Source organism: Zingiber officinale, chromosome 4B (assembly GCF_018446385.1).
Source record: "Zingiber officinale cultivar Zhangliang chromosome 4B, Zo_v1.1, whole genome shotgun sequence".
NCBI classification, from domain to species: Eukaryota; Viridiplantae; Streptophyta; class Magnoliopsida; order Zingiberales; family Zingiberaceae; genus Zingiber; species Zingiber officinale.
The window spans coordinates 124,250,175-124,321,792 of NC_055993.1; the positions used below are offsets into that span (position 1 = coordinate 124,250,175).

Below are 71,618 nucleotides of genomic sequence, written 5' to 3' on the forward strand. Positions count from 1 at the left end.
AATGAAATTAAATTAGCATGCTAAGTTATCAAAGTAGTGGCAGGTTTTGTAACATATTAAACCATAAAAACTGAATTGATATGCAAAGTACAACACTCAGGAGGCGGGGTGAGTCCAACACTCAGCAGGTACAATTGATATGCAAAGTAAAGAAATAACACCTAGCACTAATCATGCGTACAGTCTCTTGATAAAAATAAAGATAAATGCAAATCGAAGTAGAGAGGAGAGAATCTGTACTAACCAGGACCCGGTATAAGGACAAACAGTCCGAAATGTATAGAAGACCTGTATGCATGTCAAACATAGGTAACCAAACAATATGCAGCATATAAATGCAGCAAACACAATCACAAAACAATAAATACATCATTCATATGATGCCAATGTCATGGTCACCCCTGACGCCAGTCAGCCAACTCACAACAAAAGTGGGACCGAGTGGGTAGGGCTGTGACGACCGTGCACTCTGCATCACTACCCCTGATGAGTGACCGAGTGGACGGGATGCTGTCGGAGTACACACGTACTCCTACCCCAAATCATAAATGGGGGAGCGTAATGCTCTCATCTCCCGGTACGCTATGACGGGGAGGGATCTCTAACGTGCTACACGCTGTGTCACACTACCCATGAGCAGACCAACGGAGTACCGGAAGAGTCAAACTGACGTGCTACCACGCTGTGTCACGCTACCCATGAGCGTCACAACGGAGCACCGAACAGTGATGAAAACTGGCAAAGTGCTCAACAATAATGGAGCAATCTCTCACACAGCATGCAATCATGTGAATGGTGCATGTCACTAAGCATGGTAATATGCTAAATCAATCTCTGGACATATAATAATGTGCATCAAAGTAAATAAATCATATCAAGGTATACTGATCAAATAAGGTATCAAACCTAGGTCCTGACATGGTAAAACATGGTTATATCACTACCCATGAGCATGAAAAATCAGGTACGAGATCAATACGAGATGCAAACAAACAACCAATCAAACAGGTAACATGTATTGGGCAGTGATTAACCGAACAAATAAGAAACACAATTAATGCAACATGTTAATTCATTACTAAGCATATCAAAGACAATAAGTCAAAAGTACCCGCCTCCGATAAGAAAGGTCGTATCCAAAATGGATCCCTCGTCGAGACACCGTCTCGAGTCAAAGTTCTGTGATATCAAACAGATATTGTATTTAGATATATAGCTAAATCAAAATCTCCAAACCTATTTAATAATCTTATCCTTTCTTCTTATTAACATCAATCACCTCTCAAAATAACCAAACTATCACATTTAAACATGTTCTAACACTAATTCCAATATCTTCATTAATCAAATGAAACCCAAACTCAGTAAAGATTATACCATCTACACCTTACCAAAATTCACAGCAGGGATCACTGATCCACGGAAGGTTTGTTGCTGCCAGCAAGGGTTGATTGTTGCTGGAAACCTAGGAAACACCCCCGAACACCCCTTCCGGCTGAACTCCTTCTCTGAACAGAACAAGAAAAGTTCAAGAATCCAACTAGATATAGAACCAGATCCCTAACTCAACCAATCGTTCCATGTACAACCAGCTTACCTTGTTGGCTCGGCAGTAAGGAACTAGGGCACGGAAGAAGCCACAAAGCAGTGATAGGGCACAGGGGTGATCGAGAGTGAGGGGGTCTCAGAACAGATATGGTGGCCGGCACTGCTCTGTGCAACAGCGGCTCTCAGCTCCCGACGATCTAAGGCACGGCACAATGGTGGCAGCCGGCCCTAGGGCTCGGTTGGATCGGCGTCGGTGAAGGGGAGAAGGCGTCGCCTAGGGAACACGGCTGGAGGCTAGGACACCGGTAGAAGTCGGTTGTAGGGCGGAGGAAGGCCGGCGGCAGCACTAGGTCGGTGACGGCGAAGCAATCTCGGCGGTGGCACAACCCAATTAGGGCACGGCTGGCGCTGTGGTGGCGGCAGAGGAGAGGAGAAGAGGAAAGGAATCGGGAGAGGAAGTCAGTGCGAGGGAGGTTTAGGGCATGGTCCTTGGCGATGCGATGAAGAGAAGGGGGAAGAAGGAACCGCCGGCCCGGCGCCGGTTAGGGCACAAAGGAGAAGATGGTCGCGGCGAGGAAACGGGCGCGCGTGGAGAAGGTGTCGAGCACGGGAAAAAAATAAGAGAAAAAGAAAAAGAAAAGAAAAGAAAAAGGAAAAGGAAATAAAACTTTTCCTCATTAAAACAGGGTAGCCTAAACAGCCTTTTCCGGACCCTGTTTTTATCCCCGTCAACTCGTCCGTACGAGCTCGGAAAAATTCCCGAAAAATTTCCAAAAATATCGGAAAATTCCCTTATTAATATTCGCCTATTTCCGGTATTTTACATTCTCCCCCACTAATAAAAATTTGGTCCCCAAATTTCGGTATCTATCATCAGCAAGTACTAACAACAGATATAGAGTATAAATGTTGAACGGTGAATAAATCACATACCCTAAGTGAAAAGGTGGGGATATCGAATTCGGATCGTATCCTCGAGCTCCCAAGTAGCCTCCTCGTCCGACTGATACTGCCATCCGACTTTAACTAGCCGGATAGTTTTGTTCCGCAACTGACGCTCTTTCCGGTTGAGAATCCGTACCGGAACCTCCTCATATGTAATGTCAGGCTGAACTGGAACTGGAATATCTGCCAGCACATGTGTCGGGTCATGTACGTATCTCCTCAACATCGATACGTGGAACACATCGTGAACGCCTGCCAGGGACGGTGGTAGTGCCAGTCGGTAAGCTACCGCTCCGATCCTCTCCAAGGTCTCGAAAGGGCCAATGTATCGTGGAGCTAGCTTACCTCTGAGGCCAAATCTCTTCACCCCTTTCGTGGGTGAAACTCGCAGAAATACATGGTCGCCAACAGAGAACTCTAGTGGTCTGCGTCTCTGATCAGCGTAACTCTTCTGGCGATCCTGCGCCTCTGACATCCTCCGTCTGATAGTACGGACCAACTCTACATCCTGCTGAACTCTATGAGGTCCCAACAACTGGGCCTCTCCAACCTCATCCCAGAGGACGGGTGTCCGACAAGGTTTACCATACAACGCCTCAAACAGTGTCAACTGGATACCTGAATGAAAGCTGTTGTTGTAGACAAATTCCAATGGCAAGTGGTCCTCTCAACTGCCCCAAAAATCTAATACACATATCCTCCGCAAGTCCTCTAGTGTCTGAATGGTTCGCTCTTACTGTCCATCTGTCTGTGGATGGAAAGTTGTACAGAAACGGAGTTGTGTGCCCAAGGCCTGCTGCAGACTCTGCCAGAAACGAGACGTAAACCGTGGATCTCTATCCGAAATGATACTCAACGGAATACCATGTAATCTGATGATCTCCCGGCAAAACAGATCTACCAATCGATCCAGGAAATCAGTCTTCCGGATCGCTAACGAGTACGCGGATTTGGTTAATCGATCAACAATTACCCAAATCGCGTCATGACCTCGTCGTATCCTCGGCAAACCTACCACAAAGTCCATAGTAATGTGTTCTCATTTCCACTCAGGATTAGGAATCTGCTGAAGTAAGCCGGCAGGTCTCTGGTGCTCGGCCTTCATTTGTTGACAGACAAGACATCTAGCTACAAAATCCGCGATGTCTTCTTTCATGTCGTCCTTCATGTCGTTCCACCAATAGAAACATCTCAAATCTTGGTACATACGGGTACCGCCTGGGTGGACAGCAAATCATGAGCGATGAGCCTCCGGAAGTAACTCCTATAAGACCGGATGAGACTGAAGCACGCAAAATCTGCCTCGGTAGTGTATAACCCTCCTCGTCTCGTGTGAACTCGGTCTGCTGCCCGGAAACTATCTGGCTGTAAATAAACTGCAAATACTGATCAGCCGCCTATGGCTCTCGTATCCTTGTACTGATCAACGGCTGAGCAACCATGGTAGCCAGAGCACCCTGTTCTGTCTGTCCTTACCCCTCAAGGCCCAAATCGGAGAAACCTTAAATCAAGTCTGTGACCACAACTCGGTGGCAAGCTAAAGTCCCTCCGGACTTCCTGCTAAGCGCATCGACAACCACATTAGCTCTCCCCGGATGATAGCTAAGGGTACAATCATAATCCTTCAGGAACTCCATCCATCTCCTCTGTCGGAGACTAAGTTCCTTCTAAGTAAACAGATATTTGAGACTCTTATGGTCAGTGAGAATCTCAAATGTAACGCCATATAAATAATGTCGCCAAATCTTCATGGCAAAAATAATGGCGACTTACTCCAGATCATGTACAGGGTAGTTCTTCTCATACTCCTTCAACCGACGAGAAGCATAGGAGACTACCATATCGTGTTGCATCAGAACAGCGCTCAAATCCTGAATAGATGCGTCGGTGTAGAGGACATATCCGTCCTCTCCAGAAGGTAAAACCAAAATCGGAATTGACACTAATCTCCGCTTCAGCTCCTGGAAGCTGATCTCATAATCCTCAGTCCAAGTGAACTTCACGCCTTTCCTGGTCAAGCGTGTAAGTAACATAGTTATCCGAGAGAAACCCTCAACGTATCTCCGGAAATATCGAGCCAAACAAAGGAAGTTACGAGCCTCTTCTATAGACTCCGTCTACTCCCAACGGTAACAACCTCGATCTCCTGTGGAACCACGGTATACTCCTACTGGTGACCGTGTGTCTCAAACATCTCACAGAAGACAACTAAAATACGCACTACTGATCTTCACATCTAGACATTTCCACTGAAACATCTCTGGAACTATGCAAAGCTGATGTGCGTGACTCACCGTGAATCCGAAATAGATCACAACATCGTCAACAAAGACAATGGAAACCGATCCAAACATCCTGGGAATACCAAAATCATCAAGTCTCTGAAAAACATCTAAGGCTTCCCAAACCCTAATGGTAAAATCATGACCCATAACGTCTGTATCACAGACATTTCTAACCATAAGATCCCTGACAATAAGTCTGAAATATAATCACCAACAATACAAATCACCAAGAATAGATCCACCCGTGTGAGAGCAACGCTCCATCACAGAAAACACCACATATGTGGGAGCAACGCTCTACCACAAGAAATCCTCAATATGTAGGAATAACACTCCACTACAAATAATCCATAACATGTATCTGCAATAGATATGGGAGCAATGCTACGCTATAAGCAATCCGAAATATGTATATGTAGGAGCTCCGCTCCACCATAAACGATCCATAAGTGTCCAAGGCACCTAACTATCCAACTAGAGGCTGCACGAGATCACTCAACCACATATCACTGTAGGCAGCCAAAGGTATAAACAACCTAGTAAACAAATCAAATCCATAGTCAACTCTATCATCATCCTAGTGAGTTGGTCACCCACTAATAGGAGAATTAGTTGACAGAGTTATACAACCAATAACATAATGTAGACACTCAGCATTCTACATTCAACATAGGTAGAATCATCATGATGCTACCCACCATACACCTGGTACACATGCACACACAACATATGTATAATCGACATAATCCTCCAATTTGTACACACCAAACACACTCATAGCACAGGTATAAATCAGTGTGATACCTCCAACAATACCTATCAAACCCGTGTGCATATATCAACATAGGTATAATCAACAATACACCTCAACAACACTCACATGACATATGTACACCTATGCCAAGAGTATAATCAACGTAATACTTCCAACAAATCATAATCGACACGAGTATACTCTCAAAACAATCATATAATAAACAAGATACCTCAAATTTTACACCCAACACATCTGCACATATCACAACTCAGATTAGATCGATAAGATACATCCAATAAAACACTCAAACATATGTGCACATTCCACAACATAGTTTTTAATTGACAAATACCTCCAATAAACAATCAGACATGTATGTCTAACCACTCGGGTATAATCTACTAGAAACCCACTACGTGCAATTTAAACCGTTTATCAAGAACTCCTACAACACATAATATTCATATGTATAAATGTGTACGACCCAAAAAAAAGAGTCAGAATTCAAGAACATCAACACACTCTCATTTTATCCTCAAAAATATCAGCCCACATAATATCAGATGAATAAGTCTCTACTCCCCATGAGAGCAACTTAGCATTCAAAACATCAAATCATTATTTATCCACATAGTCCAATATCAGAGGAAGCAAATATCAATTTTATCCTCCTGTTAACTAACCACAACTAACCAGATTTATTAAAATCTCATAGGCACTCTAAACCATAAACTCTCTAGCACCCGATTTATAATCTGATCACCAACTATAAACATCAAACCTGTGAATATCATACATGACACTCACTATGTCACCATCAACAACAACCCAAATAATAGATCATCAAAATAGTTATCCACTAATAGATCATCAAACAACCACATAACATTTACTCTCATAAATCATTAGAAATCAACACATCACAATATCTGATCTCCCAATATCCCTCAACCTCAAATCATTCTCAACAATGATCAAACATGATAACTCTCCAATGACCAATTTTCATCGTATCGGATACCCTAATATCCAAAAGATACGAGTATAAAAACTCTACTAGCTAAGTCCACATGAATATATAGGTATCATCCATTACCCAGCTAACAATAGCAGAGGCTGATATGTGCCTCCATCTCCTATTAGTAGTAACAGAAGTTAAAACTACTGATGGTATGATATGAAAAATCACCATAGACTATAATCTTTGATCTCTATTAGGGTCGACCAAGATCAGTGGCTAACCCATCACATGTAATATGGCTACAACAACCAGACAGGTAATAAAGATAAAGTGCTAATAGATGTCCTAACTATCATAAAATAAACATCATACCTAATTACCGTCTGGAGATGTTCTATCGCTGTCCAGTCCCCAACTCCTGACCTCAAAATTCCGAACATGAAAATCATCGGAAATCCATATAAATTCGAAACGGAAGTCCAAAATATATACAAAATGGAAAATCCGTGCAATCCAAATAACTACCCAGTTTGCCTCGCAAACTTGGGCTAATCCAAAAATCCAGAATACCAAAAGCAGGTATCATAACCCTGCTCTGATACCAATAAATTGGTATCAAATAAATCTCGAAAATCCAAAATACAAAAATCCAACAAGTATCGCCAAACTTGGCACTCTGATACCAAGTAAATAAATTGGTATCAGGTTATCCCAAACATCAAAAATATGAAAACAAAAGATCGTATACCTGTGCTCTGATACCACTAAATTGTCACGCCCCAGAGGAGTCCCTGTCCGAAGAAATTTCGGCAGCATCTCCCCTGTACGACAGACAATCTGAAACTTCTACATAACACATATACCTCAGCCACAAGCGGCTGGAATAATAACAATAAATAAAAACAATCACCACGCAGTTTATATAGATATTCAGCCTCTGGCTGTCACAACCACGCAGTTAATAATAGTAATCACAAACAATAATACTCTGACTCAAAATCCACCCTACTCAACTACACTCGTAAATCTCAAATCCGACGAACTCACCTCTTCTGCCGTCCAGGCAGGCATGTAGTAGAATAAAATCCAAATCATACCAAAAATCCATCAACATCTCAAAATCCATACAAAGTCCAAGTATCCAAACAAACCAAGTCTATAATGTTGGAGGATCGGTGGCCGGCTTAAAGGGGGGTTGGATAGACGGCACCCCCAAAACTCGCTTCCTACGTATTCGTTAGTGCGCAAGCGGAAATACAAATACTAAAACAATGAATACGAAAGCTAAAGACAAAGAAAAGAACTAGCAAACCAATACACGTCAATGTAACGTGGTTCGGAGATGATGATCCTACTCCACAGCTGTCCGTAAGGTGGACGATCCCGATCCTTCGGTGGATTAGCCCCCGGAAACTCCGGCTATCTCAAGTCGCTCCTTGTGGGTGGAGAAACCTCACCACATACACAAGCACTTGAGAACTCTTGTGACTACTAATTAGGCTTTAACCAAGTCTAATTTCGTCAGGTTGACCGGCCATCCCAAGCTCCTTCTTATAGAGCTTGGGGAAATCAGCCTTGCTGATTTGCCCGTTACCAGTCGACTGGTCCTTGCACCAGTCGACTGGTGCCAACCCAACGTCTCTCTCAACGGCTATCTATCAGTCGACTGGTCCCTGTACCAGTCGAGTGGTCCCAGCCGTTTTAGGCACAGAGAGCTTTTGTGCTCACCACCAGTCGACTGGTTCCAGTACCAGTCGACTGGTACAACCCTAAACTTAGGGTTTCCCATCCCGAGTACATTTCTCTCGCACTCGGACCCTCACGACTCACTTGACTCTTCTTTGCAGCCTTGACCTCTTGCCTTCAAGCCTACTTCCTTTGGCTCTCGTCCCTCGGATGCATCCAAGCCCGCGGCTCGTCCCAATGTCATCCTTCGCGTATGCCTCGAAGTCGCTTCCCTCGGTCATTGTCCTTGCTGCCTTGTCCACGGTCCCTCGGATGCTCCATCCTTCACCGGACCCGAAGCCATCAACCTGAGTCACATGTGTCACCTGCAGTCCTGCACAACTCAAGTACACATATCAAATAACAAGGGTAAACCTAACTTAAACCCTTTGCCCAAACACCAAAACACATGGTCCCACGAACCATTGGGATTGCTCCAACAATCTCCCCTTTTTGGTGTTTGGCAATACGTTTAAGTTAGGGAAAACATATAGCAAATAAACATGCTAAAAATAATGGACTTACGATGCCAAGGCTACACACTTGGACTTACTCCGCCGAATGGACTTACTTTGCCAAGGCTACACACTTGGCAAACGCCGAATGGACTTACGTTGCCAAGGCTACACACTTGGCAAACGCCGAATGGACTTACGTTGCCAAGGCTACACACTTGGCAACCGCCGAATGGACTTACGTTGCCAAGGCTACACACTTGGACTTACTCCGCCGAATGGACTTACGTTGCCAAGGCTACACACTTGGCAACCGCCGAATGGACTTACATTGCCAAGGATACACACTTGGCAACCGCCGAATAAACATGCATTGGAACCTATCACAAGGCTCCCCCTACACCTAAGCTCCCCGTTGAGCTAGGATTTTTCACATAAGGCTTTTTAAGGACCTATCCCAAGGCTCCCCCTACGCAAAGGCACTAAAGGTTTTCCCAACTAAACCTTAATTCTCCCCCTTTGCCTAACATCCAAAAAATTCTCCAACAATATCCCAATTGTTGAAAATTTATCATCCAAACTGACCCTAAACTCATGTATTAATCCTCCTTGGATCCCATACATCTAAACGAGTTGACATGGTCAAGAACAGCGCTGAAAAACACTTTCAGGCTGGTATCAGTCGACTGCCCCAAGTGCCAGTCGACTGCCCTCGTCAAAATGAGCTTACAGAACCATTCTGTGCTCAAAAACATTGTTACCAGTCGACTGGTATCTGCACCAGTCGACTGGTACCCTATTTCTGAAAAGATCAGCCTTTTCAAGCCAACTTCAGAAATGCACCAGTAATTCCCTAGACCTCCAAAAATTCCCAAATTTTGTGGAGAGGTCTATTGTACTCTTGTCTACTTGGGAAAAATACATTACAAAATGTATCTATCACCAATCCTAAAATTGACACAAAATCCAAAACTAGCTAAATGGTTCAATTGAACCTTGACCTAAAGTCCTAGTTTTGGCTTCCTTTTGATGTATTTGCTCATACCAACCCACAATGCATCCCTAGCATTGGTTTATATGGCATCTATACATCCAAAACCAATTATCATGCAATATGACCCCAATTGTCATATTTCTTGCATGAAACATAACCCAATTGTGCCAAAACCCTAGGTTTGAGACTCAAGTCCGTCTCCAAACCATTTGGCACACTCCATGGCTCCTCTAGATCCCCAAGTAGAACCCACCTGAGATCCATTGACCATGGGTCCCAAATTGACTCTTGGAGCTCCCCCTAGAGCTCTTTACCTTAGTCACCTCCCTAGGTGACTCATCTATTGTGACTATATCACAATGATGTCCCTTAGAAGATCTCCTTATCTTCTTGACCTTGGACACATCATCCTTGCCATAATCATATGCAACCTTAGAATATTTCTTTTTATTGGCCTTTGATGACTCTCCCTTGCCCTTATCATGTGTCACCTTAGCACATGGTCTCCTTTTGACCTTGGAGACACTAGATCGGTATCCCAAACCCGATCTATCATTATTGGGTTTTTGACTCCCCAACACCATACTTAATCCCTTAGATCCAATAGTGAATCTCTTAAGGAATTTCTCTAAACCATCAAGCTTTGCCTTCAAAGCTTGATTCTCCCTTTCTAGGTTCCTAAACCTAGAGTCAACATGTCCACCTTGGACATTCCTAGACCTACCCTTTCTAGGCATACGTCTCCCCTTCTTGGGATTAATGCCTTGGGTCTCCTTAAGTCTATCATTTCTAAATTTATCATGCATAGATTTCCTAGGGTTATGATCCACATTTACCCTACTCCTATCATGATATCTAAATCCAAAATTTTGTATTGCTACATAATGATAATCATTATTTTTCCTAGCATGCATGGGAACATAAGAATTTGAATTTGAATTATACTTCAAATTAGGGTATACCTCCCTTACCCTTGAAGCTCCCCCTTGACTTGAGCTCCTCTTCTTCTTCTCCCACTTCTTTAGATGCTCCAACTTCTTGAACTCTCCCTTCCTCGAGCATCTTGTGTGGTAATGTCCAAGTTCTCCACACGTGAAGCATCTAATGTGCTTCTTCTCCTTCTTCTTCCTACAAGTCAAATTAGATTCTAAAGAGATTGAATTGAGTTTAGGAGATACCTTCCTCTTACCCATTGGACACCTACTCTTGTAGTGTCCCTTTTTATTGCACCCGAAGCACACAATGTGGTCCTTTGACTTAGCTTCGGTGGAGGTACTCACTAGGTTGACCTCCAAGACCTCTTCTTCATCCGTCTTGGATTCTTCTTCAACCCTTGAGGATGTCGATGATGCTACATCTTCCTTCTCCTCCTCGAATGTTGAGCATGGCTCAACTTCCGTTTGCTCCTCTTCAACTTGACCAACTAGACCCATCTCAATGGGTTCTTCTTCCTCTTGTGTAGGTTTAGGTTCTTCTTGTAGAACCATCTTCACCTTGCTCCACAACTCATGGCCGTTCTTATACTCACCTACACCATTTATCACATGATTAGGCAAAATATCAATCAATATAGATATTACCTTTGAATTTGTCTCCGATCGTGTTATTTGCTCTTCCGTCCAACGTCGTGGTTGGAGTCTTTTTCCTTTCTTGTCTTTTGGGACTTCAAACGGTTCTTTGACCACCATCATGGTGTCCCAATCCGTGTTGAAGAAAACCTCCATCCTCATCATCCAATACGTGATGTCCCCAAGGCTTCATCCTTCAAATTTTGGAGGGACAATAAACCCGGCCATCTTGTGCTTCCTTGGCGGTTAGTCCAACGGAGAGCGTCCTCGCTCTGATTCCACTTGTTGGAGGATCGGTGGCCGGCTTGAAGGGGGGTTGGATAGACGGCACCCCCAAAACTCGCTTCCTACGTATTCGTTAGTGCGCGAGCGGAAATACAAATACTAAAACAATGAATACGAAAGCTAAAGACAAAGAAAAGAACTAGCAAACCAATACACGTCAATGTAACGTGGTTCGGAGATGATGCTCCTACTCCACGGCTGTCCGTAAGGTGGACGATCCCGATCCTTCGGTGGATTAGCCCCCGGAAACTCTGGCTATCTCAAGTCGCTCCTTGTGGGTGGAGAAACCTCACCACAAACTCACCAAGACCTCTTGAATTACACAAGCACTTGAGAACTCTTGTGACTACTAATTAGGCTTTAACCAAGTCTAATTTCGTCAGGTTGACCGGCCATCCCAAGCTCCTTCTTATAGAGCTTGGGGAAATCAGCCTTGCTGATTTGCCCGTTACCAGTCGACTGGTCCTTGCACCAGTCGACTGGGGCCAACCCAACGTCTCTCTCAACGGCTATCTATCAGTCGACTGGTCCCTGTACCAGTCGACTGGTCCCTGTACCAATCGACTGGTCCCAGCCGTTTTAGGCACAGAGAGCTTCTGTGCTCACCACCAGTCGACTGGTACAACCCTAAACTTAGGGTTTCCCATCCCGAGTACATTTCTCTTGCACTCGGACCCTCACGACTCACTTGACTCTTCTTTGCAGCCTTGACCTCTTGCCTTCAAGCCTACTTCCTTTGGCTCTCGTCCCTCGGATGCATCCAAGCCCGCGGCTCGTCCCAATGCCATCCTTCGCGTATGCCTCGAAGTCGCTTCCCTCGGCCCTTGTCCTTGCTGCCTTGTCCACGGTCCCTCGGATGCTCCATCCTTCACCGGACCCGAAGCCATCAACCTGAGTCACAAGTGTCACCTGCAATCCTGCACAACTCAAGTACACATATCAAATAACAAGGGTAAACCTAACTTAAACCCTTTGCCGAAACACCAAAACACATGGTCCCACGAACCATTGGGATTGCTCCAACATATAACATAGTCAAAAGGAAACAAACAAAACCAGTAGATCCGTAAGTCTTCGGGTCTTCAGGGGACCAGCAACTAGAACTCTCTCCTGACAGCATCATCCTGAAATATAACAACAATGGAGGCGGGGTAAGTCCAACACTCAGCAGGTACAATTGATATGCAAAGTAAAGAAATAACACCTAGCACTAATCATGCGTACAGTCTCCTGATAAAAATAAAGATAAATGCAAATCGAAGTAGATAGGAGAGAAAATGTACTAACCAGGACCCGGTATAAGGACAAACAGTCCGAAAGGTATAGAAGACATGTATGCATGTCAAACATAGGTATCCAAACAATATGCAGCATATAAATGCAGCAAACACAATCACAAAACAATAAATGCATCATGCATATGATGTCAATGTGATGGTCACCCCTGACGCCGGTCAGCCAACTCACAACAAAAGTGGGACCGAGTGGGTAGGGCTGTGATGACCGTGCACTCTGCATCACTACCCCTGATGAGTGACCGAGTGGACGGGATGCTGTCGGAGTACACACGTACTCCTACCCCAAATCATAAATGGGGGAGTGTAATGCTCTCATCTCCCGGTACGCTATGATGGGGAGGGATCTCTAACGTGCTACACGCTGCGTCACACTACCCATGAGCAGACCAACGGAGCACCGGAAGAGTCAAACTGACGTGCTACCACGCTGTGTCACGCTACCCATGAGCGTCACAACGGAGCACCGAACAGTGATGAAAACTGGCAAAGTGCTCGACAATAATGGAGCAATCTCTCACACAGCATGCAATCATGCGAATGGTGCATGTCACTAAGCATGGTAATATGCTAAATCAATCTCTGGACATATAATAATGTGCACCAAAGTAAATAAATCATATCAAGGTATACTGATCAAATAAGGTATCAAACCTAGATCCTGACATGGTAAAACATGGTTATATCACTACCCATGAGCATGAAAAATCAGGTACGAGATCAATACGAGATGCAAACAAACAACCAATCAAACAGGTAACATGTATTGGGCAGTGATTAACCGAACAAATAAGAAACACAATTAATGCAACATGTTAATTTCATTACTAAGCATATCAAAGACAATAAGTCAAAAGTACCCGCTTCTGATAAGAAAGGTCGTATCCAAAATGGATCCCTCGTCGAGACACCGTCTCGAGTCAAAGTCCTGTGATATCAAACAGATATTGTATTTAGCTATATAGCTAAATCAAAATCTCCAAACCTATTTAATAATCTTATCCTTTCTTCTTATTAACATCAATCACCTCTCAAAATAACCAAACTATCACATTTAAACACATCCTAACACTAATTCCAATATCTTCATTAATCAAATGAAACCCAAACTCAGTAAAGATTATACCATCTACACCTTACCAAAATTCACAGCAGGGATCACTGATCCACGGAAGGTTTGTTGCTGCCAGCAAGGGTTGATTGTTGCTGGAAACCTAGGAAACCCCCCTCCCCCCCCGAACACCCCTTCCGGCTGAACTCCTTCTCTGAACAGAACAAGAAAAGTTCAAGAATCCAACTAGATATAGAACCAGATCCCTAACTCAACCAATCGTTCCATGTACAACCAGCTTACCTTGTTGGCTCGGCAGTAAGGAACTAGGGCACGGAAGAAGCCACAAAGCAGTGATAGGGCACAGGGGTGATCGAGAGTGAGGGGGTCTCGGAACAGATCTGGTGGCCGGCACTGCTCTGTGCAACAGCGGCTCTCGGCTCCCGACGATCTAAGGCACGGCACAATGGTGGCAGCCGGCCTTAGGGCTCGGTTGGATCGGCGTCGGTGAAGGGGAGAAGGCGTCGCCTAGGGCACGCGGCTGGAGGCTAGGACACCGGTAGAAGTCAGCTGTAGGGCGGAGGAAGGCCAGCGGCAGCACTAGGTCGGTAACGGCGAAGCAATCTCGGCGGCGGCACAACCCAATTAGGGCACGGCTGGCGCTGTGGTGGCGGCAGAGGAGAGGAGAAGAGGAAAGGAATCGGGAGAGGAAGTCAGTGCGAGGGAGGTTTAGGGCATGGTCCTTGGCGATGCGATGAAGAGAAGGGGGAAGAAGGAACCGCCGGCCCGGCGCCGGTTAGGGCACAGAGGAGAAGAAGGTCGCGGCGAGGAAACGGGCGCGCATGGAGAAGGTGTCGAGCACGGGAAAAAAAAATAAGAGAAAAAGAAAAGAAAAGAAAAAGGAAAAGGAAATAAAACTTTTCCTCATTAAAACAGGGTAGCCTAAACAGCCTTTTCCGGACCCTGTTTTTATCCCCGTCAACTCGTCCGTACGAGCTCGGAAAAATTCCCGAAAAATTTCCAAAAATTCCGGAAAATTCCCTTATTAATATTCACCTATTTCCGGTATTTTACATTCTCCCCCACTAATAAAAATTTGGTCCCCAAATTTCGGTATCTATCATCAGCAATTACTAACAACAGATATAGAGTATAAATGTTGAACGATGAATAAATCACATACCCTAAGTGAAAAGGTGGGGATATTGAACTCGGATCGTTTCCTCGAGCTCCCAAGTAGCCTCCTCGTCCGAATGATGCTGCCATCCGACTTTAACTAGCCGGATAGTCTTGTTCCGCAACTGACGCTCTTTCCGGTCGAGAATCCGTACCGGAACCTCCTCATATGTAATGTCAGGCTGAACTGGAACTGGAATATCTGCCAGCACATGTGTCGGGTCATGTACGTATCTCCTCAACATCGATACGTGGAACACATCGTGAACGCCTGCCAGGGACGGTGGTAGTGCCAGTCGGTAAGCTACCGCTCCGATCCTCTCCAAGGTCTCGAAAGGGCCAATGTACCGTGGAGCTAGCTTACCTCTGAGGCCAAATCTCTTCACCCCTTTCGTGGGTGAAACTCGCAGAAATACATGGTCGCCAACAGAGAACTCTAGTGGTCTGCGTCTCTGATCAGCGTAACTCTTCTGGCGATCCTGCGCCTCTGACATCCTCCGTCTGATAGTACGGACCAACTCTACATCCTGCTGAACTCTATGAGGTCCCAACAACTGGGCCTCTCCAACCTCATCCCAGAGGACGGGTGTCCGACAAGGTTTACCATACAACGCCTCAAACGGTGTCAACTGGATACCTGAATGAAAGCTGTTGTTGTAGACAAATTCTACCAATGGCAAGTGGTCCTCTCAACTGCCCCTAAAAATCTAATACACATATCCTCCGCAAGTCCTCTAGTGTCTGAATGGTTCGCTCTTACTGTCCATCTGTCTGTGGATGGAAAGTTGTACAGAAACGGAGCTGTGTGCCCAAGGCCTGCTGCAGACTCTGCCAGAAACGAGACGTAAACCGTGGATCTCTATCCGAAATGATACTCAATGGAATACCATGTAATCTGATGATCTCCCAGCAAAACAGATCTACCAATCGATCCAGGAAATCAGTCTTCCGGATCGCTAACGAGTACGCGGATTTGGTTAATCGATCAATAATTACCCAAATCACGTCATGACCTCGTCGTGTCCTCGGCAAACCTACCACAAAGTCCATAGTAATGTGTTCTCATTTCCACTCAGGATTAGGAATCTGCTGAAGTAAGCCGGCAGGTCTCTGGTGCTCGGCCTTCATTTGTTGACAGACAAGACATCTAGCTACAAAATCCGCGATGTCTTCTTTCATGTCGTCCTTCATGTCGTTCCACCAATAGAAACATCTCAAATCTTGGTACATACGGGTACCGCCTGGGTGGACAGCAAATCATGAGCGATGAGCCTCCGAAAGTAACTCCTATAAGACCGGATGAGACTGAAGCACGCAAAATCTGCCTCGGTAGTGTATAACCCTCCTCGTCTCGTGTGAACTCGGTCTGCTGCCCGGAAACTATCTGGCTGTAAATAAACTGCAAATACTGATCAGTCGCCTATGGCTCTCGTATCCTTGTACTGATCAACGACTGAGCAACCATGGTAGCCAGAGCACCCTGTTCTGTCTGTCCTTACCCCTCAAGGCCCAAATCGGAGAAACCTTAAATCAAGTCTGTGACCACAACTCGGTGGCAAGCTAAAGTCCCTCCGGACTTCCTGCTAAGCGTATCGACAACCACATTAGCTCTCCCCGGATGATAGCTAAGGGTACAATCATAATCCTTCGGGAACTCCATCCATCTCCTTTGTCGGAGACTAAGTTCCTTCTAAGTAAACAGATATTTGAGACTCTTATGGTCAGTGAGAATCTCAAATGTAACGCCATATAAATAATGTCGCCAAATCTTCATGGCAAAAATAATGGCTTTAATACTGTAACCCAAAGCCTGAACCCTAAATAGCTTTAATACTATAACTCAAAGTCTGAATCCTAGAGGTAAAATCTAAAAAAAATAACTTTGATACTATAACCCAAAGCCTGAACCTAGAAATAAAATTTTTTAAAAATATTTTAATTATTTTTTTAAATTCAAAAATAAAAAAAAATAAAAAAAAAACTAAAACGATTGATATCCTGCGCGCGCACAGTCGCGCATTGTGCCGACGTGCAGGATATCAAAACCGTATATTTATATATGGTAATATATTTAATTCATATTATAGTTTCTTAATACTAAGTCATTAATTTGATTTTTGAATCAAATTATATATTTCCTTATACTAATTTCATATATATTAATATCCATGTATATATCACACATATATAGTAATATATTTAATTCATATATAATTTCTTAATAATCATTAATTTGATTATCAAATTATATATATATATATATATATATATATATTAGTCATTAATTTGATATTGAATCAAATCTCTTATACATATCTATATATAAATATAATTTTACGTTGAAGATATATTCATATCTTCAATTAAAATCTCCTATATATACCTTATAATTTTCCTATTTCCATTATTTATACTATATACTATATATATCCATGGTTATATAGATTTTTATATAAAAATTAAGTCATCAATTTAATATAATTTTATTTGGATATCCATATATATGATATAGATATATAATTCATATATTATATGATTAAAATTTCATCATTATTTACACTATATTTATTACAGGTAATATATATATATATATATATATATATATATATATATATATATATATATATATATATATATATATATATATATATTCTTATTTAAATTATAGGGTTTCGATAACCATGATTTTAGCTATATTATCTTGATTCACAATGCATGTTTTTAATGATATTTTCATAGCTTAAAGCTATATTTACTCTACATTTCATAATTTCATTTTATCTTGGACTTAATTGTAAATTGATTCATAATCATGATATTTGATGCTAATATGTGATTATTATTTTATAGGCATCAAAAGGGTCATGGACCCGATTAGATCAGACTACACTCGGGTTCAAATCTAGGGCTAAACAAGACGATCAAGCTTCGGAGTGTTATGGGTCGTTCATCCAAAATCAGTAGATCTGAGTTATCCATTGAAGATCCGGCCCATCCGACCTATTGAGGAGCAAATCTGAGCCATTGATGAAGATCCGAAACTTTTGATCCAGATCTAAAGACATCACAGCCGTTGATCAAGCCTGAGTTAATCTGGACCGTCCGATTTAATCTAAGGAAGATTTAAAAGCCTCGCAAGAAGCTACAGTGCTTCGGGCTCGACTTCGCGATTTTGTGCTACAGTGCTTCTTCTTCTTCGCGCGACGACCGACGCTCCCGTTCCAAATTCTAGATCCAGATGCTAGCGTTCTTCACCGGCGGTGATTCCTGAGTTCCAGCGATCATCGTCCGAGGTCATAGAAGCGGCAGAGGGTGTTCCCCAGTCTGCGATGTTGAGTTCTGTCCATTTCGCAATCCGGATTTAGAGGCATTCTCCGATCCGCGATTTCCATTATCACCAGAGCTCGAGGGCGTTCCCAGAAGCTCCGGTCACACTCTTGTTTCTCCATTCCATCAGCGATTCCGGAATCGATCTGATCAATCGATTGGCGTGCGCAATTCCAGAACTTGGCGTTGTTTCTTCGTGCGTTGTGGATTCCACTTGGGTGTGAGCTAGAAGGGCGTTCTCTGAGGCTATGGACATCCGGTCGGATTAGTTGGAAGCTCTAGATTCAAAGCCAACAGCTCGAGAGGCGTTCCCAGTGGTTGTTCTGTTTCACGGCAGGGAGGAGAAGCTTGCGACAAGGGTTTGTGGATGAGGAATGTTTACTTTGTTTGCAATTTACTTTGATTTGTTCTTAAACTCGCTCAGATCTTAAAATCTGATAATTAGATTGCATACTTGATTCTTTGTTTGCATTTTCCATTTCCATTTGAATGAATTTTCTTATACAATCCCGGTTCTAATTTTTGATCTACAATTTTGATACTTCATATTTATGTAATGTTAGTTAAGTTTAGTTTCTAACTTAGTTTGCAATCTAATTCTAGTTTTTAATTCCATGATTCGGATTCTATAAGTTAAAGCTTAGTTTCAATTGTTCTATGGCTTGGATTTATTGTCACCGTTATGAACATTTAATGTTGGATGTTAATGTGAGTTACTGATTGTTTACCTGAGTGAAAGGTTGTTGATCATGTATGAGATTGGTAAATTAGTTAAGTTAAGAATTTGAATCAATGATGCTTAATTAGTTGTGTACTTGAGTGAAAGGTTGTTGATCATGTATGAGATTAGTAAATTAGTTAAGTTAAGAATTTGAATCAATGATGCTTAATTAGTTGTGTAAGCTTGATGAGGTGGAGTTGAACCATGTTTAAATCAGTTATGAATCTTCTTTGATTTACTTTTGATCGTATAAGAATTCAGTTTGTAATGTTAATCAAAAGGAAGTGCTTAATTTACCTTGTTTACGAGAGAGTTTAACTTGAATCAATTCTAGGATATGTATACACTCACTAGTTATCCTTGGAGAAAAATACGACTTGGGACTCCATATTACAACGCTTTTATTTAGTTCAGTCAAATTCCTAATTTTTATTAATTTGATGTGCCACGTGACAGGCAAATAGCCGACACCGGGTTTATATTATATATATTATTTATACTTTCTTTCTATATAAAATACATGCTACATAAAATTTTAGTCTTGTATTTCTTTTTTTTATTCTTGTTTAATTATATATTTTATATTATATTTAATATATCCTATTATTTTCTTAATTTGATTAATCCAAATTCCATAATTAAAGATTAACTTGATTAATCCTAACTAACTCATCTATTTAAATTTACAATACTTAATAAAATATAAATTCTAATTAAATTTCAATTACTCAAATAAATATCCTTAATTAAATAACTTCAAAATCAAATTAAATTACAATTAACCCAATAAATTTTCTTAATTAGATAAATTCAAATTTTAATTAAATTATAATTTAACCTAATAAATCTTATTAATTAATTAAATGACTTCGGACACTACCAAACTTATAAATGCACATTCAATCACATTAATTATTTATTTTAATCCTCGTATCAAACTCAGAATACACATTCAATAACATCAATTATTTATTTTAAACATCTATTGCCTATTTTTTAAAAAAATAAAATAAAATAATTATTCAAGCATATATAGCTCTATAGATCATCGAGCTCTACTAAATTCGTATCTACAAATAAAATAAAATAAATAACTCAAATAATCAAAATGATATCAATAAGAATTGCTGTAAAATGAGACGAAACAAGAAAACGAATTGCTGTAAAATGAGACGAAACAAGGAAACGAGTTGCTGTTGGCTGAATCTTTGTGCTGGAAATGAGGAAAAGAAACTATTATTGATGTTCTTGCTGGAACCCCATAGAAAATGAAAGGAGCAACGAAGAAAACTACTGAAACAATTAAGGAAAAGGAAGGAGAATTTTTTCCTTTTTCTCCTGTGGCCTCGGCCAGCTCGGTGGCTATGGTTACCCAACAAATGCAGCCGAATTGGTAGACTATAAGACACTGCTCAAAGCTTGGACCATTTATTTCAATCAAGCCTAGTGATAGATACAAAACTGTATCGATTTTCTAAGATTTTATGTATTATTTTCTGCCTCGTAATTAAACAAGTAGAATTAGAAAAGAAAAACGAAGCTAAGATTGTTAATGTACAACGGTGCGATGGCTATGGAAGCTCTGAAGTTCTCTTGGATGGTCTCGAGCCATGGAATAAACTTTCAGCATCACAGTCCTCTTCCTGCATCAACAACATAATTTATACATCAGAAAAATAGGCTTGACAAGAAAGATATGTTGAGAATATTGTAAATTCTCTCTGTCAAGTTTCTTCATTCTAAAAGATTATATTTGATTTAAGTGAAATAAAGAAACAACTAGATAGAATGACAGTTAGTACTGTTAACGCGTGCATACTGCTATCAATTTATATTTTGACAAAATATCTTCTGTAAACTCGAAAAGTGTATCAGCAACTACCTTTTTTTCATCCGGAATTGGATATGCTGAATAAACAGAATGGAATCTGTCTGAAAAATGTTGGCCTACTGAATCAAGTTCTTGTAGGGAATCTCCTGTTGGAGTACAGACATGGGATGGAACGGCACAATGACTTTCACTGATGCTTCTTTTCCTAGCAGATGAGGATTCCGCTGTCGAAATCAAATCGACATCCTTCGTCTTTGCAGCGCCAATTTGAGAACACAAGGCAGATGGGCAAGATCCTTCCCCCTCTAGAACTTTCACCTCCTTGTTTCGTGAGTTGTTCTTCACGTTGTGGAAGGAGGGTACCCTTTGGTCAAGGGACGAATGGTTACAAGATACTTCTTTCTTCACGATAACTTTTGGGATGTCAAAGCTATTCATACTGATCAGATTGTCCGCCACAACTTCATCTGAACTGCTCAATTGTGCTACTTTTGCAGCCCTATCAACCTCCCACATCATGTTAACAGCATCATCGAGTTGTTCCCTAGCTGTATCAATGTCTACAATTGGCCTTGGATAATTCGATCCTAGCTCAATGCCAGCTGATTTCAGTACAGTCATGGGAGCATCCCATGGACGATGAATCCATTCAGTCGGCATTCTAGCGAGCTCAGGAATCCAATTTCTTATATATTCACCATTTGGATCATACTTTTGACCTTGAACCTGATTCCAAATTGAAAAGATTGTGGGCCTTATAAGAAAATAATGTTTACCAATGACAATGAATAGGAGATTTTGCTTAATCTACGCGAAGCCAACCAGTTATCAAAATATGTGAGCTGGTTTTTACAGGAAGAAAGATCTGTAAGAGATCATTGCATGCGTAAATGAAAGAAGCCTTGATTATCATTAGAAGACAATGCCAGATTAGTAAGAACAATAGCATTATTAACAGCACTGAGAGTACATACAATTTTGTAAAAAACAGAAACTACAATATGTAATTAAACCTTAAGACTAACATAAATTTGTATGAAATCAAAAATTAAAAAAAAAAGTGTCTTATTATCAAATGCAAAAGAAAACAATAAAAAACTCAAACCAACTTATTTTTACTGTACAACAGACAGCAGTTCTTTTTGTAACAAAATATAAAGAAGATTGGTAGTCTGTAATCAGTAAAGAATATGGTTTGGGACGGTTTCCTTTATAACTAATTGTAACTAGGATTTAGTTAACGAGCAGTTGAGTCAGAACAGTAAAGACCATAAAGCTCGAATAGAATGACAAACGATGAGTTAGCAACAATTTTAGAAGGAACATATGACTTTTTTCAAAAGAGAAGGAAAATATGACATTATGGTGGATAATGTTCTTATAAAAATGTGATGTCAGTGATCAATGGCCAACCATTTTTTTTGGTAATCATAAGAACTCTTTATAGATTAGGTAGTTCATACCTCAGGACTGTCCATGCGTTTGAGCTCATGCCCATCAGGTAAGCTACCTGATACATACTGCCAACCAAGGATGTCACTTTCAAGATCAGCATCCAGTAACGTGTCCCAAAAGTATTTCATTCCCCAAGTCCATGGAAGTAGCAAAATTTTCACAAGAAAACTTGCCACGATCACTCTAGTTCTGTTGTGTAGCCAGCCAGTTGCCCAAAGTTCTCTCATACCTGCATCCACTAAAGGATAACCAGTCCTTCCCTGCCTCCAACACTTAAACTGGCCTTGATCAGTACGCCAAGGATAATGCTTAAGATTAGCCAGCAGTGATTGCTCATGTGTGAACGGGAAATTAAAACAAAGATACCGTGAATACTCTCTTAGCCCAATTGATCGCAAGAACAACTTCATACTTTCTTCTTTTTTACACTCCCCGTCTTTTGCCCACTGTAGTTGCTTGATTCTCACATTTTGATAAATTTTCCTAACACTAAGTTCACCAAAATGAATATACGGTGATAACAGTGAAGTAGTAGTGTCTTCTACCTTCATTCTGTTTTCAGAATAATCTACTAGATGTCCATTGATAAATTCACTTAACACCTTGTCTGCATTGCTCCAGCCAGGAGACCAGCCCCTACTTAATAAAGCGTTACTTAATTTTTCAGTTTCTTTTTCAAGCCCTAGCTCCTCGATTGAACAACTCTGAACACTTTCCAAGCCTGATACATCAGAACAAATGAGACAAAATGTATTAATATAAATGGCAAGTCAATTCCAATTTCTAAACTTCATGACTCTTCATGTGGAAAGAGGAAGGAAATGGAACATAATTGAATCTTGCACTATATCTGTGCACATCTTGTTCCTCTTATCCAAAATACTAAACCTTTAAAGCATTAATTTTGCAGGCATCGATAGAGATGTCCAATAGTTTGCTTGGATAAATATGTACTGGTCTTACAATTGTCAGCAAGCATCGAACAATGATACCTTGTAACCTCTCTAGGTAGAACCATTAAAATTTGTGAGTATTCTTTGAGATGTGATGTCAGGGCCTGGTTTGCTGTTGTCAGCTGGCAATGCCAATGGCAATGTGCCCATGCCCAATTTAACTAGTAGCAGCTAGTGACCTAGGGGTGTCAAAAATGAGCCCACCTGCCAACCCAAGTCAACCCAAAAAATATCGGGTTTAAGTTGGGGGGGTTTTCAGGTTGTGTTAGGATCGGGTCGGATTTGAGTTGACCCAGATTGACCTGAATTTAGTTTTTAGTGGATTTTTTTGGATTAAATCAAATTTTATTTTAAAAATTAAGATACTTTTATTGTATATCAATATCAAGGTTAATATGATAATGATGAATTATCAAGATAAAAGTGAAGAATTATTGTAAAAATAGCAAATATATATATAGTTTTTAATCAGGTTATCTGGGTTCAGGTTTAGGGTTTTAGATTGTGTTCAGCTTCGAATTGGGATTTTTTTTGTAATTCTTGCTTCAACCCAACCCGAACCCATCCGACCCACTTGAATTGACAACCCTATAGTGACCCAGTTTTGTGTCATTTGCTATTTAGTTTTTCTATATTATCATATGAAGTTTATGGGTTTTATCTAAAGACTTTATTATTTCATTATCATGTGTCTATATGTAATGTTAAATTTTCATAAAGTAAATTAAAATCTAAAAACAATTGTGTGTCTTGTGACATTAGGTTGACTTGAATTGCACAAAGTGGTGGAGCCAAACCAATCTAGGAACTCAATTACCAAATAGCACACTAATCTTAATTTGAAAGATAGCGAGAGCATTGCTGCTTGGCTAGGAAAATGACAATCCAGGAATTCATTTTCCCAAGCTTATGCTCAAGTATATTTTCAGTTTGACCAATAATATTTGTTCCTTAACTAAGGCATTTTTACCAAACATATGAGATATAGACATTTCAATGAACAAATGAAGCCTATTTTAAAGCATAAATTTTTAGGTGTTGATCTGATGAATGTTACACAAGCTTCATGCACAGAAACCTAGTACCTCTTTGAATAAGAATCATTAATTTTGGCAGAAGCCGAACAACTGGTAATAGACATTTGCATTGCCTCCAACTGATTTGCAAGTAATAAGGGCCGAGTATCTTGAATGTTGGCATTTCCCAGATATTAAAGTGGAATGAGTCATAGCTTAATCCAAGACAATGTTCTGCAACTATGTTACATCCTTATACACCAATAGGTGCTATATTGGACATTTGGACAAAAATCAGAGAGTATAAATTAGAAAACAAATGTTTTATAGTGATACATAAATAAAACAAACAGTGATATATAAATAAAACAAACAAGAGATATATATACACACACAGTCTTTAACATCACAAGAATACAATGAGCACGTAAGTCTACCTGGAGGAGGATCCAATTTCCAGGGAGGAAGAGGCAAAGTCAGCTCAATTGGTGTGCTCATGCACTTCTCCCAGAATGCATCAAAGGTGGTAAAAGCATGCCCACTCTCGTCATAGACTTCCCATGGTTCATACAAGAGATCCCCATTGAAACTTTCAACACTAATTCCAAGACTTACTAGCTGACTTTTTATTTTATGGTCACGAACAACAGAAATAGGATCTGGATAGAGCAGGAAGACTAATTGGAAATGGGGAAAATAACTGTTTCATTCAGCTAGGACAAAAACAAAACAAAGGTTGACTATTACAAACAAAAATATATGAATGCTAGTCCCAGATATAAGTGGTGGATGTATAGCAAATGAATTACTATTCAAATCTTTGAATGTTAAACATAATTCTTAGAGTGCAAAGATAGAAGTTAAATTTCTAAACATATTGCTAATTTAGACTAAAAAATATTTAATATTCTAAATTTGGATAACCATTAAGAGGCAAACTGGTGTAGACTGTATTATTATAAGGTCTAAAACTCTCTACTTCAGATTGAGAAGAATTGGGTGACAACTCCCTTGGTTTTGAAGGCATAATATTTGCAACCCAATTTTATGGGTAAAACACTTTCTTTTTTTTTTGTAACCGGGTATCCAGATCTTGCAAGCTGACTAAAGTTGATCAATAGAAAAATTAACTGAAAATTATAGTAGCCATTAACTGAAAATCCATTAGAACCATGAAATGACTGAAGTTGATCAATATAAAAAAGTGCCGTAGACAATTCCTAACCATGCATGAAATATTACCTAAATGGTATGTACTAATTGTTCCTGATGGCTATAGATAGTAAAACAGAAATGTCAGAGAATAACTTCGAATAATTAATTTCACAGGTTACTTGAGAGACAAAGTTGCAATATCCTATTTAATAACTTCTTGTTGAAACGTTAAAAAAAAACGTCATTTTCTAACAAAGTACAGTAGGGACAGGACAATGAAGAGCCTGCTGATGCCATGCGTGAATGAAAGTATGGTTTTCTTATTTTATTTAAATTTTACTTTTTTTCCTGCAAAAAACTTGTTGATGAGTTGAACCAGTAAAACTAAACAGAGAACCATATGAATCAAACAATCGATCTGGTGCATGAATGTTGACAAAAAAATTCAGTTGTCCTATACTCGTCTATGTGCTAAGGAAATGTTCATGTAAGTACATGAACTTGACACCTATTATTCAGGAAAATCACTCAAAGCAAGTAAAACATTGCAACAACTTACCATAAAGATGGTTATAAACCAATCTAGTAGCCCCAACTGAATCAATGCAATGCAAAAGAGCAGCAAGAGTGCTGTCAGCTCTCATGAACACAGGAGGAGCGCCAAGGGACCTCAATGTCTGTTCAAGGTGCATGAGCGACTGCTTCAGCCACCATCTAGAGACTCGGCCGGGGTAGAACTGGCCCTCTTCGCTAGGGCACCAAACAAATACAGGGAATACACTGCCGTCCTTGGCCGCGGCAGCCAAGGCTGGATTATCCTCGATCCTCAGATCCCTCCTGAACCAAACCACCGTCTTGGGTCGGCTTCCCATGGCCGCAGCAATCTCAAGCGCCCATCGCCACCAGCACCAGGAACTCAACCAAAGGCTAGCGCTCTCTTGCACAACAAGGCAAACACCAAGAAACCCCTCAAGTCAAGTTGCTCCCCTGATCCAACCGAAGACAAAAATCGAAATTTTCGGGCAGGAAAGCCACGGCGAGCACCTTAATGCACAACAATCTTACAACAAACCGCTCCAAATCGTGCGTGCTTGCACCCCCCTAACGAAATAAGAACTATCAATCAGTCAGAAGACTCGTCTACAAAAAAAAAAGAAATGGGCAACCGACGGCATGAAGCCCTCCTCCAAACGGGAAAGCGATTGCAATCTTGGAATGACCCTACCAAACGAGAAGACCACAGGATTTACCCAATCGGAAGCAGTCACAAGAGCATGGGTGTAAAAACCATATCTTTATCCCTAGATCTAACTTCCAAAAGAAGATGCAACTCTCCTCTGCCCTCACCTTGTCTGACAACCAATGATGCTTCGCCTTGCCCCCAAATCCAGAAGTGCCTCCAACCAATCGGGGAACGCTCACCTTCACCAGTCAGTGCTGACCAACGAGAAGTAAGAAATCAAAACCTCTCTTCTTTCGTCATCTAAGAACAATAAGTAACTGGGAATCGTTTTGTTCCGCACCCGCAACCTTACCTGCTCTGCACACCAATTATTTAATTTGATCCTTTAATATATAGAAATATTCAAACCGTGCTTTTCTGCTCCGTATAATGATCGATCAAAATTAATCGCCTTGTTATTGTAAGATGGAAATTCATTCAAATGTTCTCCATAATGAATACAATAAAATAACATTTACCGAATAATGAGGGTCGGAGTGGAATTTTTTCCTAATTTACAAAGGTCGGATTTGAAATATTTGCTCGAATACGGAAAATAGATGCGTCGCGTTAAGTGTCACATCAATTAGGCTCGTCGTAGCCAACAGCCCATGCTGGGAAGGTGCGGGGGTGGGGTCCACTAAGATATCCCATTCTGCGAGGTGGTCCCCTCCACCCATTTTAGATTTGGGACCGGTCCACGGTCCTTTCCCGACGCAGCAGCTCGGTTCGGACTGGACCACGTACGTGATTTATATCATTTTTTACAAAAAAAATATATATAAATAACAAAAATTGCAAAGCAAGAAAAGAAAGGGGACGTTGAAAGGTCTATCCTCCAGTACAAGAGATTACTTATTTATTAAACAATGATCTAAACAAGATAATTTGTAACTAGATCATTAGATAATTTTTCCCTGATGAAATGAATGTCTTCGAATGCATTTCTTGTTCATAATCGTGATAAAATAAAGATAATTGCATGGAACACCATTTCCTCTTGCACAAATGCACTTTGGTATGGCTTCCTTTAAAATGTTTGAAAGAGTTTATTTTCTATCCCAAATAATATTTTATAATTTAAAGACAGTGCACGACGAGGATAATAGGTTAAACACTCTTAATGATATAATAAATCAGAAGCTTAAAGAGTTAAAGTGAAAGTTGAAACAATTAAAGACATTGCAAGGAACATGAGCAAACAGTTGGCGGTCCAAATCCAACAAAGTTCTCGTTAAAAAAAAACGTAACAGAAAGTAACTGATGAAGCAAATTGATAGAGTGCCAAAACAATTGAGTAATATGAGCTTCCATAAACTATTATGCCTACGTTGATGCCTCACTTGCTCAAGCTTTCCTGGGCTTGCTGGTGGCAAGTTGGGTCTCCGGCTGCAGCAACAAAATATGCAATCAGACATCAACACAAAACATCTTTGGGTTCTATGCGACGAGAAATATATAAAAATATTTGCCAAAGGATATTTACTTGGAAAAAAAATAACAGTAAGTGACTGGAAGCAAATAAAAGTAGTTTCAGAATTTCACTTGCTTTATTCTTCAATGGCATGAAGAGAAACAGATTTAAGAAGAAAGCCACAAGTAGAAGGAGAGGCAACGATCAAGGGTAGAAAATAGTGAGGGGAAAAAAACCACTATCAGCCTCTAGGGTATCAGTCAAAAGCAGCTATCGACAAGACAAGAAAAGGTAATTTGGATTGTCACTTCCAAAGACATGAAAAAGAGATTCCACGTAAGAAGACTGAAAGGAAGAAAATTACCTCTTTCTTGACAGACTCTTCCTTCTCAGACAGTATCAGTTCAATATGGCAAGGAGAGGACATATAGGCTGCAATACAGAGTATTGCAGTAGATTAGAAACTGAAAAGAAACATATTAGCTGAACAAAGGAACTTACGATTGATTCTTCCATGAGCTCGGTAAGTCCTGCGCCTCTGTTTTTGGGCTTGGTTCACTTGGATGTGTGAGATGTAGAGTATGTCAACATCCAAGCCCTTCACCTACATAAATGAAAGAAAGGTTAGCAATTTAAGCAGAGCACTGGAGATGGAAGGTGATGGCTTATATTCATACTTCAGCATTGCTTTCAGCATTTTTAAGCAGATCCAAAATGAATCTAGCTGATTTCATGGGCCATCGACCCTGCCCATTCGGATGCCTGTTCTTTGCCTGAGCAGTTCGACCAACACCACCACAAAACCTTCGGAAGGGAATAGCCTGCTTGTGGGCAATTACGTCCTCAAGGTACCTTTTGGCCTTGGATAAAGGTAGCTTTCTAATTGCATGAGCAGTCTCCCGCGTGTTCTGTTGACATAATCAAATTTGAAACACTTGTCAACCACATGCAATGAATTATGCAAATTCTGTAACAAAATATGAATCCTACTGACTATTGAGCGTACCATTGCATTACCCAAAAAAAGGAAGAAAAAGAAAGACAATTTCATAATCAAACAATATATTAGAAAGAAGCAAAAATACAAGTACAACTAATGCTATTGCCTTGCTGTGAGGAGTTTTTATTAAACTGTTCACATAAGCACTGTAAGTAGAGATATTCTTACTAAATAACTAAATACATAAAAATAAGGTCTGAAAAATAGATTTCAAAATGTCAAACTAATGCATAAGTTGCATATTTCTCTAATTATATTAGATAATATTTCAGTTAAATGTTGCATTATTTCTATGTTAATGAAAAATCTATACCAAAAGATAGTCATTAATTCATTTTGGTAAATAAATCAAAGAGTGCTTTGCATTTAAATAAAACTACTCTACAACAAGGAAAATTTTAGAATATGCAATTTTCTTCCAAAATTAGTTACAGCAATAAAAACTAAATTGATATAGTGATGAAATAATATCCCTTATATGCATGTATGTATTCATTAACTAATAATCATTAATGATATCAAAATAACCAATTAAAGAGCCCTGGTTAGAATACCAATTCAAATTGTGTACAATTATGTTTTATATACGGATTAGATTCAATTCAATTAGATAACCAAGAACATGACAAGCCTTCACCATGAATTAATATCACCACCCTTAATTACAAATTCATCATCCAATATCATATATGCTGGTAGATTTTAAGTTTCTTAAGGAAAGCACATGCTGTCTAGAGTCTAAACCTTTCCTTATGACATGGGACTTGATTAATCATCACTCTTCTCACTTCTATCGACCTAGAATAATGAATATCCAAATAGCAGGTCTAGTTTGAAGCAAACTGCCAGGAAAATCACACCTTTTTAGTGTCGCGGTCTTAATTAATCACTCACTCGTCAAATTCTTAGAACAGGGAACACTGATGCATTTTCTTAAGAATTTTTATCAAGTAAAATTTGCCCAATAATTTTTTTAAAACTTAGAATAGACCAGTGAATGCCTATAACATACCTTGAAGTGAACCCTCAGGTCGCGACCCATGGCTTTGGCAGCTGCAAACACCCAACAAATATAAGTTTAAATAAAATTAATAACTAGTGACACAAGCATCAGGACATTCCACCTCGAACAACATAAAAATAAGATCTCAATCACAAGTCGAATCCCACTCATGTCATAGTAAAAAGAAAATTTTAGGATCTAGATTACTCCTTGAGCAAACCAGATGACCCCATAACAAACGGAAAGCATGGAAAATCAACCATAGTCAAAATTTGAAGCGAATAAACCATCAAAAAGAAAAACTTACACTTGGTAGGGTTGGAAGGATCTCTCGAGTACTTCACCTGATTGAACGATCGGCGAAAAGAAATCAAATTAGTATTAGATTACCAGCAAAACTAACGTCCCGAAGTAAGGGGAACGATGGATCTCACCATGATTGCAGAGAGTTCTCAGCGACCTCCAACTCTGAGCGCCTGCGGCGGAAGTAGAGAGGACGGTTTTCGGACCCTGACTGCGGTTCCCTGGGACGAAAACTTGGGCTTATAAAGAAACCCTAATGGGCCTAAATCGCGTTTGATTTCTGAAAACTCTCCATTTCTTACTTTAAATTTCTAAAACAAAATTAATAAATAAATAAACATTTCTCAGTAAATGTAACTTTAAAATATATCATAAAAACAGTCAAAATAAAAATAATAAACAATCAACAACCGAAACTGCATTTTTTTTAAAAAAAAAAAAAGAAAAGAAAATTAAACACTTTTAAGAAACAAACAAAAAAATATTTCTGTGAATACATATGATAATATTTTTCTTTTCTCATTAATGGAAGATTTAAATCGAGCCATTAGCTATTAATCGGCATGAACTATATATCTTTTTGAAAATTTACATAATTCCTTGAAAATATTGAACTTTCTAATAAATGAAATATCTTATTTCTCATTTTCTATAGAGCAAACTTTCCCCTTCATTTCCTTCCTCCTCCCCTTGCCCACTTTCCTTCCAGGCAAGTAAATTAGATTTAATATTCATTAAAAATGAACGATACGGTTCACAAGATAACCCAAATGTTGCAGTAGAAAGTACAAACAGGAATCAAATTGTAACAAAAGTCATGAATCTCTCATCCACTAGAAGGATTATTTGTATCTGTTTTCCATCGTAGTTGGATAAGTTTGGCAAGATACTCAGGTGTTGCGAGAAACAGAACAAACTTAGTTGTCGCAATCAGGAAGCCTTCATATCGTCGAGACCTACGCTGGCCTACATGTGAGTAAACCAACAAGTATGTCAGTTGATGTAAACATAGTGGTAGAGCATGATAACCAAGTTAGAGGGTGTTTACAAGGAACTTGTGATTCTCTGCCAGAAGAGGGGCAAATGTCTCGCAAAATTGTTCAATATCAGCATTTAGGTCACCTGATCCACCAATGACATCCATGAACTTCTTCCGATCAGGAGCAAGTTTCATAGCAACCTGTAAAGGACCTTTGCGCATAAGTTGGATAATCGATATCAAAGTTCAAGTTTTCAGCTAACTCTTTTGAATCGAAAGAACATGGCAAGTGAAAAAGGCATATAAGACACCAAATGATAGAGCAGACATGAAGCAGGAGCAACACACTTTGTGCTCCATGGATCAGTTGCATTGCGCCAAACTTCTATAAGTAAAAAACTGATAACCATCAACACTATACCGTGAAGCTAGAACTAGCAAGCCAGCCGTGCCATTTCTTTAAGGTCTTGGTGTAGGAATCAGTGCAAACTTGAGTCATTTTCCAATCAGAATGAACTAGTAAGTTCCGGAATAACTCCACCAGGAAGTCCATTGCTCTGAGACAAACACAGCTTAACTCATAAAACTGTTAAATGGACAGCAACTCATAATCATCATGAAGACAGGTTCATCTCATGCTAACAATTGTATCAAAAACACAGATTTTTGGTTTAATGAAGTATACATCTCCTCTATGCTTCAACATCATGAATCAACGTTTACATTCTAGAATCCAAATGTAGGAATTTACCATTCAAAACCTTAGAGATTACCAAGGTGCATAAAAGAACAGACCTTGTTAACCACAGAAGACCATTGGTGCAACTTGAAGAGCCCTTAGCTGTATTAGCATCTACTTCTACTTGCACTATACTGTATAGATGTTCAAACTTCGATGGATCAGAGTTGTATTTATTTTCCAGTCTCTGTGAAAGAGTTAAATGGGTCAATATTGTTAGTTATGCAAGAGAGAAAAGACCTAAAATTTGCTATCACATATTGATTAAGTTTGATTTAAAATTCTTACAAACTGATAAGTCATTGTTAAATCAGCAGTGTCAAACAAAAGCAGAAAAATTATTGACCATAGAGAAGCCTCAATAGCCAAAGAACTTCCAAAGGTGGAAAGATCGGTGTTAGGTCTTATATGAACACATTATCTTCATCAAAAATAGGAGAATCGAATAGCAGGGCGATACAAGATAAAGTTGAAATTCACTAGTTTTTCCATAGTTACCAAATTAAAAAAAATAGAAGGTATTTGTATTCATTGGAACTCATGCCCACAAAAAGTTTTGAATGCCAAAGACATGTGAAATCCTATTTTTTGGAGCAAGTAGGAGTAGAGTGTAAATATTATCATTGTGGGGAAGAAATAATTTTGGTTTATCAGGAACAATATTGATTTCAAAGGAATCCATTAAAGAATAAAGTTATAGAGAAGAAGGTATTATAACAAGATTTGAAAATGTTAACCACTTGTAATTTTTAAGCAACTTGGGAAGCAATACCTCCAACATCCTTATGAATAAGAGTATCTAATTAATACAAAAATCTCACCGTTATGTTGCCTCCAATATCAGACTTAACAATAGCCAGCGCAGCTCCGAAATTGTCTGGTAACAACAGTGTAAACTTTAGAGACATAATTGTAGACATGGAAACTGGAGGAAGGGACATTATGCTCTAATAGGAACAAGATAGGCTACTTTAACATTTGTAAGTTTCAGTTCGTGAATATTTTTTCAACAAGATTATCACATGACATAATTAAAAGAAAGTATAAAAAAAGAATGTATATGAAAAGTGAATAATAAGAAAAAGTCCTTTATATCCAATGATGGCTACAAGTGATGCATTTTTCACAATACATTTACCAAATGATGTTTCTACTATAAATAATAATGTGAGGACTTCCAGAAGTACATATGACAAAATACCGGTGAGGAGAAACAAATCCAACAAAGTGAATAATGAACTCATGCACAGTTGATGAAACACAACATTGTATCAAATACTATTTGATATACAGTTATACACAGAAAACTACAAATATCTAGTTGAACTCTTGCAAGAATCATGTTACACAGACTAATTCATTCAAAAACATCACATCAGTAAATTCAGAGTATGAGTCAGCTTAGCTGTATATTGACAAGAAAATAATCTCTTTAAAAAAAAACAAAGCCATGATTGAGATCAAAGTTCACTTGTGGGAGAAAGAAGAGCAAAGCAGACCACATACCTAGAACAGGGAGAACAAGCTTGCACACGTCAAGGAAGGGCTTTGTAAGCATAATCCCATTGTCTAACTTGACATGCTTCATTCCTTCCAATGATGGAGTGAACACAGTAGTAGCCATCTAAATTGGCACCATGCCCAGAAACGTTAAACAAAATAAATGAAGATTGTAGCAAATTACACGATATGGTCCAAAAGACAAATACACAAAAACCCCAGGTTAAAACTACGAAAGTAGGAAAATCACTGATAACCAAGCACTGCCAAATGAAAGTTCAAGATAACACACAGTAGTCGATCTCACTTAATCGAATCAAGAACACTCAACCAGAACAAGAAGTTAAGATCTGAACCAAGTAAGATCCCACTCTAGATCTGGGACTCAACTGTTATTAAACAAATCACGCGTCAAAGAAAAAGGAAAAAAAAAAATCTCAGAGCGAGTATTCTATGACATCCAACAAAGATCCATTGGAAAGGAAAAAAAAAACCTACTTTGTGCACACTGGCTCCAAACCTAGCCTGCATATCTATCAGAAAGCACTGAAAAATCCAAATTTCTCAGCAAAAATGACAACAAAAACATGAAATTGAAGAGTTTTAAGAGGTGATTCGATCAGGTACCAAACTTTTTGATGACAAAATTGAAGTGATCGAATCGTCTAATCCTCCGCTCCGCCGGCGAGACTACCAGATGCAATAGAACTGACACGGAGATACGAGTTTATCGAAGCAGAATAGCTCTTGATCTCAATGAAGGAGAATCGTTAAAACAGCAGATGAAACCGATGCGATCGATTCGAGGAGGAGGCAAACTGGCAAAGCAAAGAATCAAAGTATTTGAGATCGTGAACGGCATAAATTCTGTACAGAAGTCGTGACTTGCCATAATTAAGGGTGGCAATTCGATTCGGGTTCGGGTTCGGATTTACGGGTTCAGGTTGGTAGGTTAGCGGGTTCGAAAATGATAACCTGAACCCGACCTGATTATGAATTCAGGTCAAATTATTCAACCTGAACATGATCTGTTTATTTTCACTTGACCCGAACTCGACCCGTTTAACTCGTTTGACCCGTTTAACCGGTTGACCCATTTAACCCATTTGACCCGTTTGATCCGAACATAACCTGAATTCAATAAAAAAAATTTGTATATTAAATTAAAAATTAAAAATAATATTTATCTACATAAATTAAAAATCCATATCATAAATGATAAATCATAGCAACATTGCTATCAATAGCACATCTCTATAGTTAGGATTTTTAACTTTTTTAAATTTGTAATTTTAGTTTAAATTTATAATTATAAACGGATTTACGGGTTATATTGGGTCATTTCAGGTTGATCCGAACCTGACCTATTTATTAATTGGGTCAATTGGGTCGACCCAATTTCAACCCGAACTCGAAACTACCCAACCCTAACCTGATTTTTTCGTGTTCGGTTCGGATCGTGTTTTCGTGTCGGGTCAAAAATTGCCACCCCTAGCCATAATATTTGGATGCGAGGTTTATTCCATCCTGGCCCTTGCAGTTTTTTGAAATTCGATCATGAATTTCTTTAAAGGAAACTTCTCTTTAACAATTCCCTACCCAAAGTTTCAAAATTCTCAAAGTACTCCACAATCAGGTTTAAAAACTCATTTTACAGCCATCAACTAGGCCCCCTTGAATGACTTAAAACAACAATAATGCAACAAACATGTACTTCCTTAACTCCTCGTTCTATTCTTATTGATCGATTTCACCTCATATCATCGATACATTGGTGGCGCGATAGCAGGCAGCAGCTATTGTTTCAACCGAAGACTAAAACCTTGCCCAATTTCCTCATATCTAAACAAACTCCATAAATAAAACGACTGGTTGTGGCAACAAATTATTATGCAATCACTGATACACTTTGCTCTTTTCGTGGATGTTTTGACATTTGATGTGTTCCATACAAATTGAATGCTCCAAGAGACAAATTTGAACAGCAATCCATAGTTAATTCTTCTACAAACAAACGGTATATGAATGCATCAAACAACAGTGTTGACAGTAGGGAATAAATAGCACAAGCTTTACTGTGACTATAAAACAATCAAGAATGATTTCTAAAAGAACCAAAATATCTCAATCCATATGCATTATATGCCTGGTAGAAGTAGATCCCACTTTCTTCCTGTTCTTTATTTTGGAGCAGAGAACTCATCATGCTGCTGCCTGTTTCTTCTCACTGTTCCTGCTTCGAAATGGTGAGAGGAGGGAAAAGGACCGAGAAACTGTGACATAGAAATAAAGCTCTATCATGTATCGAGTTAATAATGCATTGAACAGGTATGGCAAATCAAGCAAGTAGGTTACTTATGAGACACAAAGCAGAAAAACTCAGCAACATTCAGCTTCTTGGAACTGAATTTTAGATAGCATAGATATAGATGCATTGTGCACAGTTCATTCAACTGCGGTTATGGCAATTTCATTGCAGTTCAAACTCATACATAGCTTCCAAAAGTTCTAGTATTCCAGCAGAATAAATGCCATAAAAGTTGTAGGAAAGAATGGCCTTGTATTCCATGCAAAAAGAACTTTTCCTTCTTGATTTGTTGAATTAGTTTAGTTCAGTTGTTTAAGCAGTTGAGCCAAAAAATATTAAACACAAAACTGTATGCAAACTACAATCACCAGTAGCTATGATCTTACCATCACTGAAGGAAGCTGCAGCAAGAGTTTGATCATCCAAAGATGATGCGTCTGAGTCAAGATTGCCATCAGCTGAAGTTGAGTTGTGCCTCTTCCGACCAAATTTCAGAAGCTTTCTAATACCTTTTGTTTCCTTGCTCCGAGGCTTCTCATGTGTTTCATGAGTTTGATGCCCTGAATCTGGAATCTCAATAGTGGAGGCATGTGTTACAACTGTTTCAAACTCAGTTGCAGATAGGCCACCATTATAATCCGAAACAGTACTAATAGGATCCTCAAAGGAGCTTAACATGGCAAAAGGATCTTGATGAGGCTTTTCTATTAAAGTTGAGCCTGAGAACTTTGGAGGATCATTCCCTGGCTGAGGAATGACAACCTGATCAGCATGAGCACGTGTATGATGAACAATTATGGAAAATTGAAGATGGAAGTTTCATTTATGACAGATGTAAATGCTCTAAGAAAAAGCAGCAGGGAGACAACTAGAATTGCTTAGTCAACTAGTACAGTATTCAGAGCATAAAGCTCCACAAGGTGGTTAAGAGATTTATTCATTTCATAACAGTTTTTCCACCAGCAACAGAATAACGGAAAGCTCTGGCAACCAAAACCATTAACCTTAATGGACTAAATATGTGAATTTAAAATCACAAACCAAGGATAGCAATTTGCTAATTACCTAAAAAAAAGCCAAATTAGAAATAGGATTTTGTAAAGAAAAAATCTACTACTGTGATTTAAAAAAAAAAATGAAAATTTTCTTTAAAAAGGTATACCTCAGGATGATTCTGCAGTTCATCCAGCTTGCTTAGACTAGAATCCTCAATCTGACTCATAACAATAGATGAAGGAGGTGCATAAATAGATGCATTAGCTGTAATTGAACCATCTCCATGTGATCTTTCTTTCGTTTCTATTATCTCATCGGGTCGCTGGATAGGAGGTGCAGGAACCTCATTGTCTTCTAGCACCACCACTGTCTTCTCAATGACATGATTGTCATCATTATTGCTAGGTGATTTTTCATTGGTTAATTTCCTCTCAATTCGCTTAGAAACCTGAGAAGTTTTGCTTTCAATCTCTTTCTTCACGGGAACTTTGTTAGCTGTTTTATCTTGAAATTTTTCAGATGAAGTTTTTGTTTTGATTCTAAGTTCAGGAAGAGTTGTTGATTTACTTTGATCTAGTTGCATAATTTCAGCAATTTTTTTCTGGGGCTCATTGGGCACATTTCTCTTAGGAGCTTGATCCACACTTGAAGACTTAACAGTAGAAGCATGGTAAGTTGAACTGTTTTTAGGATCTGAGAGTCTTTTTATTCGGAAAGATTCTGACTTTGATTCTGAAATGAGTCCATTTCCCTTTTTAACCTCAGACAACGCAGATGCTGATCGAGTTAAGCCATTGTCATTTCCATTTAATCTGCTAGATTTGGTAGCTTTTGGGGGATCACTGGAACCATTTGAAGAGGTTTGGGCAGGTAATTTCCTCAAGGCTGAAGAAACAGGCTCTGCATCACTAAACTTCGAGCCTTTGTAAGGACTTGGTGAAGGCTTTGTGGCTGAATGGGGTTTTGCTTGCTTTGGTGTCAATGGTGGCTGGGTGGCAGTGGAACCACTTCTTGCAGCTATCCTCTTTTCCCTCTCTCTTTTCAATGCTTCCAGACGCTTTCTGTCTTCCTCTTCCTAAATTTAGGAAAATTGATAGAGTCAGGAAATAGTACAAGCAAAGGAACCTGACATATGCACTACTAGAGGAAATGGTTAAACTTAATCATCTGCAAGACCAACAATAGCAACATAAGAACAGCCAAAAAAGACCTGCCTAGGTTTTTATCTGAAGAGCTGATTTACAGTTTTTACTACCTTGTAATGTTAATCATGCATGTTTAGAATTGTGAAGTACATTCACAAACCACACAAGACTTAAATAAAAGAGTTGATTGCGGACTAATATGAATAATGTTCTTTGTTCACTAAAACTAAGGTTTTCATCAAAAAGATGCTTTCAGGGGAAAAAACAATAGCATATGAGTGTGAGGAAGCTATGAAAAATAACATGAAGATTGTTTATCCAGCATATTTATTAGAATGTGATTACCTTTCTAAACATTATTTCCCTTCTAGATCTTTGTTTATAATCAGCAACTAGAGTAATATGCATACAAGTTCCAGAAAGAAATTGCGAATAAATCATGATAATTACCCTTTCTTTCTTCATTTTCTGAAGATCGCCTTTATAAGTTCGCAGCTTTTCCGCTCGTTTTTGAGCCTCTGTCAACAAATTAAGCCTTGAGGATGCACCCTTCTTTAACAGTGCATCCCTCTTTTTCTCTGAGCTGTCAGTTGAGACTTTCAAGTTTTTCTCCTTGTCGGATTTCTTTGGTTCTTCTTTTGTGCTTGTAGAGAGATCCTCTTCGTTAGTAGCTACAAGTTTGACGGTACTCTCAACGGGAAGCTCAAAATCATAATCCATAGCTGGATCATATCCTATAGATAAACTTTCCATTCTACGATCAGGAACCATAGACAACTCATCTGGTTCAAAGAAAAGTTGGCTTCTGGCATTATCATTTGAGACTTGTGGCTTCTCGAGAGTTGTGGGGATCTCAGAATCCATGTCAATAACAGCTGTGTTGTCTGATCCAACTTCCTGCAAATTTGATCTATAAGGAATCAAAAAGGACTCATCTGTCATAGTATATGAAGAGTTCTTCGGTGCATTATCAATATGCTCAGAGGCAGGATCAATGAGTGGATCAGAAGACCTCATAACATTTAACTGCTTATCTTCCCCATAAATCATGAATTCTTCACTGCTCCTCCGCCGATATACACCTCCTGAGCGTTCTATCTGCTTGAACTGGTTATCTATTGCATCTCTTCCATAACTTGAAACCAATAATTGATCATCAGAAGCTATCTGCCTCATTCGGCTTGCCTTCCCATTAATAAAATCCATTCCTACCATTTTGTGGCCATCAAGTTCACAATAATCTCGTTCAGGAGGAACCATGGGATCACCTTCAGGTTTGCTTTGTTTGTTCTTTGATGGAGGATCTTTCTCTCCTGCGAACATGTCTTCGTCAGCTCTTCTTGATATTTCTTCAGCATTTAGTAAGAAATTTTGAAATGCTTGCCAATTTCCTGAATCTGCCTCCTCCCTGTATGAACCTTTATCATTGACATATGCATCAGAATATTCAATAGGTTTTGTTCTATGATCTTCTCTCTTGGAAATTCGCTTGGAGTGTTTGTGCTTGCTTTCTCGCACATCGGGGTGTGCATCACTTTCCTCTTCTGTTTCAGATTCAGAAGCAGACTTTGGGTCACTTTCAGACCCCCTACCTCCATGCTTCTGGGATGCTATATAATTTAAGTTGCGAATAACAACGACACCAGACTTCTTTCCCGAACGACCACTCTTTTTATGAGATTTATGACCATGAGAATTTTCATTCTCAAGATCTGATGGATTTCCATCTGCATCATCCTGTGATTGTGTGCTCCTATCCCAAGTCTCAGATTCAATATCTTTACTATCCATTGACACCCTTTTCGGTCCCTTTCTACGAGAGCTGTTATATCGAGGATCCTCCATCGGAGGATAAGGAGGATGAAAATAAGGAGCACTACCTGGATAGTTCTGGTAATAGGGAATTCCCTGCATGGGATATGGTTGAAACATAGGACCTGGTGGAGCATGCATAGGCCATTGTGGATAAGTGGGAGGCTGAAATTGACCTTGAAAATACTCCGGGTGTGGTGGTACTTTCGACTCCGAAGGGATCTTCTTATCTGGAAAAATAATAATAATAATAATAATAATAATAATAATAATAATTAATTTAAGATACAATGACTTGCAATGTGTAGAATTAGAATCGAGGTAGGGAAAGAAAAAGGAAGAAATAGGCAATGTTTCTGCAAACAAAGCTTCTATTTCATCGAAGCAATTTTTTCCCCCATGACTAATCAGCTTAGTCATTTGGTCAGCAACTAACAAATTGTACATATCTAAAATTGTATGAAGGATTAGAATTCGAGTGATCTTTCTTTCAGTCTCATGCTGATATAAAGTGAATTTAGCTTTCATGTTTAGAGTATATATACCAGAGTCTCCATTGCTATCGGCAACAATATCGCCAGCATACACACTTTGTGCATCCCCGTGATCTTTCTGAGCCATAGCATCCGCAGTAAATATAATGCCTGAGGCATTCAGAGCAGAAAATTCAGATCGCATTGACATTGCTTCTACAGCCTCAACCTCAAGCCATTGTCCAGTCTCATGCTTTTTCTTCCATAAATCCATGAAGGACGAGCAGGCTTCCCTGTTTTATAATGTGGAATACATGAAAGCTATGACAATTAGTATCCTAGTTCATTTCTTTTAAATTAATTATTTATCCTGACAAGTGCAAGATCGAGAATACAAGAACTAATAAATGTATTAACAAAAGGAAACTTGATCCAAAACATACTTTAAACGTGAGGCACCGAAATTTTCAGAAAAAGATATCAAATCTAGGAAAGTGTCCATGTCAAAACCAGCGGCTGCAGCACGTGCAAAGGCCATGCCCTGTTCTTTGCGCAATACCATTTTGCGGGTCTCAAGAACTTTCAAAAGATGAGCCCTGCACAAAGCAAAAAAAAAAAGGAATACAAGATTTATTTTGCACTAGAAGCTGTCGAGGACAATATCAGCAGAAATAGAAGCACGAGACTGATTTTTCAACATCCATTCCAATCACAAGACAGATTTTATCATTAACAGCAAAGTAGAAGAAATAGATCTTGCATTATTTTTCTCTCATTCACTGATTAAGTATTTATTTAACATCTTTTGTAGAAAACCTTGCATCTTAGACAATGCTACTAAGGTTACTTTTGCATGCTTAGAACTTATTGCAAATAATATAATATCAAAGGCATGATGGCTCATACTTCGAATTCTCCTGATGCTTGGCAGATCCATTAGAATCAGGTGGATCTGGTTGTGAACCAGGCTGTTACAGAACAAAAGATACCACGCTCAGAACAATGTTCAACAAAAAAATACTTGTATAAAAATGTGAACATGCATTGTATACATCCATCTATATGTGCCTAAGAAGGAAAGTTTAACAAGTTGTTCTATGTATCATTATCAAAATAAGAACTGATACAAATATTGGTCAATGGTTCCTGGATATGTAGCTCGCCTTAAGCATTTGATTGTTTAATAATAGTTTATTTTTCTCTCAAACTCCATACTGTTGTAATAATAGGTATAAAATCAAATTTTGCTGAAAAGATAGTTTCTTTTGTACAACTTTTTTGGCACAGCGTTTACACATTTGTGAACATTCAGAATAACATTGATCTTCAAATATCTTTAATTTTTTAATATATTTTATTTAAATAGACAAGATAAGCCTTGAACCATACATTCAAATTATTCAACTAAATTCTGAGCTTTGCAATGTGATACTATTGTTATATAGTTTTTGATTCATCGTACCCTTTTTCAACAACAGATACAGCAGCATAGCAATGTCATATCAAATCGTTCAATTTTTCAACAAAATTCATTCTACTTTATAGGTTTATGTAGGCGTATGCAATGTTATGTAAGCATATATGCAGATATGATGTATAAAATTGTTACCTTATATGGAATAATTGCCTTTCCTGCATCACTATCAACTGAAGACTTGGTAGCTACACACAAGCAAGTGATGGTACCAAGGTCAGGATAACCAGAAGTACAAGAATTGAATAAAATTTGAATCTACTCGATAATATGAGTCCATTCAATACACATAAAATACAAGGCCACTCACTTAGCTAAATCTTTCAGAAAGTTAAATGAAAATAGGCCACTAGCATACAGGATGTAAGATCCTGTGGTTCCATAACAAGACACCCAGCATTTGCTAGAAATATATGATTAAGTTAGATATACTGAAAGTCATCATCACGAGATGCTATTCTGGTGGAACTCCACTTCTTATGAAATACTTTGAGCATGTTGAAATAGTTTTTATAGTGCTGCTTATGCACCACAGGTGACCAAAAGTACTCTAATGTAAGGATACTTACTAACCGAGCTACTAGTCTGCTTGACATAAATTACAGCTAATTTAGCCCTTTGGTCTGTGACTGCTAACACACCCTAAGCAATCTGAGTATAAATGTTTTGACTCAAAACTAAATGAAGTAATTAGATCAATCTATTTTACCTTCGAAAGTTTCTGCTGGTTTGCTTTGATGATCTTCCACCTGCCAAATCAGTAGAAAAAGTCATCATAAGCTTTACAACTGACATATGAATGACTATACGTGGGACGCGTACAGTGCTTGAGCCATCATTTCCATTTCCCTGAATAGCAATCGCATTCTCAATCTGTAAGATCTCCTTTTCTATCGTAGTTACACGCTCTAGGACCTCAGGTGTGCTCACGAAACGAACAAATCTGTTCAGGATCAATAATTAGCCACATGCCAAATGTTTCTATCAGATGATAAAGTGCAATCACGTTGTAGAGAGGGTAGACATTTCTGTCCCAGAGAAGAAACTACTCACAGCAGTTGATTGTAGGGTTAAGCAGCAGAGATCTTTTGCTTACCTCTCTACAGTTCCTTTGGTGAACCATGTAACATCACTCTCTGTGTCTGGCTCAAGTATTATGGAGTAACCTCCTTTAGCAATCTGATCCTGAGCAGTCTTCAAATGAGGAAGAAAAGGAGCCATCAAGCCAGATGCAAGTTTCTCTGTCTTACCATTTGCTACGATGACCAAATCACACCTGTTGAAAAAATTTACAAACAAATATTTCACACTAACATCCAGTAATCTACAAGAATTTCTCTCATAAAGACCCAATCAACCCCGATAGAAATGAGTTGGACAACAGCAATATATTTTGCAAGTCATTATCTACAAAGATGATAGAAGGGAGATGGATCCATAACATTCCAACTGATACAATATATGTTTTGTAAAGCGAGAAGGCAGGAAATTCTTCCGAATTAAATAACATTATTGGCCATTTGCAGTAGTAACCAAGAGTATTTGGACTAGATTCATGCATCTAAAACCTCAGTTAAAAGCATTAAGACTCCTTTCATTTTGGGGAAGCGATGTAATGGTGAAATCCATCTTCTAGCATCGCACTCCAAATCATTGTGAAATTTTCAGTAATGGATTTTTTTCTGATATAGAAAATTTTCAAGCAGCTCCTATCCACTTAACCCTAGAACATGAAACAATGATCTAGAGAAGTACCTGGTTCGAGTAGGCGTGAGCTGGAAGACCGCCGAATCTAGCTGAGCGTCCGACCTCATTGCCCTAGAAAACAAATGTTTTGGGAAAAAAGTTTCGATCTATGGACAAAGGCCAGATCTTTGATCCCTCTCCTCTCTTCCCCCTCTCCCGCCTACACTATATGTCTGTATCCCCTCTATTTCTCCATGAATCTCACTTCAAAAAATCGAGAGAAAATGATTAAAGTTAACAGCGACAGTTGCTCGGACATGAACAAATTTTGAAGCGACAATAGGCGAAAAAAAAAGTGACTAAAAATGCTGCCTTTAATGCTGGAACACTCTTCAAACGATGGCAGCAAGTGGATCTTAAAAGGACACAACAATTGCAGGTAGTAGAAAGCAAAAATTCCTGAGACAGTGAGAGGAGAAAGGCCAGGAGGAGGAGAGGAGGTTTCTGAACAACAAGAACAAATAAGCGAATCAATTAAAACGCAGAAGATTAAACTTGAGGAAGAATAAAAATCGTTTCTTTGGATGAAGGAGATAAGCAGTGCTCACAGTTGAGAGAGAGAGAGAGGCATGGGATTCAGACAGGACAACTTGAGAATTTGTGGAAGGGAATAAAAAAGCAGATTATTCAAGCCAAAATAATGGTGGAAAATGTGAGAGGGGGAAGAAAGTATGATTGCTTCCTTCACAATAAAGAGAATCGATAAAATGAAGTGGAAGTGGAATACTGCCATTGAAGAAGAAGGAAGAAGGAGGCCATTTTGGGTAATTCAATTGATAAGAATAAGAAATTGACATTCTCAACTGGAGTGGTTGCGGTTAGATTTCTCCTTTCACCTTCTCTATCCTCTCGAAGAAAAACTCTCAAGTTTGGAATATTCCTGGATTACAGGAATTTGAAAGCTCTGATTTTTTATCAAATAATTATGCATATTCCAGAAACAAATACACATTTACATTCATCAGTTTCCATGAAATTGAAATTTTTGAAGAATTTTTATGATCTTTATGGGGGAAAAGGTTATGCTTCAGTCGAGGCAATGCATTATGCATGTTGTACAGATGCAAAAGAGCAGGAAGAAGACAAGATCCTCATCACATTTCAATTATGATTTTTGTTGCGAAAAGGAAGCAAACTTGTAGTTGCAAAAGCCTTAAATGCTTTTAATGATTGCATGCACCTAACTAAAGGCGTTGTTAGAGAGAATTAATCTTTTGTTAGCAAGACTGCTAGAAAGAATTTAATCTTGTTATTCTTATTTTGAACGAAATTTTTTATAAAAAATTGCTAAATAATGTACCTTGGAATCAAGAGATTATATTAGCCTTTTTATTTTCCAATCTTTTGTGCCTAAATAAATTAATAATATGTTCTTTAAAGTACTGCTCCATGTGTCTTTTATTATAAATTTATAATTAAGCTCCAGGACTAACTCTATTGATAAGTATATGAGACAATGACTATAACAATTGAGGAGTCAAAATTTTATAAGATATTTTATAATTTCTGTGAATTCCGCTCATGCATTTACTAATTTGAATTCCTACTTAACTCTCTTTCAATGTATAAGACAATCATAAAAGGGTTGTTACTGTGGTAATACGCATTTTTTATTATAAATTTATGACCCATTAAAATTGTATTTGGAAAAAAAAAAGGTTAATCTAATGTCACCCCATTAAATAATGTTTAATGGTGTTTAAAAAGAGTTTAGAAATTCTAATGATTTTATAACGGAATTAACCAAAGAGCACATGTAGATTTAGAAAATTCTCAAAGAATGCATATAAATTTGAGAATGACCAACTGACACACTGACTTAGGTGTTTTCTCGTTCTTCCCCTCCGGCAAATATTAGTTTTTCACACAACTAATTTTTAATGCATCTAAGCCATATTTTAAAAAAATCTAGCTCTCATCCTCTCTTCGCTATATGACATTGAGTTTTGTGCTTACCATACCTCTTCCTGGTATTATAAATGCAACATCATCACAAACAATAATTGAAATAAGTAATGGAGGACATCATTGGACTCCTTGCAGTTTCATAAACCCGTATGACCTGAAATGAGTCCAATCAAACATGTTTAGGTCTATAAGTAGGTTCAATCAAAACTCACTGATAGATCTAAACAAGTCAAATTGGACTCATTTTCAGGTCTTCTGAATTTTTAGGGTTATAAATAATCTAACGATGTCCTCCATTGTTTATTTTGACTTTTCCAAAGATGTTATAATGTCATGCTAATTTTCAATTATAATGTAGTCTCGGTCTTCAAAAAATCAAGCTCACGTTGGGCTTAATCTGAATCATACTAGACCTAGTGGATCTGAATCAGCACTACCACGAGCCTGTATGATTCAAATCAGGCCCAACGTGAACTTGATTTTCTGGAAACCATGATTACGTTCTAACTGAAAGTTAGTATAACATTGTAACACCTCACGAAAGACCGAAATAAGCAATGAATGATATCGTTGGATTCCTTGCAACCTTAGAAATTTAATGATGGACCTAAACAAGTCTAATTAGATTCATTTCAGATCTTATGGGTTTATGATGTTGCAAGGAGTACGACGATATTCTCCATTGCTTATTTCGATCTCTCTGAAGGTGTTACAATATTATGCTAACTTTCAGCTATAACGTGATCCTGACCTCCAGAAAATCAAGTCTACATTAGGTCTGATCTGAATCAAACTAGGCTCGGAGGATCTAAATCACCATTACCACATGTCTGGTTTGATTTAGACCAAGTCCAACATGGGCATGATTTTCCTAAAATCAAGATCACGTTCTAGCTAAAAGTTAGTATAACATTGTAGCACCTCCAAAGATGTCGAAATAAGTAATGGAGGATACCGTTAGATTCCTTACAGTCTCAGAAATTCACAGAACTTATAATGAGTCTAATGAAACTTGTCTAAATCTATTAGCGGATTTTGATTAAAACTCATCTAAACATGTGTGATTGAATTCATTTTAGATTCTGTGAATTTTTAATATTGTAAAGAGTCCAATAATTTTCTCACTTATTTCAAGTCACATTCATGATGATATTGAGTTTATAATCGTAAAAAGAGGTATGATAAGCATGGTGCTAGAGAGTGTGTGAAAGACTTGATAAGGTCACGTGCATTCAAACAATAAAAATTAATTTTGAATTATTTTTTTTTTAAATGTAGCTTAGATGTATTAAAAATACGCGTTTAGAAGGCTAATATTGGTGGGAGGGGTATAACTTAAATCAGTGCATGTTGGGTCATTCTCAAAATATGATACATTATTTAGAAATTTCCTGAATCAGTGCCCACTTTTGGTCAATTCCAGATTTTACAATTTTAAAAAGAATTTTTAGGGAAATTATATATAATCTATTTAATAGTATATTATATGATAGTATATGTTTAATTACCGACTTGAACTTCTTTGGTCCTAATGATGAGATTGAAGCGTATGGAAATTCTCATTAATTTCTTCTAAAGTAATGTCGGCGTTGGTTGCAACATATCTTTCATTGTTTTTTTTATATATATATCACATGATGGCGGTGACTTCCAAAATTATAACTACAGTGAGTTGTTCACAATACTTAAAAAAAAAATAAATGATTATACTCCTTTTAAACGTCTCTTAGATATATATTGTTCCTAAATTATATAAACATAGGATAAATTATAAGATCAGTTTATAGTTGATCGTCAGGATAATTTAAGTGAGTTATTCATCTACATTATGAAAGAAGAGTGAAGGATGGAGCTAAAAATTAAGATAAAAATAAATAAAAAAATACCTTTTTCAAATCGTCAAAGGAACACTCACTTTTATTTTTTATCAAAAGAGCGTCTCACCTCACATAAAATAACATAAGTATCTTTTAATATTATTCTCATTATTATCTCACTTATATCTTCCACTTAAGCATAAATGATGTGTTATAGCAGCTACGATTTTATAGCTGCTACAGCTATAACAATTGTATCTTATAGTTCTAGCAGTTATAATTTTATAGTTATTATAACTATAAAGTTGTAACAACTACAATTCTATGACTGCTATAGTATGAAAAATAGTCTTAATAAAGATGACTAAAATTTTTCAAAGCCTCAGAAATGGCTTTAAATGATAAAAATTATGACCTCTTAAAATTGACTTAACATTCACATTGTAGCAGTTATGATTTCGTAGCTACTACAACTGTTTAACAACTACAAAACTGTAATTGCTACAATCGTGTGACAGCTTAGTCGCAGTGGTTATAAAACTGTAGCTATTACAACTGTATAGCAACTATGAGTTCATAACTGGTATAATGTGTTCCGTTCAGAATTTAGGTGGGAAATATAGACGAAAGATAATAATAAAAATAATATGATGAAAAGTAGTTAGTAATTGTATAAATCAAAATGGAATGTCATTTTAATGATTCCAAAAATAACGAGTGTTGTTCTAATTTTTGTCCAATTTCATATGGGACAAAATGTGTGTTTACGTTGAGGAGGGATGACCATATACATATACAATTTTTATACCCCATACCTCTTGTACTAAAAAAAAAAATTGAGGGGAAGGGGGCTTTGTTAGCATTATTGTGATTGTTTTTTAAATAACTCAGGTGGATATATCGGATAAATGAGAGCACAACTGATATGCATTCAAAAATCAATCTTCAAAGTATTTGTCGTGTTTGAAATTCGAATTCCTTATTAGTCTTCTGAATATTTTACATTTTATTAGTTGAAATATTAAACATAGCTATCAGATTCAAAGTGGTCGTTGATCTATTAATTAGGTCATGTCATTAAAACGATAGGTTAACGGTTATAGTCGATTCGATGACTAGGCAAAAGTTGGGCCCTCTCTCTTCAAGTTGGATGTTGCCGTGCCACCAGAGAATTTATTTCTAAGGCTGGCACAAGGTCTTTTTCTCATTAGACGACTCATATTGCTTTTATGACGCCCTATAGAAGAAATGGAAAGGACTTATAGATGATGGTGTAGGAGAAAGGCGACTCTCGGTTGAGAATGGAGGATGGAGCGAGAGTTTATAGACCTTCATGGTCAAGGGTGATCCATAGTCATGACAGAGGTTAAAGAGGCCTACGATTGATGATGCACATTAGAGAGGACTAAACATGATCGTGGTTTGGAACTGATGATTCGATAGTTTGGAATCATCGGTTCGACGGTTTTAAATAGGTCGACCCTTAACCTTAACTGTCCAAGACTGTTACAGTTCACGATTCGGAACCGCTGGTTCAGGGTTCACCACAATTAAAGATTATTATGTTAAAAAAAAATTAAAATTATAAATTAAAATTTATTGTAAAAAAAAATGTTTGCACTTATTTAAATTGCCTACATATCCTCTTAGGGTATAGAGGAATCAAAGCACATATAGTTCTTTACATTTTTATCCTTTACATTGTCACTCACTTCCATTTCCCGTTCCTATCGTATTCGTTCCTTTAGTATCAAAATCTTCAATTTTGTCATCTAAAAGTTGCATTCCTTGAATTCTTTTCTCCGTTGTGGTCCAATCGTCCAGTAATACTTAGGCTTCCAATGAGTCGGGAGATAAAGTTAATCGTCGTTCATCTAATATGTTACCGTCAGCACTGAACGTCTGCTCCACAACAACAGTTGGCACTGGACAAGCTAAAATTTCTTTGGCGATCATGGAGAGGAAGGGAAAGCTTGAGTCTTCTGTAACCACCACTTTAAGATATCGAAATTTTCGCTATCTGTTTCATTAAAATCAAAAGAAGTCATAAAATAATTCTTAAGTTCCTGTGTGAAACTTGAGGATCCTCGTGGACGTTTTATCTGTTCTTTTAATAAAAATTGTGATTTTGTAAGTTTTAAATTACTACTAGTTGTTTGTTGTATTTCAGAAACATTAATTTTTGTTCCATATTTTATATAATATTGATTATAAATATCATATAAATAAATTCTAACATTATATATAATATTAACTAGATCAGGAGAAGTCTTTAATTGGAATTAAAGCGTCGTAATATAAAGTTAACATTTCTGGTAAAACTTCTAATTTAAATATAGGATCTAAAGCAAATGCAATTAAATAAATTTTAGGAATAAAATAAAATATTTTTCCCATTTAATTTTCATAGCAAGATGCAAGGAAATAAAAATTCATTATTAATATGTTCATTTAAAACTAATACTATATTCGAAAAAAAATTTAAAACTAATTGAGCAGTGGGATAATAAACACCAAAAATACTACAAAAATAATAATTAATAACGATTAAATATTCCGTCGGTATCTGACATTACCAACGGAATACCGATGAAATTTACGGTATCAGGAGTCATTTGGTCGGCGATTCAATTTACCGATGGAAATACAATTCAGTCGGTAAGGTCCGACGGAATTCCATTTTCCGTCGGTAAATTTAACGACTGAAAACTTTTCCCGTTGGTAAAACAGTAAACGGCAGGTAACGGAAATTTTCAGCCGAATAAATTCCAGCCGAAAATTTCCCGACGGAAACTTCATACCGTTGGTAAATTACCGACGGAGTTAAAGATTCCGTCGGGAATTCCCGACGGAAATATAGATTCCGTCGGTAATTACCGACGGAATTACGAGTTCCGCCGGGAATTCTCGACGGAATCTATATTTCCGTCGGGAATTCCCGACGGAATTGTTAATTCCGTCGGTAATATATCGCAAAAATTACTGTGCTATCGATATTTTATCGACGGAAACTATAATTCCATCGGTAAAAAATTGAAAAAAAAATTAAAACCTGCTCTTGTTTTACTCAATTCTCATATACAATTATACAAGTCATCACAAGCGATGGCATCACAAACACAATTCATACATATATCACAATCCACACAATATAAATCACAACATACAACAAGATCACAATATAAATCAATCCACAATCTCCAAAATGCAACATACAATATAATACATAAACATAAGTGAACGGCAAATGTAAAATCTCCAAAATACAATAATATCCAAGTGTGAAGTGCTCACAATCATAAATATCTAAAAGTAAATAAGTAAACGACAAATACAAAATATCAAAAATACTTACCATGATACATCAACTATACATATATCCAAATATAATCCTGTAAAAGTTAAATACAAGAGATTATGATTAGAATAAATTGATGCAAATGTAATAGAACTCAAACATTATAATATATAACTAATTTTACATGTAAAAAAAAATACCTTGATTATATTTTGGATAACCAATAATAGTGGTGATGGTGAATGTATCAATATGAACTCCTGAAAAATGTAAAACATTTTAAGATAAACATCTAATAATATCCCAATAGAATAAATATATTTGACTTAATTAATTTCTAAGAAATTCTAAAAAAAATCAAGTTATAGTTGAACATACCTCAAAAAAATCTAATCATCAGCGGGGTCTGATGGGTCGGGGTCTGATAGGTCTCGGGTCTCCTCTGACTAGGGTTGCTGTGAATGTGGCTGTTGTGATGGGTCCCATCTAGCAAAGATTGCTTGCATCTGGGCCAATGCCTGCTCTTGAGCAGCCCACTTCTTCTCCCACCTCTGATCCATTGTAGTCATTTGAGTCTTCAATTCTTGGGTTTTCTTTCTTAATGACTCTACCTCAGAAGAAGAAGAAGAACTCACACGACCCCTAGGCATCCTGAAGCGATCAAATATCACCTTGGCCTGGGAGCCAAGGTCGTAGAGGGAGGAGTTCTTTGTCCTTCCACCCACAATATCATAATAAATTTCATTTATTTGTTGGGTGGATAGATCCTGTGACTCTCCTCCCTCTACCGGTGGCTGAGATGCCTGAGCAACCCTACTTGTCATTTCCTCCTATGTAGAAAAAATATACAATTTATATCTTATACATAATTATTAAAGCTAATTAATCATTATTAAAGATTATATATAAATTGCAAGTAAATAATTTAAACCCTAATATTCTTGGATCGAAGATCAACATATGTGTCATCTTTTCTGTGATGAGTCTTGAGAAAGATCTCCAGGCAAGTGAGTTGTCTTTCTAAAGAACGCTCCTGCATGCACAAATAAGGTTGGCTAAAATTATACAAGTTTATTAATAAATAAAAATTTGATTTATATAACTTTAAATTAAAATCATCAGATCTATAGCGTGCTCAACAATAGATTGAGATCCTAATGTATGCTAAGCAGATCCGGTACTCGGGCCACCTGACTCTGTATTCCTATTCTCTCGAGCTTTTAGAATCTTTGTCTGCCATCTTTCTGCAGACCAAGTGGTCGTCCATACACTCCAAATCTCGTTGGATACATAAGCTGGCTGTGTGTCATCCTTTCTCACATAGTATAATAGGTCTTTGTACAACTTGGCACAATAAATATTCCAAGTTGTTGCAAATTCTACCTCGTGCCCATCCTCCCACGTATATTTTTTCTACAATTAAAAATTAAAATTTTAGTATATTAAAGGATAAATATATTGTGCATATTCAATTTACTTACCACAAATTCTTGATAATAAAAATTCTTAGTTGCAGCATCTACATGTCTCCATGTAGTACCAAATATGCAGACTCTTTCATTAAATTTCCGTGTAATATATGTCGATACTCGATGGTCGTCGGGAGTAAACCTACATATAAACAATATTTAGCCATAAGATATATGTTATACATAAAGAACTTGAATTACTAATAATAAAAAAACACTTACGACTCTCCAACAACCCTAACGACGGTGGATCCACGGAGTGGTGCTGGAAGATTTGCCATGATACCTGATATCTACACAAAAATATTACAGCATATCATAATAAGTCTTTAATAACATGATAAATAAGCAACAAAACATGATTGAAGCATAACTTACTAGATGAATAATAATGCTAAAATTTAATTAATGCTAGACCCTGGAAGCATTTCTACTCAATATTAACAGTTTGTAAGTCATCATCGCTAGACTCGGTTAGTTCAGCAAAATCTCACTGCTGGATTTCTCTCCATCATCTATCTCCTTGTTAGTGGCATTACCATCTACAAGTAATTGTGATGTAGATTGGAGTTGTGAATCAACCGAATGTCTCTCTACTTCGTCATTCTGAAATGCATCATGGTTTTGAGCAGTAATGGTGTTCGACATTTCTATGGTTGAATGAGGTTTCAATTGATAAACAGACAACTATTCACTAGCTCTTCTTCTCTTCGTAGGATATTCAAGATAAACAACTTGACCCGCTTGTATTGCAAAAATGAAAGGTTCAAACTTATTGCACCTTCTGTTTGCATTAACCTCTACTAAATTATAATTTGGATGTATTCTAGTACCTGTTCTTGGGGTCGGATCATACCATGAATATTTGAACAACACACACTTTTTTATCGGTAATGCAGGATATTCAACTTCTATAATTTCCTCAAGTCTACCATAGTAATCAAACTCAATATTATTAGTGTCCTTAAATGCAAACGCCAGAATTAAAAGTTAATCTCTGTGAATCTCGTTGTGTCACATGGAATTTGAGACCATTAACATAGTAACCCGAATAGACCATTATTTGGCGAAGGGGTCTAGATGCAAGATTCAATATTCTATCATCTTATACATTAGATATTCTGCGGTCTTTCACCTATCAAAATAGTTATGAGAAAAAATAGGACCGAACTTAATTTAATAAAAAATTATGAAAATATCTCTAACTCACATATATTTGAAACCATAATGCAAATTCGGTCTCTAACTTTTCAGCAACCTCACTTATAGTCATTGATGGATTTTGTAGATATAATTGTTGTTCATACAAGTTTTGAAAGAAGGTGATTATAAGAAAATTAGGATATCAAGCAAATAAGTATAACGAAATAAAAGCTTGATTAGAGAAGTTAACTTACTTTATGTATGGTTTGACCTCATCACAGTTTAAGAGTATGTATGTTCTTGCAGCATGGTATTCTTGTTGAGTTAACCATCTAGAAACAGATGCCCCCATTGGTTTATCAGAAAATTTGAAAGTAGAAAGCATCGATGGGTCTATATTCTGAGTATCATCAGAATTTCTAGAGCATTTGCGATGTCTGGTTTTAACATTATCAGCAAAATAATAAGAATAGAAAGAAGATGCTTCCTCAACCAGATAAACATTACGTATTGACTCTTCAACTCTTGCTTTATTATGAACATTATTTTTTAATTTTCTCAAAAACCTTTCAAATGGATACATCCATCTGTACTGTATAGGACCAGCTATTCATGCCTCATATGGTAAATGTACCGGTAGATGTTCCATTGAATCAAAAAAATTAGGCGGAAATATGTGCTCCAACTTACAAAGTATGAGAGGAATGTCAATCTCTAGCTGAATCATATCGACCGTCATAATACATCTCGCTGTCAAATCTTTTGTAAGTGCTTGCCAAACATTATTGGGAAGTAAATCATGAAAAGTTATTGGAATAAGTCTTTGCATGAACACATGGCAGTCATGACTCTTCATTCCAAACATCTTTAATTTGTTCATGTCAACGCATCAAGCCATATTCGAAGCATATCCATCTGGAAATTTGATTTCTTTTAACCAACTACATAAAGCTTGTTTACGATCTTTGTCCAATGTATAACAAGCTTTTGGAAACTTATTGGTTGTTTCATTCTGATGCAACTCTGGTTTGTTGACTAGTTCTTTTAATTCCTCACGTGATTTTGCAGTGTCCTTAGTTCTTCCAGGTACATTCACAGTGTTGAAGATATTATCAAAGAAATTTTTCTCAACATGCATCACATCTATATTGTGTCGGATGAGTAGATACTTCCAATAAGGCAGCTCCCAGAATATGCTCATTTTCTTCCAACCACACTTGCACATCCTAATAAGATATTTATTTATCTCATTAGAATTAGGCTGAGATACTGGGAGAAATCAATAACTATCTATTTGTTCAATGATTTCTTCACCTAAAGCATGGACTGCTGGGGGAGGTTTTTTGATTACAATATTCTTTATAAAATTTTTCTTATTTCGCCTAAAAGGGTGATCCAATGGTAGAAATTTACGATGATTATCAAACCAAGATATCTTCCCATTGCAAGGTAATGAAAATGCATCGGACTATATCATGCAATGTGGGCATACTAATTTACCAGCCGTGCTCCATCCCGACAACATTGAGTATGCTGAAAAATCACTAATCGCCCATAATAAGACAACATGTAATATAAAATTAGTTTACTTGCAATATCATAAGTCACCGACCCTACATTCCATAATTCATTCAGCTCGGCAATTAGAGATTGCAAAAAAACATCTATCTTATCTTTTGGATTGGCTGGACCAAGAATAAGTACGGTAAGGAACATAAATTCATCTTTCATGCACATTCATGGCGGTAAGTTGTACGGTGTTAATATAACTGGCCAAGATGAATATTGTTGTCCCGACTAACCAAATGGTTCAAATCCATCTATAGAAAGTTCCAATCTCACATTACGTGGTTCTATTGCAAAGGAGGGAAACATAGTATCAAGATGTTTTCATGCAAGAGAATCACAAGGATGACACATTATACCTCCTTCGTGCTCATGTTCATGCTCATGATGCCACGACATGTGGTCAGTTGTAGTTGCAGATGCATATAAGCGTTGAAGTCTAGCAGTTAACGGAAAATAATACATCACTTTCCAAACAATATTTTTCCTCTTCTTTCCTGGTATGCGAGTACGATGCTTAAAACGAGGGTGAGTACAGATTTTACATTCATTCAAATCACTGTCTTCATTCCAAAATATCATGCAGTTGTTTATACAACAATCAATCTTCTCTACTGGCAAACATAAACCTCTGATCAATTTCTTTGTTTCATAGAAGCTATCAGTCATTATATTATCAGCAGAGAACAACTCTGACATCAATTGACAAATGTCATCGTAATATCTTTCTGAAAAATGATGTTCTACTTTCATATTCAATAATCTTGCAGTACCTAATAGTTGAGAATGACCAGAAGAAATGCCTTCCCACACTTCTCTTTCACTACCTTTTAACATTTCATATAGTTGCTGATATTCAGGGGTTGGTATTTCATCTATATTCGAATAATCAACTGCATTCATTGCATTTTGAACCATTGATTGCATTGAAATATCAATATTACTTAATGCTTCAAGAGCGGTAACAGAAGTCCCAGAAGACGAACCACCAGAAGGCCCAATTGATTCATATGAATAAGACTCTCCATGACAGTACTAATTGTAGTAATTTGGCACAAAATCATTTTTACATATATGTATTTTTACAGTTTCCTCATCACAAAATGCTCTATTTTGACATTTTGTATGATTGCACGGACACCGTAACTCAGCACCATTCATACATTCTGGATGACTTTTAGCAAAGTTCACAAACTGTTAAACTTCAGTAATAAAATCATCTCTGATAAAATCATTGTCTTATCGATTGTACATCCAAGCTTTGTTCATATATATTGTTACCTAATGAAAATATAATTTGAAACATTATAAATTTGTATCACTTGAAATAAGCTTAAATAAGGCATTATGTGCAAAATTTCATCTCACGATCATCGTATCATATTACCGAAAATCTCCTCTACATTAAAGCAAATAAATGAAACTAATATACACATGTTGTTCCTCAGAGCATCATTAAATGAAATAACCATACATATATGAAAGGAAAACAAATCTAGCCGAGAGCATGCCGCGCGCAACCCCCTGCGGGTAGCCACGAGCAGGACACTGCGGGGGGCTGCGAGCATGCCCCCGCGGCTGGTGGCGAGAAGGCACCCGCGCTTGGACGCAAGCAGGCCCTCACGGCTGGCCGCGATTAGGCAGCGAGCAGGCGCCGCAGCCTGCGGCGACCGACCTCACAACTGATAGCCTACGACAGCCGACATGCCGCAGACAAGCGCTTGCAGTAGCAGCGGCTGGGCTGCCGCGACAAGCCGCTTGCGGCGGCTAGCCTGTCGCGAGCAGGCTGCGGCGGCCCACCGACAGCGAGCAGGCCGCGACGGCCCACCGGCAGCGAGCAGGCCGCGACGCCCGCCGTGCGTGTGAAAACGAACATACGAGAGAGGAGAGGAAGAGCATACCTGAGTCGCTGGTTGCAGATCGCGGTGAATGGGAGAGGGCACGAGGCTGCTGGACGCAAGGAGATCACCGAAGCCAGAAAATCACCGAGAAAGGAAAAAGAGGTTGATCGCGCGAAGAGGAAGGGGTCCGGTGCCCTAATTCTAATCTGCGTTACCGACAGAATTACAGTTTCGTTGGTATTTACCGACGGAATTAGGTTTTCATCGGTATATACCGACAGAAAGTTCATTCTGTTGGTAAATTTTCCACCTGCACCCCGTTAAATTAAAAACCCGTTGGCTTATACCCGTTAACCGGAGGTATTTACCGACAAAATTAATAATTCCGTCGGTAATATCCGAAACCTGCTAATCCAAACTAACCCAGATCTTGACCGGTCATGCCATTTTCCGACGGAATTTAATTCCGTTGGGGATTACCGACTGATTTAACGTATCAATTGATAATTTCCGACCGAATTGTTAATTCCATTGGAAGTTGCCGACTGAATTAAACTCAGTCGGCAACTTCTGACTGAATTAAATTCAGTCGGAAATCACCGACTGTATTTAATTCCGTCGGTAATCCCGTCGGTAATTGCAGGCATTTTTGTTGTGAAAGTTGTTCTGTTGCATCATTTAATACTTTTAAAATTTCATAAATACTACTGTAAATATTCATTGTTGTGAAAATAAATATATATTAGTATTAGTATTTTTGTGTAAAAAATAAAATATAATAATTTTTTATATTCAAATGAATCTTGTAATAATTGGTATGTTAAATTCCAACATGTTGGTACATCACGTGGATTTTTAGGTCTCATTCCATTAGTTTTAAAAAAATATACCCATTGTTTCATTATAGATGGATAAGACCATAAATAAGAAACTACAATTCTAATTGGTTTAATATAACTTTCTAAAATTTTTAATTTATCTTGAATACATAGATTTAAAACATGGCATATACAACGAATATGAGAAAATAAACCGCCAATAATAGGTTGACAAACAAATTTTAGATCATTTATACAAGCGGTATTTGATCTAGCATTATCTAATGATATTGAAAATATTTTATAAGTTAAGTCATATTTTTCTAAAATTAAACATAATAATTGCGTGATGTTATGAGCATTATATGATTCATCAAAAACTCTATAAGCTAACAATCTTTTTTGGAGGTTCCAAGAGTTATTGATCCAATGGCAAGTCACGCCCATATACGAATGCGTTTGTCAATGATCACTCCAAATATCGGAACATAAAAAACTTTATTATCTAATTTACGAAATGTATCAATTAAATTATTTTTTCCTTGTTTTACTATTTTTTTAATTGTACGAGTAAGTGTAGTCTTAGGAACACATTTAGCACATGAATTAAGAGATTTTTTACAAAAATCTTCAAATGTGCTGATCCTGTTCGAACCAGGAGCCAACGGACACTGGGCACGTGGCACTCCCTGCTGAATCCTCGAGCGCTCCGGCGAACCTGCAGCAAAACCGAGCCGGGAGGGGTGTCCCGGCGACGGCCCTCCAACGCTCAAGTCAGGCGAGGAATAGCAAAAAAGTGGCTTTTAAGTAGGAGACCCTCGTACCTCCGATGAAGAAATGGAGGCCTTATATAGACCTCTCGAAGAAGCCTAGGCGCACCAGTCAAAGCAACCACCTGCCTTCGACCATGCCCAGGTATGGGTCTGTCAGAAGGGCCATGCCCAGATATGGATCTGTCAGGAAGACGTCCATGAGGCCATACTACTACTGTAGCAACCTTCCCCTGATGTGACGGCAAGATCCTCCATCGTGTGATCTTGTGTATGACCTAATCATCAGACATGCTTCTGCTGACATCCCATAACCCATGCCGAGCGCATAGGCCGCTCGGCCACCTTTGTACCCTCGCCTCTATCCTGGCCGAATGGACCACCCGATCGGCCCTTCGATCTTCCTGCCTTGGCGTCGGAAACCCAAGCCCATGGATGGGTTATCTATAGCTCCGCTCGGACCATTATTCGCTGGGCCAGCCCTCCATCCTTCCTTAGGCTGGGACCCTTCAGAGGGTGGGCCCTCCCTTTTTACCGCCGGATCATGTGCATTTAGATCCAAAACTAAAAGAAAGATATTCTATGGGAACAAATTTAGCTAATGATTATCTTAATTTATTATCCGAATATAAAAATAAACCGGAATCAGTACTACCGTTAGTTGAAGAAAATCTTGATAATTGTATTTGAGAACAATCGAGTCCATATTTTGTTGGGTGCTTCCTTTCTACATGTTGTTTCAATGACCCATAGCCACCACTGGTTTGAAATTTATAGGAAGCATTGCAGTGCTTACATTTTACACGTATTTCTCTCGAAGGAAGAGTGACATTCTCAAAATGTTTAGTAAAAATAGAAGACTTTAGAGGAAGAAGTTCCCGAACCTTAAAAGTAATTGCATCGATACTTCCTTGTATTTTGGGTGTCAGATTTGGAAGATGCTCGATCTCATCATCGGTGGATTGAATGTTGGGATCCTCCTCCCGCGGATTGATTATTTCCTTTCCCTTCCGAGCTCGAGATGATGCACCTCCACAACCTCCTTCTATTGTAATTGAAAATTGGAAACGAAAGTGTATAAAGAATATAAAATTGAGATTAAGAGTAGAGAAGATGTGTATGAAAATGATGAAATGAGCTCTCTATTTATAGAGTTTGGATAATAACGGCCCCTAAATCATAGTCATTGATAAAAAAATGGTCAAATGATCCTAATCATTGAAAAAAAAATACCTAAAAAAATCTCCCACCCTCTCCAACAACTAGGAACTGCCTGCTCCAATGGCTAAGAACTGTCGGTTAACCGACAGTTCAAATCGTAAAAAAAAAAATCGGTTGAACCTACGGACCTAATCGGCGGTCCGCTGGGTTTTCACCAAAAGAACCTGAACTAGCCCGGCAAGTTGCCAGGCTAATTCCGGTTCAATCCGGCGAACCATGTCAATGGGCAACCGACCTACTAACTCGGTTACGGGCTCGGGCAAGGTTTGGGCCAGACCCGACCCGGGGGGCCTGGACCCGGCCTGGGGTCGGGTCTAGAGAGTACTTGCAACTTATGGTCAAAGGTGGATAGAGCTTATGGATCAAACAGTACAAGTGAAAATTCAAAGTTAAGATGGTGGACTAAGTGCTTTTTTGGTTCGTAAATCTACTCCTCATATGAAGATGTCCGATGGATGGATCGTAATTAATTGTGCTTCCATAAATGCTCTTCGAGCATACACAAGTTCTATCACGATGAGGCATCACACAATTGCACTCATCTTGGCAAGGTCAAGTTGTTGGGATAGAAAGGAATGCTTTATTTTTGAGCTCATGACCTTGATACCATTAGTTGGAACCGAAATGAATACGTATATCTCTACAATGATATGATATTGTCCACTTTGAGCCTTAGTCTTTATGAAATTATTTTTAGACTATTCAAAAGATATCATGACAATAGAGATATCTTACATCCTTTTAAATCCATGATTTTTTTTATATCTTTTCAATATGAAACTTTGATTGTATGTCTACACTTAGAAAGTCAAAGTGGTCTCAAAGTATGGACACATTCATACAACATGAGTGTTGGTGCAGCGGGAACCGGCAAGAGGGGGGTGAATTGTCTGCAAGTAAAAAATAACCCTCCTCAAAGCTTTTCAACTCTCAAATAAGTGCAACTAAAAATAAACAGAGAAATAGACACACAAATTTAACCTAGTTACAACCAAGAGGGTTGTTAATCCAGGGCGATGAAAGGCTCAGTAAGAAAACTCCTTCTTTGAAGGCGGAGAAGCCTTTTACACTTTGAGAGCACAGAGGTTGCTTAAACAGAGATTACAAGAGTTGGTTTTTCGTATTAAAATCGTTGTACTGTAAAGCTGCTCGAGACCCTCTTTATATAGGGGTTCTAGAGCTTATCGGATGACCTGATCTTCGGGATCAGGTTTTGACTCGAGAGGGATCGGTCGACCGATCCCCAGGTTCGGTCGACCGAACCTGCTGTACCTGCCCAGTCTTCTGTCTAGGTGAAGTCTCTGTGGATCGAGCTTAGGTTCGGTCGACCGATCGGCCAATGGTCTTCCTCTGCGCTGGCCCGAAGAAAATGCTCGACTTGGTCTCTGGATAACCTTGGGTTCGGTCGACCGATCAGTAGGTTCGGTCGACCGATCAGCTTCACCAACGGTCAGCTTCTGACGTGGCAGTCGACGTGTCTGCTGCGGTTGGCTTCGGTTAATGAAGGGTTCGGTCGACCGATCAATAGGTTCGGTCGACCGATCAATAGGTTCGGTCGACCGAACCGTTGTCAAGTCAACTCCAGTTGACTTGCTCCGGTTCGGCTCCTTGGGTGATTACGGCCATCCGGAATAGGGCTCACCCGAACCCAGTTCCCCGCCTTCTCCTCGAGCAGACTTCCGTCCGGCTTCTCGTCCCTCGAACGCCGCGCACGTTCTTCTCACTCCACCGGAGTACTCTTCAGCAGCTCTCTAGTCCTTCGGATGCACCGAGCCCGTCGGCTCCCTTCTCGTGCTGTCCTTCTCGCTAGCTACGTCTTTTGCTCGACTTCCTGTGCTCCTAAGTTCCTGCACACTCAGACACAGGGGTCAGACAAACCGCAGGACCTAACCAACTTGGTTGATCACGTCAAAACTACCACGGGGTCCAACAATCTCCCCCTTTTTGATGTACATCAACCCAAGTTCAAGTTAGGGTTAAAAATAGACCTACGTAATTTTAAGAAAATTACTAAACTAACAGGTATAGCATAAACTAAACTAACAGGTATAGCATAAATTTGCAATTAATAAAATTGCAACACATTAATAAAATTGCATCAAGGTTTAGAGTTAAAAGTTGTTGTCTTAACTCCCCATAAACTTGTACTTATCTTTATTCTCCCCCTTTGATCACAGCAAAAACGGGGGAAAACAATTTCTAAGTGTTTTTTAAAAAAAATTAAGATTAATTTTTCAGAATTTTCAAAGTAAAATTTCTAAGTTAAAATTTCAAGAAACAATTTTTCTAAAAAATTTAAAGAGTTCCTAAGGATATGTTTAAAAAACTTTTCAAAACATTGTTTAATTCTAATATTAATGCTTTTATCAGAAGGTTAATTAAACATTTTTATTTCAATATTTCGGCTTCCAGGTCATGGCGAGGCACTAGGCCTTCTTGGTTATTGGAGCAACAACCACTTCCTTAGACAAAGCTTCCATAAAGAAACTCAAAGTTTAATTATCTCACTGTAACTTTTAATTTTTTGAAAAAAAAAAATCAAGTACAGATTTTGGAACCCAGTAAAGGTTCCTTCCTACGGGATTCTTTAAAAACATAGGGGGTATATAACTTTTAGGAATATTCCTAAGTTGACCTTGATGTTGTTTAATGTACCAATTCAATTTTTCATAAATTTTAACTTTTGATTTTGGAAATCTATTTAAGCATGCATCAGTTTTCAATTTTTCAATTTCTAATTTTAATTTATCATTCTCTGATTTTAGATGATCATACATTTCTAACGGGCATGCTCTTGCTAGGTTCAACTTTAGTTCAGCATTCTCTTTTTCTAATTGATCTAACTCTCTAGAAAGAGACTTGATAAATTTAAAAGATTGAGTTGGGGATAGATTGCGTACCTTACTTACCTGTTCTGGTGACGCTCCCCCTTCACTGTTGCTTTCTTCTTCTGATGTTCCTCCCCCTTCATCAATGCTCATTTCTGAACTAGATGTTTCTTCTATCTGATGGTTGGCCATCAATGCTAGTCCCGAGAATTCTTCAACTTCCGACTCTGAGGATGAAGAGTCGTCCCATGTCGCCTTCAGATTTTTGTGCTTGGAGGAATATGGTTTCTTGTACTTGACCTTCTCCTTTTGCTTGCTCTTCAACTTCGGGCAATCATCCTTGATATGCCCTTCTTCGTTGCAGTTGTAGCAACGAATCGTTCTTCTTTTTCTCTCATGCCTCTGCGATCTAAATTTGTTAGATTTAAAAAATTTATTGAAGCGTCTTACCAGTAGTGCCGCTTCTGATTCGTCGACCGAGGCTTCGGAGTCAGAACTGTTGATTTTTGCCTTTAAGACAATGTTCTGACTGGTCTTCTCTACTCCATTGAGCTCTGAAACTTGAGATTCGTGAAGTTCAAAAGTGGAAAATAATTATTCTAAATTACTTACCTCGAGGTCCTTAGAGATGTAGTACGTATCTACTAAGGAGGCCCACTCTGGAGTTCTGGGGAAAGCGTTGAGCGCATACCGAACAGAGTCACAGTTCGTTACCTCTTCTCCAAGATTAGTTAGTTGCGTGATCAGCTCTTTGATCCTTGCTTGGAGCTGCACTACCTTTTCGCCTTGGTTCATCCGGAGGTTCGTCAACTGGTTCCGGAGGACGTCGCGCCTCGCTAGCTTCGCTTCGGAGGTTCCTTCTTGGAGCTCCAGGAATTTCTCACAGAGATCTTTCGCGGAGCTATAACTTCCGATCCGATTTACCTCCTGAGGTGGCAGTACACTGAGTAGATGGAACTCAGCCTTTCCGTTAGCGACGAAGTCGGCTTGCTCCTTCTTGCTCCATGTGTTTTCTTCTTTATCTTTCGGCACTGCAAAACCATATTTCATAGTAATTAAAATATCAAAGTCTGTTTTAAAAAATACCTCCATTTTTCGCTTCCATGTAGTGAAATCTCCGTCAAACTTCGGGGGATTGATGTTCGCGCCGGCCATTGTTAAGATCTTTGTGCTTCAGATGGCGGTTAGTCCCTCTGAGGCTGTTAGACTCTGATACCACTTGTTGGTGCAGCGAGAACCGGCAAGAGGGGGGTGAATTGCCTGCAAGTAAAAAATAACCCTCCTCAAAGCTTTTCAACTCTCAAATAAGTGCAACTAAAAATAAACAGAGAAATAGACACACAAATTTAACCTGGTTACAACCAAAAGGGTTGTTAATCCAGGGCGATGAAAGGCTCAGTAAGAAAACTCCTTCTTTGAAGGCGGAGAAGCTTTTTACACTTTGAGAGCACAGAGGTTGCTTAAACAGAGATTACAAGAGTTGGTTTTTCGTATTAAAATCGTTGTACTGTAAAGCTGCTCAAGACCCTCTTTATATAGGGGTTCTAGAGCTTATCAGATGGCCTGATATTCGGGATCAGGTTTTGACTCGAGAGGGATCGGTCGACCGATCCCCAGGTTCGGTCGACCGAACCTGCTGTACCTGCCCAGTCTTCTATCCAGGTGCAGTCTCTGTGGATCGAGCTTAGGTTCGGTCGACCGATCCTTTTGTTCGGTCGACCGATCGGCCAACGGTCTCCAGTTGAGTTGGCCCGATCAAACTGCTCGACTTGGTCTCTGGATAACCTTGGGTTCGGTCGACCGATCAGCTTCACCAATGGTCAGCTTCTGACGTGGCAGTCGACGTGTCTGCTGCGGTTGGCTTCGGTTAATGAAGGGTTCGGTCGACCGATCAATAGGTTCGGTCGACCGAACCGTTGTCAAGTCAACTCCAGTTGACTTGCTCAATAGGGCTCACCCGAACCCAGTTCCCGGCCTTCTCCTCGAGCAGGCTTCCGTCCGGCTTCTCGTCCCTCGAACGCCGCGCACGTTCTTCTCGCTACACCGGAGTACTCTTCCGCAGTTCTCTCGTCCTTCGGACGCACCGAGCCCGTCGGCTCCCTTCCCTTGCCGTCCTTCTCGCTAGCTGCGTCTTCCGCTCGACTTCCTGTGCTCCTAAGTTCCTGCACACTCAGACACAGGGGTCAGACAAACCGCAGGACCTAACCAACTTGGTTGATCACGTCAAAACTAGCACGGAGTCCAACTTGATTGATTGTATCTCTACACTTAGAAAGTCAAAGTGGTCTCAAAGTATGGACACATTCATACAACATGAGGAGGTCTATTGGTGTAACTAGTCACCTAAATATACAAACAATCTTACAATTGCTTTCTTTAAACCAATCAATCTTGGACGTAGCGTATCCAGTCTCACATAAATTTAGAACTCTTGTTGTATGGGAGTGCATCCTACCGCTTCCATGCGAGTTCATTCTACCACTTACCATCGCATTATGTCTCGAGCCCTTCTTGTCTTATTATAGGAAAAGATATCATTTCCACGTGCCCCCCTCAAGAAAAGTCTATTTATTTAATTTAAATATTTTTATAATTATATAATATTGTCTATTTTTTACCTAAGATCTTTTGATAAAATATTTTTCTCTTATAAGTTTATAATTTTTCTCATGTATTTTTAATATGAGAATTTATTTATAACTTTACAATCTAACAATCACACTCTCCCTAAGTATCTCTTACAATTAATTTCTAAATTATATGAAAGAAAATAAATTAGGATCAATTTATAGTTAATTGCTAATTAATTAAAAGATGAGAAGAGAAATTTTTTTTTTTTCGATATGCCTCATTTTAAAATTGCTCATACATAGAGTTACCTTCACTCAAAAGGACACTTATTAATTAGGCCAACTATCTTAATTTAAAATAAAAAAATAAAACATCAATTTCAAGTCCTTATCTGATAATTATAATGGTCAGTTAAATCCATTTGCCAATACATATGTGTTCAATTACCTCACTTTTGTCCTTATAATTAAAGCAAAACCACCATTTATTATATATGTATATATATTTGTATCAATTTGATATATTTTATTTTGCATACAAAGACAACCTTGTATTTTCCATGGAAATGATAATTTTTGTAATAATATAAAATATCTAATAATCTACTCCATAATTAGAATCTTCCACACGAGATCTGTTTGAAGATTTTAAATGTAATTGCACAACTAATTTCCTCTCAACCACATTCCGACATGTCATATCATTTATGTGGCCAAAAAAAAAACGAAATATCACAAATAAAAATTAGGTAGTATGAATAATTTTAGTCCCCTCAATTTCTTGTGTGATCTACAGGACTCCTAACACGGCAGGACATTCATATTTTCATATAAATACTCATATCATTTTTTTTTTAATAAGACACATAATTAAAAGATGTTAGACTTCTTGACCACTCACTATGAGCACTTTTCGATTTATCCTGATGTCCAATAAAAAAATTTTGTGAGACCTGATCGGTCATCCCAGGACTAGTCATGAGGCTAATTAGATTTATCATCATTACAGGACTTCTAAGACGATCGAGACGAGATTCTCTAGTAAAAAAAAGTAAACTAGGGGATGAGCTACTTGTAATTACGGGTGGATCGTGACCGCGATCCAGCTGCAATTGGTTGCGATCCCTTCTTGGATTCATCGCCCCTCAGGTTATAGTTTGAGTCGGTACAGATGGCCGGAGGCCGTTCCCTCGCTCAACGCCCGACAGCCTGGCTAGTTATCCACCGTCGACGTCTTCTAGACATGCACCATGACCCAAACTATAACCTAGGGGGACGATAAACCCAGAGAATGATTGCGGTCATGATCCGACTGTAATTATAAGTGACGATGAACCTAAAGAAGGATTAGGGTCATGATCCGACTATAATTTTAAATGATCTATCCCTTATCAACTATCAAATACAAGATTAAGGTCTTTTTGAAATAAGCTCAAACACAAGAACCTTTGTGCGGATATAAAAGTATCCTAATTCACGCTCCACATAGGACTCTAAATGAGCCAAGTCTAGTAAAGTTTTATGGTATTCAAAGTCCTAATTAGCCAAGTCGAGTAAAGTTTTATGGTATTCAAATTTATTTAATAAGAAATCAAGTCAAGTCAGGTCAAGTCTAAAAGGAACCAAATCGTTACCATGACTATTCAAACCTAACTTTTTTTAATGAACTTGAGTTTGGTTCAATCTTATCTTGAGCTTGGTCCTTTAGCTGTTATCAAACTTTTAATTTAAGATTGTTTGAAATTTTTATATTTTAATATTGTTTAGTTAGTTATTGAGTTTTATAATATAAATCTATTTATTTATTTAGAATATTTATTTATTTATCTAGTAAATTGATAAAAATTTTATTAATGAACATAATTTATGAACATTAACAATGAGTACATATATTTTCAGAATTACTTATTTGTTGGACATACATAGTAACTCCACACATTAAGAAGAAGAAAAGCGTCCCTTCCCATTCATGTTCCAGTCCATTCATCATCCCATTTTCCTCTGATATATGCGTCCAAGGTAATTAGAACCAGGAGTGCGAGAGGGATTTGATTCATGAACGATGAAAAATTGTTTGTTCATTTGTGATCGTTCTGATGATACATTCTCCTTTGATTTCTTCTCCAAACACGATAAGTTGTTTTGTTTCATATAAATTTCTTACCGTAACATATTTAATTAATTATATATATTAAATGTATTTACCTTACCAAATCGAATGAACATTCAGCCACACTCAGAAATTTGAGTCGTATCTGTAAAAAGCAGGTGAACACTGAGGGTGAAACACAAATTTCTGAATCGAATTGTATAAATTAAAGAAAAGATCCGATACGTACACGTCTCTGCATTGATCGCCAGCCAGTTCACCTTTCTATATATAGCCAGCAACGAGACCGCCCGTGATCGAGAAGCGAATTCATAAGAGTCTTTGATTCGGTCGCGATAATGGACAAGAAGAGGGAAGCAGGCGGCGGCGCCGGCAGCAAATCGACGTTGAGGGGAGGGCGTCAGAAAGGAGGCTACGGCCACGACTTCTCGGCGCCGCAGGTGGAGGTTCTGTCGGCGATGTGCGAGGCCTTTATCCCTCCCTTGGAACCGGAGAAGGCCGCCGACCACGCCATCGCCGGCGGGAGGGGGGTCGACGAGGAGAAAATCCGTCGGAAGTCAATCGATGTCTTCTTCCGTGCCTCCGGCGCCGACGCCCCTGTTCCAGACGAGGTCCTTAATTCTTAATCTCTTCTTCCTCTTCGTCATATTTGATACCATTGTTGGTCGAAGAAGAAGATCAATATACTTGAGCCGCAGGTTGCGGAGCTGCTGGTGAAGAGAGGCCAAGTGGCGGCCGGTGTGCTGGTTAAACTGGTTCTCTGGCTCCTCGCTACAAGACTTGGAACCCTAGTCCTCTGTGGAAGTCTGTGTCTGTGTTCGAGCTTCCCCTTCATCAGAAAGTTCTCAGAAATGCCTTTGGAAAATAGAGAACAAGTCTTGAAGAGCTGGAACAAGCAGAAGTATTTCACACTTCTTAGAATCGTCTTCATACTCATCAAGTCCTTCAGCCACTACACCTTCTACTCTCTGGTTCTAACTCATTCCTCGAGCATCTTTTCCTTTCGTATTAAAGGAGCCTTTTTGATAATTAAATAGTTGTGAATTATGGTCAGCTTTTCGATATTAATTTGCAGACCGATGAAGATTTGAAGAACCCAACGTGGAATGCAATTGGATACAACAGCAATTTCGATGTCTCTTCTGAGAAATCATCAGTAGAATCTGAGACAGAGAGGCCGCTAGAGAAAGGAATCATAGAGACGATGCAAGAAACAGACTCCTCTCTCCTTCGATCTCTGATCGAAAAGGGTTTAGCAGTCACTGAATCCCCCCACGACTTCAGCGTCGAGTGCGACGCGGTCATCGTGGGCTCTGGCTGCGGCGGCGGCGTCGCGGCCGCCGTCCTCGCCGTCGCTGGCCACAAGGTTGTGGTGATAGAGAAAGGTGAGTACTACACGGCAAAAGATTACACCGGCCTTGAAGGTCCATCCATGGCGCAGTTGTATGAATCCGGCGGAATGCTGACCTCCGTCGACGGGAACATGATGATCCTGGCCGGGTCGACGGTGGGAGGCGGCACGGCGGTGAACTGGTCCGCCTGCATCCGGACGCCGGCTGAGGTTCTCAGGGAGTGGGCGGAGTACCATCGCCTTCCTCTGTTCGCGAGCGCAGAGTATGAGTCCGCCGTGGACGCCGTCTGCGAGAGGCTCGGCGTCACGGAGGGCTGCCTTCGTGAGGGGTTCCAGAATCAAGTCCTCCGAAAAGGGTGTGGAAATCTCGGTCTCGAAGTCATTTCGGCGGCGAGGAACTCGTCCAGTGATCACTTCTGCGGCAGCTGCTGTTACGGTTGCAGGGCCGGCGAAAAGCGCGGCACCGACACGACGTGGCTGGTGGACGCCGTCAACCATGGCGCCGTCGTCGTCTCCGCCTGCAAAGCCGAGAGATTCATCCTCGAAAAGAACGAAAACAAGAACAACAAGAATAAGAGATGTGTGGGATTGATCGCGGCGAGCTTGAACGGCGCCATCACCAAGAAGCTCGTATTCAAAGCGAAAGCGACGATCTCAGCGTGTGGGGCGCTCTTCACGCCGCCATTAATGGCGGCGAGCGGTCTCAGAAACCGGCACATCGGCAAGAACCTCCACCTCCACCCATCGGCGCTCGCGTGGGGCTACTTTCCGGAATCCGTATCCGACCTTAAAGGAAAGATCTACGAAGGAGGGATCATCACGTCGCTGCACAAAGTGAAGCCAGGATTAATCGTAGAGACGCCGGCGTTGGGACCTGCGTCGTTCGCCACCGTGCTCCCATGGGTGTCGGGCCAAGACATGAAACAGACCATGCTGCGCTATAGTCGAACCGCGCACATCTTCGCCCTCGTCCGAGATCGCGGCTCGGGAGAAGTCCAAGCGGAGAAGAAAATCACGTACGAACTGAACGAGCTAGACAAGGAGAATCTAAAAGCAGGCTTAAGGACGGCGCTTAGAATCTTGGTCGCCGCCGGTGCCGTCGAGGTAATCAGCTACGTAGTCGATCAAAATACCAAATTTTGATCAAACACAAACACTGAAAAAAAAACATTCCCTTTAACAGGTCGGGACGCATAGAAGCGACGGGCAAAGGGTGAAGTGCAAGGGGATGAAGGAAGACGAGTTGGAGGAGTTCTTGGACACGGTGAGCGTCGTCGGCGGGCCGACTTCGAGGGAGGAGGTGTGGAGCATGTTGTGCTCGGCGCACCAGATGGGAAGTTGCAAAATGGGGGCGAGGAAGGAGGAAGGAGCGGTGGACGAGGAGGGGGAGAGTTGGGAGGCGGAGAGGCTGTTTGTGTGCGACGGGAGTGTGATTCCGACGGCTATCGGGGTGAATCCGATGATCACTATCCAATCCGTTGCTTACTGCATCTCCAAGAAGATTGTTGACAAGTTGAAGTTGAATGATTGAGAAGTTGAAATAATAATTGAAATAATGATTGTAAAATCCATGAAAATATAAGAACATTGTACCTAATGACTAGAATGGCAAAAATAAGTCTTCATCTGTACTAATAGTACAATTGAAATAATGATTGTACTAAATCTATTATTTATTTTCTCTGTATTAATTTAAGAACGGATTGATGAGAATATTAGAAGCAAATTAATCATAAATTTTATTTCGAATTTAACAATGGAACATACAATATCTCAAATAGAAACTTATTTAACAATATGTATTTGTTATTGAGTGTAATGTATATTGGTCCAGTTTTAGACAAATAAATATCATTTAAAGTATTTTCGGAAGATTTTAAAAAATTTTAATCTTCTTTATTAAAATCATTTTTTATATTATATCAGATATGAAATTATAGTTGTTATACCTATAAATTATAATAATAATTATTATAGTAGTTATAATTTTATAATTATAATAATTATGATTTTATAAGTATTATAAGGTGTCTCATTGATCTAGAATTTAGGTAGAGATACATGTGAGATAATAATGTGAAGGATAATTATCTCGTTTTACAGCATTATGTTTTTTTATTAAAAGTTAAAATGGAACGTATTTTTATAATAATGCGGATGTATCATAGGGCATAAGATAGTTTATAGAGATGGAGAGGGGTATTTTTATCATTCGGTTGGTTAGGACTTTAAGTGAGGAGAATGCACGGTAGACAAGGGGAGCTTCGGGTTTTTTCGTTGAGAACCACCGCCAAACACAGGGGGTTGGGTCTTGAGCCGTCACCTTTTCTTGGCTCACCGCCGACCCCGCCCTCGACGTCACCTCTCCTCCTCATCTTCGGTGTCGACCATCTTCGGCTAGCGAGACCGCCTATGCTTTTCTCTCCCTTCTCCTCCTCTTCGATCCAGGTCGGCGCCATCAGCTGAGACTCATCGTTGTCACCTCCAACGACCACCGTTGTCATTGCCTCCATCGACTACCACAGCTGCCTCCGGTGGCCACCGCCACTAGCACGCCCTTTTTTGCCCAGCCACTACATAGTCCTCTCCTTGCCCAGCGTCGCTGCAGGAGCCGACAGCCATCGCACGCCACCACATCTTCCGCTGGCAGCCACCGCCCGCTGCCACGCGCTGCAATCCTTTCACTAGCAAGCGCCCTGTGCCGCAACCCCCTCGCCGACAACCTCCACGTGTCGAGCATCCACGGGTCAACAGTTCACGCGCTGACTCCACCCTTGTTTCGGCCTTCATGTCGCTATTGTATTTCAGCCTACGAGCCATTGTTGTATTCCGATCTTCGTGTCGCTATTCCGGCCTGTGAGCCGTTGCTGTATTCAGATAGCACGTCGTCCTGCGGATCCATATCGCGTCCGGCTACGAGCCGTCGGATCTAGCTACTCATTTGGTGGATATTTATCTACTCTTTAGAGTCGCGATGACCCGATCAGCATCACGACCAACTCATCGATCCATCCGAGGGCCCCCCGGGGCCAAGCTATGTCATTGTACTAATTCTGTACTTATTTAGTTGTTATACTATTATTCAGCTATTGGTGCAATCGACCTATGCTTGATCGGTACGATCATGGTTTTGATGTGCATGTCAAAGAGTTTATGTTAGACTTTCATGTGTTTGATATGTGTGTTTGAGTCTTGCAGGAATTGGTGAAACACACATGAGAAGCTTGGTGCAGCTAAGCTTGGGAAGTTCATCCTAGGGCTCAGATCCTTGAATCAGTGAAGGATAGTGTG

At 39.0% G+C, this 71,618-nt stretch overlaps 5 protein-coding genes across 10 annotated transcripts; 1 reads left to right on the forward strand and 4 right to left on the reverse strand.

The window, feature by feature from the left end:
* Positions 1-20,499: 20,499 nt before the first annotated feature.
* LOC121976424 (cryptochrome-1-like) lies at positions 20,500-27,031 on the reverse strand. Of its 3 annotated transcripts, none has more exons than XM_042528577.1 (6): positions 26,851-27,031; positions 26,063-26,604; positions 24,786-25,007; positions 22,388-23,100; positions 20,976-21,650; positions 20,500-20,736 (listed from the first exon to the last, which is right to left on the reverse strand). In XM_042528577.1, the coding sequence occupies exons 2-6, from the start codon at positions 26,373-26,375 to the stop codon at positions 20,665-20,667; spliced, it is 1,995 nt and encodes a 664-aa protein (XP_042384511.1). In that variant the 5' UTR covers positions 26,376-26,604; positions 26,851-27,031; the 3' UTR covers positions 20,500-20,664. The 3 variants fall into 3 exon arrangements, with proteins under 3 accessions (XP_042384511.1, XP_042384510.1, XP_042384512.1); XM_042528576.1 differs by having other exon boundaries at positions 26,063-26,724; XM_042528578.1 differs by having other exon boundaries at positions 26,754-27,031.
* An 846-nt stretch (positions 27,032-27,877) lies between these two features.
* LOC121976425 (60S ribosomal protein L17) lies at positions 27,878-30,724 on the reverse strand. Its single transcript, XM_042528579.1, has 7 exons — positions 30,577-30,724; positions 30,450-30,486; positions 30,152-30,192; positions 28,817-29,047; positions 28,641-28,743; positions 28,504-28,571; positions 27,878-28,114 (listed from the first exon to the last, which is right to left on the reverse strand). The coding sequence occupies exons 1-7, from the start codon at positions 30,577-30,579 to the stop codon at positions 28,073-28,075; spliced, it is 525 nt and encodes a 174-aa protein (XP_042384513.1). The 5' UTR covers positions 30,580-30,724; the 3' UTR covers positions 27,878-28,072.
* A 424-nt stretch (positions 30,725-31,148) lies between these two features.
* Positions 31,149-34,528, reverse strand: LOC121976426 (glycolipid transfer protein 1-like). 3 transcript variants are annotated; one of them, XM_042528580.1, is made up of 8 exons: positions 34,291-34,528; positions 34,162-34,209; positions 33,670-33,787; positions 32,985-33,040; positions 32,220-32,350; positions 31,846-31,981; positions 31,494-31,625; positions 31,149-31,411 (listed from the first exon to the last, which is right to left on the reverse strand). In XM_042528580.1, the coding sequence occupies exons 2-8, from the start codon at positions 34,192-34,194 to the stop codon at positions 31,376-31,378; spliced, it is 642 nt and encodes a 213-aa protein (XP_042384514.1). In that variant the 5' UTR covers positions 34,195-34,209; positions 34,291-34,528; the 3' UTR covers positions 31,149-31,375. The 3 variants fall into 3 exon arrangements, with proteins under 3 accessions (XP_042384514.1, XP_042384516.1, XP_042384515.1); XM_042528582.1 differs by lacking the exon at positions 34,162-34,209 and having other exon boundaries at positions 34,296-34,528; XM_042528581.1 differs by lacking the exon at positions 34,162-34,209.
* A 1,020-nt stretch (positions 34,529-35,548) lies between these two features.
* On the reverse strand, positions 35,549-44,335 carry LOC121976428 (COP1-interacting protein 7-like). 2 transcript variants are annotated; one of them, XM_042528583.1, is made up of 13 exons: positions 44,166-44,335; positions 43,627-44,061; positions 42,968-43,147; positions 42,694-42,814; positions 42,581-42,620; positions 42,007-42,059; positions 41,304-41,365; positions 40,841-40,993; positions 40,470-40,690; positions 38,563-40,154; positions 37,134-38,042; positions 36,358-36,733; positions 35,549-35,936 (listed from the first exon to the last, which is right to left on the reverse strand). In XM_042528583.1, exons 2-13 carry the CDS (start codon positions 43,683-43,685, stop codon positions 35,866-35,868), a joined length of 3,837 nt encoding a protein of 1,278 aa, XP_042384517.1. In that variant the 5' UTR covers positions 43,686-44,061; positions 44,166-44,335; the 3' UTR covers positions 35,549-35,865. The 2 variants fall into 2 exon arrangements, with proteins under 2 accessions (XP_042384517.1, XP_042384518.1); XM_042528584.1 differs by having other exon boundaries at positions 36,358-36,718; positions 43,627-44,334.
* Positions 44,336-67,222: 22,887 nt separating this feature from the next.
* LOC121976429 (long-chain-alcohol oxidase FAO2-like) lies at positions 67,223-70,003 on the forward strand. The gene is made up of 4 exons (XM_042528585.1): positions 67,223-67,587; positions 67,675-67,947; positions 68,052-69,431; positions 69,511-70,003. The coding sequence occupies exons 1-4, from the start codon at positions 67,315-67,317 to the stop codon at positions 69,856-69,858; spliced, it is 2,274 nt and encodes a 757-aa protein (XP_042384519.1). The 5' UTR covers positions 67,223-67,314; the 3' UTR covers positions 69,859-70,003.
* The last annotated feature ends 1,615 nt before the right edge of the window (positions 70,004-71,618 follow it).

Bases quoted from the DNA above. Each gene is read 5' to 3' on its own strand.
- LOC121976424 (XM_042528577.1), bottom strand. From the start codon at position 26,375: ATGGGAAGCCGACCCAAGACGGTGGTTTGGTTCAGGAGGGATCTGAGG. The intron at 21,651-22,387 runs GTATGAACTACC...ATTTGGAATCAG, and splicing joins AACGCATGGACAGTCCTGAG to GTTCAAGGTCAAAAGTATGA. The intron at 20,737-20,975 runs GTAGTTGCTGAT...TTGTTGATGCAG, and splicing joins CAATTCCGGATGAAAAAAAG to GAAGAGGACTGTGATGCTGA.
- LOC121976425 (XM_042528579.1), bottom strand. The intron at 30,193-30,449 runs GTAAGTTTTTCT...GGGTGTTTGCAG, and splicing joins TCCTTCCAACCCTACCAAGT to CTGCCAAAGCCATGGGTCGC. The intron at 28,744-28,816 runs GTATGAATATAA...TCATTTATGTAG, and splicing joins ATGCTGAAAGCAATGCTGAA to GTGAAGGGCTTGGATGTTGA.
- LOC121976426 (XM_042528580.1), bottom strand. From the start codon at position 34,194: ATGCAGGCTAGGTTTGGAGCCAGTGTGCACAAA. The intron at 33,041-33,669 runs GTATGTGGTCTG...TGTTGTTACCAG, and splicing joins GCTTGTTCTCCCTGTTCTAG to ACAATTTCGGAGCTGCGCTG. The intron at 31,412-31,493 runs GTAAACACCCTC...ACTCACATGTAG, and splicing joins CAGAGAATCACAAGTTCCTT to GCCAGCGTAGGTCTCGACGA.
- LOC121976428 (XM_042528583.1), bottom strand. From the start codon at position 43,685: ATGAGGTCGGACGCTCAGCTAGATTCGGCGGTCTTCCAGCTCACGCCT. The intron at 42,060-42,580 runs GTAAAATAGATT...GCTTGTGTGTAG, and splicing joins ACCAGCAGAAACTTTCGAAG to CTACCAAGTCTTCAGTTGAT. The intron at 40,155-40,469 runs GTATATATACTC...TTATTTTTCCAG, and splicing joins CGATAGCAATGGAGACTCTG to ATAAGAAGATCCCTTCGGAG.
- LOC121976429 (XM_042528585.1), top strand. From the start codon at position 67,315: ATGGACAAGAAGAGGGAAGCAGGCGGCGGCGCCGGCAGCAAATCGACG. The intron at 67,588-67,674 runs GTCCTTAATTCT...CTTGAGCCGCAG, and splicing joins ACGCCCCTGTTCCAGACGAG to GTTGCGGAGCTGCTGGTGAA. The intron at 67,948-68,051 runs GTTCTAACTCAT...ATTAATTTGCAG, and splicing joins ACTACACCTTCTACTCTCTG to ACCGATGAAGATTTGAAGAA.